At 54.0% G+C, this 69,772-nt stretch overlaps 2 protein-coding genes and 2 gene segments (V, D, J or C); 1 reads left to right on the top strand and 3 right to left on the bottom strand.

The window, feature by feature from the left end:
- Nucleotides 1–17,530: 17,530 nt before the first annotated feature.
- On the bottom strand, nucleotides 17,531–26,455 carry LOC112544448 (uncharacterized). Its single transcript, XM_075912099.1, has 6 exons — nucleotides 26,410–26,455; nucleotides 26,170–26,323; nucleotides 24,437–24,569; nucleotides 19,717–19,845; nucleotides 18,942–19,065; nucleotides 17,531–18,850 (listed from the first exon to the last, which is right to left on the bottom strand). Exons 1-6 carry the CDS (start codon nucleotides 26,453–26,455, stop codon nucleotides 18,531–18,533), a joined length of 906 nt encoding a protein of 301 aa, XP_075768214.1. The 3' UTR covers nucleotides 17,531–18,530.
- A 4,334-nt stretch (nucleotides 26,456–30,789) lies between these two features.
- Nucleotides 30,790–31,399, bottom strand: LOC142821262 (Ig heavy chain V region 3-like). The segment is given in 2 exon segments: nucleotides 30,790–31,202; nucleotides 31,293–31,399. Coding segments are annotated over 2 exon segments (459 nt in total).
- A 17,715-nt stretch (nucleotides 31,400–49,114) lies between these two features.
- Nucleotides 49,115–50,086, top strand: LOC142821068 (olfactory receptor 10A4-like). Its single transcript, XM_075911856.1, has one exon. It carries the CDS (start codon nucleotides 49,115–49,117, stop codon nucleotides 50,084–50,086), a length of 972 nt encoding a protein of 323 aa, XP_075767971.1.
- A 12,593-nt stretch (nucleotides 50,087–62,679) lies between these two features.
- Nucleotides 62,680–64,051, bottom strand: LOC142821362 (immunoglobulin heavy variable 1-3-like). The segment is given in 2 exon segments: nucleotides 62,680–63,469; nucleotides 63,858–64,051. Coding segments are annotated over 2 exon segments (402 nt in total).
- Nucleotides 64,052–69,772: the final 5,721 nt, after the last annotated feature.

Here is a 69,772-nt window from a genome sequence, read left to right on the forward strand (position 1 = left end):
AAGCTTATTAAATACTGTTATTGCCGTCGGTTATGCTATGCAATGTCTGTGCTTAACTCAAGAACACTTAGCACAAGGGGTGACTTTGGTAAATGCAGTGCAATTCAGTCAAGATCCTCACAGTGTTTTAAAGACCATGACCAAGCCAAAAGACGCCTGCTTAGAGCGTTATATTGAACGTCTGGTGCGTACAAAAAGTTACAGAACCCTGCTTGAGAAAAAGACTATTTGTAAGATGTCTAAAAGGATGAAGTTAGAGAATGGTGAGGGGACACACATGAGATATAAAACTTGGTAGCTGTAAAAATCTATTGAAAAGGGGCTTTTGTGACAATCTTCTCTCAGAAGGTTTGTGTGATCCTTACACGAGTAAAAGTTTTGGTGGAACACATGGTCTGTATGTCTTTTAAATAAAATCATTTAAAAAAATAAAGTTTGTGAGAATCCATTTTGTATAAAGGGGCCCATTTACTGAAAAACCCCTGAAAGATGTATGGTAGAAACTCGAGGGAAGGAAAAACCCCTCAAATATTTTGTTTTTTAAATAAAAGGAAAAAATTACCACCACCACCCCAGTTAGGATTTATTAGACATGAACTCAATGGTTTAACCGCACCTCGCTGAATAGCCAGGGGCTCCAGTCAATGATTAGGTTTAGGTGTGACCACTTACCCTTGTTGAGGGTAATGTTTAGTAATTAAATTTGATGGGTTGGATGGGTGGGCTCTGATGAATATCTAATTAAATAACACCTCAGGAGTTTGCAGATGGTATTGGACAGTTTAAATATAACCCCTGGGGCTGGTAGAGCACTATTGGACAGTTTAAAGGACACAGGCGTTGGTAGAAACGCTATTGGACAGTTTAAATATGACCCAGGAGTTGGTTAAATGCTATGGGCTACTTTTTCAAGCCATTAAAAGTTAAAAAAAAAATTAAGGATCTAACCCAAAACTGAAATGTTTCCAACTTTTACCCATACTTTAAAACAAGCATTTTCTCTAAAGACAATCAAACATTTAAAAGCATTTTATTTAAACCCCAAGCCTTAAGCATGAAAGAAGCATGTTTAAAAAAACCAAACCCCAAGACATGTATTGATATCTGCAAAGGGTCTCCACATGGAAATGGGTACAGCTGCATTAAGGATTGGTGCTTTTACTGTTAATACTGTAAGAAAGCCCTACAAAAATGTATTTTAACTAAAAGAAAAAAAATGTAGCCAAAAGCAACTCAGGTGTGGAGACAGCTTAATTCTTCCACCCCCAGATCAGAAAAGGCAATGCTAGGGAGGGGTGCCTATGTCTTTAAGGATCTATTATTTCAGAGCTGCAGTGATCAAATTCACCTGCTAGCTACTACATTGAAGTTATTTGAAACAATGGGCTAGGAGGGTATAAAAAACCTAGGTATTGGGGTGACTGTCCTTTTCAACAGAAACTTTCTTGAATGGCTGCTGGACTGCAACAGGAGAAGGTATGTTCCCTGTTTGTAACTTTGAAAATATATATTCTATAATGCCTCTCTTTGGGCATGCTCTCTTAGTAAAATAATGGTGGCTATCTTTATTGCAGTGTGATCTGTTTAACATGGAACCAGTAATTTTAAGCTGCAGTTCCCCACCAGGCCAAGGTAAAAACCATTTTTAACTGTAGTTGTGCTTAATACTGTGGAAAAAAAAACCTGGGTAATACTAACTAATTTTTGTGCTTATTCTTTAACCTTAAGGCCCAAGCACACATGGGGGGGAACAGAACAAGCATGTGCCTGCAACACTGTCCCATAGTGAAAGGTAACTTTTGCAATTGGCTTTTAAATGTATGTGGGGTTGGTGTGTGTGTGTGTGTGAGATGAGGTCTGTGCAAGACCTAGGTGTGTGTTTAAAATGGGGTTTGAAGCATTTGGGGGTAATCCTAACTCACATTTTTTTTGCTTGTTTTTTATTCCGTAGTCCCAAATATACATAAGGGAAAACAGAATAGCCCTGTGCCAGCATGCCTTTACCCTGTGGTAGAAAGTAACTATCCATAATCATTTTTAAAGCGTGTGGGTTATTTTTTTTCTTTTAACTAATTGTAACGTTTAAATTGTGAGTTGGTTTTTTTTCAAAACTTAATTGTGGGGGAGCTTATTGCTGTTTTTAAACTATATGTTGGCAAACTGCTGGTATAGAGTGGGCTGCTCTTTCTGTGCCAAATGTATTTTGAAAATAAATGTTCAATTCTGAGTTGGGGGAGGAAGCGGTGGAGTTAGGCTAAAAGTATCTGGGATGGTTACAAAAATGTGTGTTTTTACCTGGGGTTTTTATTTTAAAAAAAGCTGGCTGGGGTTAAGTTGTGGGTGATTCAGGGGCTTATGCTAGAGATAAGTGGTTTTTAAAAAACAGTTTGTTGCATACCCCTGCTTTTAAAAAATATAGTTGCAAATGGTTTTAAAACAGCTGTGGGGAGTTTTTGAAGGTGTGTGTGATGGAGTTTGTAACAGACACAGGTGTGTTTTTAAAATATATGTTGTCAAACTGCTGGTAAGGTGTGTTTGGTGGGTTGCTTTTTCTGTGCAAAATGTGCTGTGTTAAATGCATGTGGGTTTTGAAAAGTCTATGGCTGCAAACTTGGTTTGGTGTGTTTTTTAAAGCTGCTGTTTAGTGTATGTGTGTGGAGGGAGGGGAGAGGGGCTGTGCAAGGCATAGGTAAAGGGTTTTTTTAAGTACTTGGTTTGTTTAAACTAACAAGGGGTTTTAAAAGCAGTCTTGGCTTTTATTCTGCAAAATGAGATGTATTTAAAAAATTGTGTGGTTTTTTGTTGCTTGTTTTTTTAAGTGGTAGAAACAAACTCAAAACTCATGTTGGTTGTACAGCCTGAAATGGATTATTTTGTTTTTAAAGCTATAACTTTTTAAATTTTACAAGAGGGTTTCATGTGTTTTATAATAATGTTGTTTGCTCCACAGTAGAGTAAAAACATGAGAGGTCCTTAGACTAGAGGGAAAACAAGCTCAAAAGAAAAAGGAAAGAGACAGCTGAAAAAGAAAATTCACCAGCATCAGTGACTGATGGATCGATGAAGCCCAGTAAATATATTTTGCTTATTGGTTTGGTTGCTCTATGAGGTTTTAAGTAAATACACAGGTGTGGGTGAGAGAGATGGTAAAGTATACGTGTGGTTTTTTTTGTAAAATGTTTTTCCCCCACCTCACAGGCATGGACAACTTTTCTGACAATGCTGTAGACAGAGCTACAAGGACACCTCCTCCAGAACGGCCAAAGAACCAGGAATCTGCTTTGAGACCCTTAACAACGCAAAACAGCACGAGTGCAGATGAAGCGTCCGGGCGGTCGGAACCTCACATACGTCGAACCCAAGGACAAAACAAAAGACTCTGGTAAGAAACAACCATGCAACCACAACTCCAGTTCCTCAGCGGCCACTGCCACACCATGCCCTGAGAACTGTGAGCAAAAACGCCCACATTCACAAACCCGGAGCAGGCGCTCTAGGGGTTCTGAACGTGCGCAAAACCACACACATTCACAAACCCGGAGCACGCGCTCTAGGGGTTGTGAATAAAACACCAAGGACTGAAAACTCCTGCAATGCCGAGGTGCTGCAGCCACACAAACACAACTCCAGTTCCTCAGCGGCCACAGCCACACCAAGCCCTGAGAACTGTGAGCAAAAACGCCCACATTCACAAACCCGGAGCAGGCGCTCTAGGGGTTCTGAACGTGCGCAAAACCCCACACATTCACAAACCCGGAGCACGCGCTCTAGGGGTTGTGAATAAAAAACCAAGGACTGAAAACTCCTGCAATGCCGAGCTGTTGCAGCCACACAAACACCACTCCAGTTCCTCAGCGGCCACTGCCACACCAAGCCCTGAGAACTGTGAGCAAAAACACCCACATTCACAAACCCGGAGCAGGCGCTCTAGGGGTTCTGAACGTGCTCAAAACCACACACATTCACAAACCCGGAGCACGCGCTCTAGGGGTTGTGAATAAAAAACCAAGGACTGAAAACTCCTGCAATGCCGAGCTGTTGCAGCCACACAAACACCACTCCAGTTCCTCAGCGGCCACTGCCACACCAAGCCCTGAGAACTGTGAGCAAAAACGCCCACATTCACAAACCCGGAGCAGGTGCTCTAGGGGTTCTGAACGTGCGCAAAACCACACACATTCACAAACCCGGAGCATGCGCTCTAGGGGTTGTGAATAAAAAACCAAGGACTGACAAACTCTCACACAAACACAACTCCAGTTCCTCAGCGGCCACAGCCACACCAAGCCCTGAACTGTGAGTGAAAACGCCCACATTCACAAACCCGGAGCAGGCGCTCTAGGGGTTCTGAACGTGCGCAAAACCACACACATTCACAAACCCGGAGCACGCGCTCTAGGGGTTGTGAATAAAAAACCAAGGACTGACAAACCATTCTCCCAAAACCATAAGCTCATCACAGCTCCCCCATATTCTAGTATGGGGGAAGAGTTTGATGCTTCATTCAGAAAACTGGTGCACTCTGTATCCTCGGGGCCTGAAAGAAGGGGGCCTGGGCAAAGGGGTCATCCTCAGGGGTTCCCATCAGATAAGGGGGGACAGCATTTGGCGGATAAACGGGTGGCTACCAAAAAGTTCCAGGCCAAGATCACTGCAAAATTTTGAAAAAAGGCTAAAGGGGTGATGAGGAAAAAATACCAAAAAAGGATGCCCCCTACTGGAGGCTCACAAAATGGCTTATCTGACCTGCGGGGTGGTGATGAGCAGTGGCTTTAAAAAGCCAGAGCAGTGCAACCAGGGGAGCGAAGCGGACAGGGGACTGCAGACAGGGGAGTTGAAGAGGGAGAGCAAAGCGACCCCACCGCTGAAGAGGCTACCCGGTGAGTACAAGCTGTGGTGTGTGTGTGTGTGTGTGTGTGTGTGTGACTGTTTGAATTTTACAGTTTGAAGTGTGAATTGAGTCTGATTCCATGTGAGTGCTAGCAGTTTCAGTTTCAGCTTCTGTGGCACTTGGGACTGAGAGAGGTGCATCCTGGAGGTGAATGCCTGGCTGCGAAGATGGTGTTGCCAGGAGGGATTCGGCTTCCTTGACCACGGGGTGCTCTTCCAGGAAGGACTGCTTGGCGGAGATGGAGTTCACCTTTCCAGGAGTGGGAAGGCCTTGTTTGGACACAGACTGGCTAACCTTGTGAGGAGGGCTTTAAAGTAGGTTAGACGGGGACAGGTGAGCAAAGCCCACAGGTAAGTGCTGAATGTGTGAGACTGGGAGATGGGTTGGAAATGGGGGGGGATGGGACTACAGCCTATAAGGGCAAGGAGAAAGGAGGGTCAGGGCACAACAGGGAGGCAAGATCAAATCAGTATCTTAGATGCCTATATACAAATGCAAGAAGTATGGGTAATAAGCTTTCTCGGCAAAAAAATATACAAATGAGATCGCGACTTTTTTGCTGAGCTCTCATGTTGCTGAGAACTCTTCGTAGTGTAGGACGGTGAATCGACTGATCCCCTTAAGAACCGCGTTCTCCGAGTGGCTCGGAGCCATGTCCCGCTGGGTTCACTCCCCACAGGGGGGGCCAGACCTACACAAGTCTGCGCTCCCATATCTCCACCTGACCGAGGGCCGGAGCGTAGCCATGTCCCAACACGGAGCAGCTCCTCTTGTCACCGTCAGGTCAGATTTACCCAGCAGCCCAGCCCCGACAAACCAGTTCTGTGTGACTCTCTGCCAAATCTGACTCGTATTAAGAGTTTTCCTAGTTCCAGCCCAAATGCGGCAAAGGGCACCTGACATGGACAGTCTAGATAACGCGGATCCCTTCCCGGCGTGCGTGGAGATGGCCTGGATGGCCTCACTAAACCCCTGTCCCGTGAGCTTATGTCCTGAGGAACAGGGAGTTTAATGCCGGGTGTTCCCGTCCCAGTATCTCCTGCGCGCCGGTGGGTGGGGGTGCTCGTGCCGCTCTCTATAGCAGGGACCCAGCTCTGTCAATGTCCGTGTGGGGAGGGGAAGGGCTCTGAGCTCAGCTCTCCCCGCTGCTCTGGCTTCACTACCCTGCTCAGAATCCGCTTCCCCTTTTTGTGCCGGTCCCTGCTTCGCTCCGTGTCACTGTGTCTCTGGCACAGAAATACGTGGCGGTGTCTGCAGCTGTCAGCGCGCTGAGCCGCAGATAATACTTGGTGCTGGAGGAATCCACGGTGATGGTGATGCGACCTTGCAGCTCGTGCTCCCGCTCCAGTATCCCATCCACTCCAGTCCCTGGCCCGGAGCCTGCCGTATCCAGTTCCACACGTAGCTGCTGGTGACGGTGCCCCCGGTGACAGAGCAGGTGAGTGTGAGGGTCTCTCCGGGCTTCACCGCGCCCGGGCCGGACTCCTGGAGCCGGAGCTGGGACCGGGCACCTGGGAAAAGCAGAAATCAGTCAGACTCCAACCTACCTTTACCCCTCCTCCTCCCCGCCCCCTCGCCCATTCAGCACAGCCTGCTTCAGAGACTCACCCGGGGCCAGGGCCAGGAGGAGCAGCGGGAGGAACGGGGAGTTCATGGTGCGCGAGGAGGGGACAGCGAAGGGCTCGCAAGAGGCAGATCAGGTCCTGGGGAAACAGCGGCTGTAGGCGCCCCGGAGGCCGCTACTTTAGCCCAGAGCCCGGAGAGGTGATTTGCATAAGGAGGCAGCGCCCAAGGGAGGAGCTAGAAGGAACCGATCAAAAGGCCCCTCTGCCTCCCTGTCACCTTCCTGGACAGACATGGTGTGTCACACACACACACACACACACACACACACACACACACACACACACACACTTACTTTGCTCGTTGCTGCAGAGGAGAAAAACTCAAAAGCCCAAGTGAATTAACCTGTCCCACCCCGCTGCTGTCTGTCTCCGTGGTGTCTGGTGTCTGTTAATTCATGTGAAAAATTCCGAACAAATGGAATTCTGGGCCCTGGGACTCCAGTTATTCCGAACCCTTCCCTGTTCCAACCCCCAAACACTTATGCCTGATGCGTCCCGAACTCAACCGTTATTGATTACTGACGTCTGCTTATTGATTATGGATTGGGGGCAGAGGTAGGTAGCTAGGTAGGCGGTTAGGTGTCCCTGTTGCCTTATTAAGGGGGAGTCTTGGCGCCCAGATCCCCTAGAGATCTTAGCAAATCTCAGCCTGATATTCCCAAGGACAAGGCGCTCCGTTTCTGGAGGGGTTTTGTCGCTGCTCTTTCTCCCTCCCCCCCCCCCCCCCCCCCCCATAACCACACGCTGGCAGAATGGTTTGTGACACTGTAAATGGGCTCCGAGTGCTTTGATTGCATTCGCTGGAGGGAGGTGGGTCACGTTGGGTGGGCGGAGCAGGGGAGTAACCTGGAACTGGCACCAGAATCTCGGATCCGGACACCCCGTTTTGAAGGTGAATAAATGGGGATTTTAACCCCGGATTCCAGCTTCGTGCTCAAACGTGACACTTTGCTGCTGTCATGTGGCTGTCCCATTGGTGCGCGTGTGAACTATTTCGCTCTTCTGTTCTTAAATTGCATGCGACACACAAGCAGAACAGACACATGCGATTACTTTGTAGTTCTTAATTCCCGGAATCTCTCCCTGTCAGATCCCACAGGCTTGTGAAGGGGCGGAAAGGCCTTTGTTTAACCAGCGAGTGTGCCAGCGAGTGTGGCAGCCTGGGACAGGCGGGGAGAGCTGGGCATGGAGCGAAGCTGCGGCTTTCGGGCTCACTCCGAACCAGGCCGGTTACTGGAGCTGGAGCAACTGCGGAGGAGACGGACACCGGAGAAACCAGCCCTTAATGCGGGGGCTTTTCAAATAGTCTGGGGGGGGGGGAGGGGTGCGATGCGATGCTCCTCTGGCCAATAAGTCTCTCTCCAAATCATTCTTTAGTGCTGCTAACTACAAAGTGCCCCGAGAACCACGAACATAGTTCTCAAGGGAAACCCGCGCCTGGCCAGTGAGAGATGCGAGTGTTGACTATCTAGGGATCGGACCCCAAATGTCTCGGGTAAGTGTCCAAAGCCTGTGTTACCTCAAACGCTCCCCCTGCCCCGTTGACTCCCTGGAGGAACATTTCTGGGCGCAGCACGAGCAAGCGGAGGGTTTGGAATTCCTTGGGGGGGGGTGGGATACAGGGGAGAACCGGAGCTGGCAGCGCCGCGTCTGTCCGACGAACCAGGGCACAGACCGAGCGCTGCAGCTGTTTGGCTGTTCAGAAACCCGCTTCCCCTTTTTGTGCCAGGCCGGGTGTTGCTCCGTGTCACTGTGTGTGCGTGTCCGGCGCAGTAATAGGTGCCGGCGTCTGCAGCTGTCAGCGAGCGGAGCTGCAGCAACAACTGATTCTTGGCGGTGGCTGCAGAGATGGTGATTCGGCCTTGGAGAGACGGGGCGTAGGCTGTGCTCCCCGCGCCAGCTGGATACAACCGCCCCATCCACTCCAGTCCTTTCCCGGGAGGCTGCCGGATCCATTCCCAGCTGTAACCGCTAGCGATGGAATAACCCGACACAGCGCAGCTCAGAGTGAAGGTCTCTCCCGGCTTCACTACGCCTGGGCCGGACTCGACCAGCTGCACCTCAGCGAGGACACCTGGGAGCAGGGAAACAGATCCGGGAATTAATCACTGAATGAACCCAGGGGTCGTCCCTGAGTCCCCCACGTACCTCACGGACACTCACAGCTGGGGGCGGCGAGCAGGGCGAGGAAAAGCAGCAGCGGTTCCATTCTCGGTCTCAGGAACTGAGAATAACTCCCCAGCGGGCAGGGCCGTGAAGGTCTGTGTCTGGGCAGAGACGGGAGGTTCCTACAACCAGGGGCTGGTATTTCACCAGGCAGCCCCGGGCAGGGAGTTGCAGGCGGGTTTCCAGGCGGGTATAAAGGGAGCGACACCCCCAGGCAGGGAGCGGTGCATGGTGGGAAGCAGGTTCACACATCCCCTGCCTGTCCCGGCGTGTGGCTCGGTGTCAATTGAAGCTCGGAAGGCAATTGTCAGAGGGCAGCTCTGGTCTGTGGCTCCAGCCTCCCAGCCGCCCCTGCTGCCTAGCGCCCGGTCTGCCAGCAGTGAGGCGATGGCCCGAGAGGTGGCTGCAGTTTGTCCCCGTGCCAAGGAGAGAAAGAATCTTCACTACCTCGCAGAGGTTCGTGGCTTTGAGGCTAAATGAGCCCTCGAGGTGCTGCGGTGCCGGCGATGGGTTTGGGCGATTCTCCAGCTAAAAAACTGAATTGAGTATTTGACAGACCAAACCAAAAGTCCGCAGCCCCGTTGTGCTCGGCGCTGCACAGACCCAGAGTCAAAGAGATCGGCCTTTAGGAAGGGGCCGCATCCCCACGCTGAGGTGTCTGCTAGGGGCCTGCGTATATGGGTGAGCCTCGGGTGGGGAGTGTGTGTGTGTGTGGGGGGGGACACACGATTTATTACAATTTTATTGTTTATTCATTGCGACCAGAAATCTCTGCTGGGATCCTCCAGTTTGGCCTGCAGACCCGCTCGCGCCACGCCTGCACTGCTGCGTAAGGAGTCGGCTGGTCTGTGAGGACAAAGCACCAAGCGGGGCGCAGGAGTTGTGGATGCGGTTTCTGGCTTTGCCCCTGGCTCACTGAGGGAAGTCTCTTGTGTTCTCTGTACCTCAGTTTCCCCATCTGTGAAAAGGGGATAATAGCACTGACCGCTGCTTACAAAGAACTTCCGAGTCCGATGAGGAGCAGGTACCAGGGCTGCTAGTAACAGACACGAGTATGTAGGGCTGCTCCATGGGCTCACGGGGGGAGGTAAATACCCAACCTGACCTTCTGTCTCTTGTAACTTGCTGCAGACAGAGGTGGGGGAGGATGGAAAGTGAGGACTGAACAAATGTAGGAAGAAGCAGGAAAGATACGAGACCCAGCCAAGCCAGTCTGGTCCGTGCCCAGAGTCCAGCTCCCAAAGCCCCTTTGGGGAGAGCATGGATTCACTTTTTCAATTTAGAAAATAGGAGACTAAGGGGGAATAGGATAGAGACCTGTAAAATCATGACTGGTGTGGAAAGAGTGAATTAGGAAAAGCTATTCACTTATTCCCACAATATCAGAACTAGGGGTCACCAAATAAAATTAATAGGCAGCAGGTTTAAAAAAAAACAAAAGGAAGTTTATCTTCACTCAGGGCACAGTCAACCTGTAGAACTCCTTGCCACAGGAAGTGAAGTCTAGGACGTTAACAGTGTTCAAAAAAAGAGTGAGATAACCATTGATGGATCTAACCTCCATGAATCTATTAGCCAGGCTGGGTAGGAATGGTGTCCCTAACCCCTGTTTGTCTGGAAATGAATGACAGGAGAGGGATCACGTGAGGATTACCTGTTCTTTTCCCTGCCTCTGGGGCATCTGGTATTGGCCACTGTTGGCAGACAGGACACTGGGCTGGATCGACAGTTGGTCTGACCCAGTCTGGCCTTCTTAGTCTGTTCTTCTGTTCTCTCTGGCTGCACGTTGCACTCTGCTCTCAGCAGTGCAGGAATATTTGTCTCGTGTCCCTAGAACACAGAGAGTTCCCGAAATATTCACCCGCTGCTCTGGCACCGACCTGCCCTTTCACACGGATCCCTGCGCTAACAGGACAGAACAGCCTGGAACTGCGAGTCGCTGCTGCCCCCTGCCGGGCGCTGGCAGAGCGGCTCGCGCTGCAGCTCGGTTTGTGTTCGGGGCTGGGCCGCTTTCTGCTCAGTGTGTGCCCGGCGCAGTAATAGCGGGCGGTGTCCTCGGGCTTCAGGCTGGTCAGCGGCAGGTGCAGCAGGTTGCTGGGGTTCTCCCTGGAGACTGTGAAGCCGCACTTGAAGGCCTGGGCGTAATTGATGGTAGCAGAAATTGGGTGTATTTCTCCGACCCTCTCCAGCCCCTTCCACGGAGCCTGCCGGACCCAGCGCATCCAGTAATTCTTTGAGCCGGAGGCTTTGCAGGAGAGGCGCAGAGAGTCTCCGGGCTTCTTCATATTCCCTCCGGACTCCATCCGCTGCACCTGGGACCGGGCACCTGGGAGTTAAGGGGTGTTAGAAGAACCGGTATAAAATCAGCGATAATTGTCTGGGCTTTGGCTCTGCCATTTGATCCGGGACACAAAATATCCTTCGAAGCCGCTACAATAAAAACAACTGCGACCCAAAGTATCATTGTCCCTGGTGCTTGGGGAGAATATTCTCCAGGGACTGGCTGGTCACGGCCCAAGGATGGAAGAAGCAGGGGCTGAGAAATCAGGGGGAGTTTTGGGGGTTGCCCGTGACTGTCTTCTTTATACTTTGATCCTACAATCGAGCATAACACCGGTTTCTGGTCTGCGATATCAGTGCGCAATTTGCTTGTGTGACGGCGCGTTGGGGGTCCCCCGTCTCCTGCACCCCGAAATGGCACAAACAGACTCCACCAGCCAGTAGAATTGAGGGTGGTTAATTGCTCCTTCAGGATACAGCATAGCACAGATGTAATCTGCTTACAGGACCTGGGCCTAAGAGGCCTCAGTGTCCCCTTGAGATGGGGGGATCCCAGTTCCCTCCCCAGTTCCTTCTTCCCTGCTTTCCAGCCAGGAACTCACTCACTCTCCTCCAGCCCTGTCCCCCAGCCAGGGCAGCATCCACCTTCCTTTGTTCCTCTCCATGGGGGTCAGCTGGCCAAACCAGTTGGGATACCCTCTTTGCATAGTGACTCATCGCTTGTCTGCTGGGTGGTGCTACAGACAGCAGCCAGAGAGTTAGCAGGTTACCCCCCACTACGTCACAGCTTGTGTGAACGCTATCAAATCTGGATTCACAGAGATTCTCTCTGCTTCATTCTTTCTGCCCATGTCGTTCTGAGAAGGAAACGAGGAGTTAAATGCCCTCTGTAGCGGGAGAAACCAATTCCCCTTTTCGGTAGGGATTTTTCGTTGCTCTGTGTGTATATGGCGCAGTAATAGGTGATGTCCGCAGCTGTCAGCGAGCGGAGCTGCAGCGACATCTGATTCCTGGCGATGTCTTTGGCGATGCTGATCCGGCTCTGTACCGCGTTGGGTCCACCTACATACCCCAGGTTCTCTAAACCTTTCCCAGGACCCTGCCAGATCCGGGCCCCGTTGAACCCAGAAGAAATGGTGTAACCCGAGACAGCGCAGGTCAGGGTGAGGGTCTCTCCGGGCTTCACCGCGCCCGGCCCGGACTGGACCAGCTGGATTTGGGACCGGACACCTGCACAGACACGAACCGTTACAGTTAAATCCTCAGCTCGCTCCCTGGGGCTTTGATCATCCCCCGGGTTTCCCCTCCCGACTCACAGGGCTAGAGGGCGAGTAACAGCAGCAGCGACACCGCGGGGTCCATCCTTGGGAAACGGTGCAACGAAAAGCTGAAACTCGCTTCAGCCCCTGGGCAGCCCCTGGGCAGCCCCTGGCGGGAGATTTGCATAAAGTCCGACACTTTATGAGGCGAGAACGGAGATTTTATCTTTGAGCGGGAGACTGAGAGAAAGGAAATCCCGCCCAGTCCAGGCAGGCCAGTGCCTGTGAGCAGCCGGAGCCTGCCCCTTTGTGGGGAGCCAGACCCCGAGATTTGCCCAAACATCGCACCCTGCAACGCCGCGCGTGTATAGAGTGTGTCCTAAAAGCGCTGCCTGCCTATTGCTGGGCAGCCTGTCTCCCCTCAGTGTCCTCTTTGTGTCACTCTGTCTGTCCGTCTGTCTGTCCTGGGTACCATCACTAGACATTCTCAAGGGTTTTTTTTATTGTTGGTCCTTTGAGATCAAACGGCCACCCATCACTTTGCAAGAACCACGGCCTTTTCCTCCCTCCAGCACTCGGATGGACAAGCCCTTTCACCCCCCCACCCCGGCACTCAGATCAGCAAGCCCACAGGCCAGGCCCCAGGGGACTGTGGGGGTCTCCCACACACTGCTGTAGCGGTAGCTCCCTGCGCTCCTGGCTCCATCGACTTTGACTGGGGTCAGTCGAATTCCGTTCTGCTTGGGCACAGCGCCCCCTGCTGGGGACACCCAAAGCTGCTGCTGCAGCTGCCGCTTGGGAAAAGGGGCATTTAGCTCCGCATGGCTGTAGGAATGAGCAGCCAGGTAGGAGGGGAAATTCCTGCGCTTCTCCCTGAAGTCTCTAGGCTTGGCCGCCCGATTCCCTCAGCGCCGAGCTCCGATTGCTCGGCCTGTCCCCAGCCCTTGTTCCTCTCAGCGCAGCAACAGCTCCCAGCCCCGCCCTGATGCGATGCGGGGGATGAACAGAACCCACTGGTGTCAAGGCTGGGGTGGGGTCGGGCTGCCTATTGGCCGCCTTAAACACTCGCTGAGTTGGCTGCTGTCAGATGTGCGCGCCTCTGGTGCCACCTGGCAAGGAGATTTTACTGCGGTTTTACCAATAATATAAACATTAATTTAGTTTATTTTTAATATAGGAAGTTCATGCCCTCATGGTGCTGAGCGCTGCACAGACTCACAGTGAGAGAGAATTTCTGCCCCGACGGGCTATTGATCCAACTAGGGAAGAAGGGAAAAAGGAAGAGGTGAACTAAATTCCCCAGCGTCAATTCCTCATCTGCATGTCGAGTTGAGAATTGAACCCAAATCTTCCAAAACGGAGTCCAGCCGCTTTCCTGCGAAGCCCCTTCCTGTAGTGAGACAGACATTCGGGGGCGGATTTTCAGAGCTGTTGGGTACCTGTAGTTTCCATTAGGCTCAGCTGGCGCACACTTCGGGACGTCGGGAATCTGCTCCCTTTCCACCGCACTTGCTCTGGCTTCAGGTGAATTTGTCTCATTGGGATCCCAGCTCCAGAGCCATAAACGTGATTCCCAGGGGAAACCCCTGTGACGTAGTGGGAGGTACCTTGCTGGTTGCTAAGCTGGGCAGTGGGTTGTGAGTTACCTCCACTGGCTGTACCACGACCCAGCAAAACAGGATGAGTCACTATGCAAACTAATATGGCCAGACACCCCCCATGGAGAGGAACAAAGGAAGGTGGAATGCTGCCCTGGCTGGGGGGCAGGGCTGGAAGAGAGTTAGTGGCTGGCTGTCTGGGAGCATGGAGGAGACAGCCTAGGGAAAGGGGCTGGAGTTTAGGGGCCCGGTCTCCCCCATCTAAAGGGGGCCTGAGCCATCCTAGCCCAGCTCTGTGACCAGATTACATCTGTGCTGTGCTGTATCCTGGAGAGGCAATAAACTTCCTCTACTCCACCGGCTGGTGCAGTCTGTTTGTGCCATTTTGGAGTGCAGGAGACGGGGGACCCCCAACGCGCCATCACACTGGTATCATGGAGGAAGCAGCCTATGCAACAGGCTGGGATTTAGGGGACCAAGCTCCCTCATCTCAAGGGGGGCTGAGGTATCCTAGGCCTGCCCTGTAACCAGATTCCATCTGTGCTGTGCTGTATCCTGGAGAAGCAATAAACCCCCTCTATTCTACTGGCTGGTGGAGTCTGTTCCTGCCACTACGGGGGTACAAGAGACAGGAAAACCCCAACGTGCCCTCCCCTGTTACCCATTCCCATCCCCTGACAAGCAGAGGCAGGGACACCATTCCTGCCCATTCTCCCTTAAGGCTACGCCCTGAAATGCCGCAGGCAGCAGGTGCTCAGGGGCTGGAGCTGCCCCTTTGCACAAGGGCAGGGTTTGATCCAGACAATTGTCAATCGGCTGGGGGCGGGGGCGGCCTCAGGGCTCAGCCCGCCTGCTACCTGCCTCAGAACCTGCCTGTGACCCGGCCTCAGGGCTCAGCCCGCCCTGTGGTTGCTCTAAGGGCCCCGCTTCTCCCGCTGCCTTCCCTGGGAGGAGGCGGGAGCCTCACACTGGGCAGGGTCTGAGCAGCGAGTCCCTGGGGCAGCCACAGCGCGAGGCCGGATGCAGCTGTTCGTTCTCCCTGCGCCGGGAAACACCCGCTGGGCATCAGTTCCCTGCGCTCCCCGGGGACCTGGGCTCAGCAGCGCCTGTCTCCCCTCCCAGCTGGGCGCGGGGACCGTGGGGCTGTGGGAGGGGGAACACTGCTCTTGTTATTATGCGCAGCTTGAGCGGCACCCCCAGGAAATCCCTCCCCGGTCCCTGCAGGGGGAGGTTTTTGAGCGAGCTCAGATTCGCTTCCCCTCCCTGTGCCCCTGGCGCAGTAATACCCGGCGCTGTCCTCCGCGCTCAGGCTGGTCATTTGCAGGTAGAAGTTGGCGCTGTCCTTGGAGGCCGTGAACCGGCCCTGCACGGAGGCGGCGTAGTGCTTGTTTGAGGAGTCATAGTAGCGGACCAGCCACTCCAGCCCCTTCCCCGGCTCCTGCCTGACCCAGCTCATCCAGGTGCTGCTGAGAGCAAACCCGCTGGTGGCTCATTGCAGCTTATGGGCCTCTCCGGGCTTCTTCAGCGCCGGGCCCGACTGGGTCAGAACCACCTGCGAGCGGGCCCTTGGGGAGAAGGGAAACAGGGAAATTGGAAATTAAAACATTAGCAACGGATTGGAGCCGTGAATTAAAATCAACAGGAGTAAAAGGAGCCACATTGTCCAATAAAGGGGATGAGACCCCAGCGTTAAGCGCTGTTACAAATCCCATCGCTGGCAGCATCCCCCTCAGAACAATCCCTTGTCCCTGCCGTGGGGGTATCGGGGGAAAATACATTCCCAAGCCTCAATGAGCAGAACTAGAAGCAGCCAAAGTCTCATTGTCCCCGGTGCTGGCGGGGGAAGTTCTCAGGGAACTGGCTGGTCACTGCATAGAGCAGGGGGCTGCGGATTGTCCCTGCGGGTGCAGCCTGAGCAGAGAGAGGGGCAGATTTAAACAGGACACTCAGTCCCTATTTGCATATCCCCACCGTGCGACACATAAAACCTCCTCACAGAAGGAGCCCAGGTCACTGGTCCAGGGATTCAGAGAATGGAAGAAGAGAGGGATGGTCACTCCGAGTCAGGGCGCTCATCTGGGACTCTGCGTGGCCAGGTTCGGTTCCCTGCTCTGTCCCAGACTCCCCGTGTCACCCGGGACAAGGCGCCTGGCGCCGGATTGTTCCGGGTATCGAGGTGTCAGGAGAGATTTTCTATAGTGCCCAGCTCCCATGCATGCGCTGGTGTCAGAACACCCAGGTAAAGGTCCTGGTGTAACCGCACCCGCTGAAGAAAAGTCAAGACGCATGGACAGCCCGACCCCTCGTACCGCTCAGGGCAGAGTGGAGGTGGGTGGGGGTTGGGATGCTTGGATCGAACCACCCTGCACAAGGCAGAGGGCGGGAACTAGCCCCCTTCGCGGGCTGACACGTTATTGCTTGTGTCACAAGAGGGGCGCAGAGGCGGAGCCTTGGCTGGCTGGGAGGGGACCGGGAGCGTTCACGGGTCTCTGAGCCGGGCCATTCTCATGGGCATGTCAGGCCGGCTGGGCCCAGAGCCAGGCAGATACACGGGAGCTTTGTGAGTAACAACCCTGGGCACAGGCACCGGAGAGTCACAGCCAGGGCCCCGCCCCCCAGTGTGACCATTAGCCCAGTCCCCAGGGTCTCCGCATTTTTGAAAACCCGGTTCCCCAATTTTAGAGCAGGCCCGGCTCTGCCCTGTGTCACTGTGTGCCCGGCGCAGCACTAGGGGGCGCTGTCTGCAGCTGTCAGCGACCGGAGCTGCAGCGAGACCTGGTTCCAGACCCGGTCTGCAGAGATGGTGACTCGGCCCTGGAGGGAGGGGGCGGAGTTTCTGTCCCAGTCCTCGTTACCGCTTTCATAGCACATCTGCCCCGTCTACTCCAGCCCCATCCCTGCAGGCTGCCTGATACAGTTCCAGGCAGCGTCACTATACCCAGTATCCCCAAAGACGGCGCAGCTCAGGGTGAGGGTCTCTCCGGGCTTCACCGCCCACGGGCCGGATTTGATCAGTTACACCTGAGCGAGGACACCTGTGAAAGGAGAAAACAAGCCAAGACAATATTAACCCGCGAACCAATCCAGGGCTCTGTTCCTAGTTCCCCTCTGCCCCACGGACACTCACAGCCGGGGGCGGCGAGTAGGGCGAGGAGAAGCAGCAGAGGTTCCATTCTCGGTCTCAGGCACTGAGGGAAAGTCAGCGGGCAGGGCCGGGCAGGTCTGTCCCTGGGCAGGGAATGAGGCGCCTAGAACCAGGGGCTGGTATTTAACCAGGAGCCCGGGCAGGGTTTTGCATGCCAGTTCTCTTTGGGTATAACAGATGTGAGGCTCTCGGCGCTCATGCGGGTTCCCGAGGCGGATTTAGGAGCTGGCAGAGGGAGACCTCAGTACTGGAGGTGTCACTGACAGTGTCCATTCGACACTGGGAATATCCAGTCCCTGTGCCGCAGTCCATGCACAATGCCCTCCCCAGCTGTGCCTTGGGAGCCAGTGCCCAGTGTGGACCCTGCAGAGGGAGTAAGAAGACACAGCACAGGTCTGTGAGAAGGGCTTACACCCCCCCCCCCCCCACCTCCCTAGCCCAGACTGGACCAGCTGAACTTTGAAAAACACAGCTGAGGGCGGTGATTTTTTTCAAAGATATTGATCCAGATGTGAATTACATCCGACAGCAGCTGTTCGACTGATTCTATTGCTCCATTACCGTAATCTCTGTAGTGTGCTTGCCTCACAGCGGCCTTGTGAGGGAGGAAGGGGCTCTCAGCCCCACTTCACACCAGGTTCCCCACGGGACAGATTTACACAGGTGCCTCAGTACACAGAGCGGTACCTAACTGGCTGTGCCAAAGAGCCTGAGCTATGGAGGCCGCTAACTCCCACTGCCAGACAATGGAAATGAAGCATCTGCTCCTTCCATGTGCGAAATCCGCCAGGGCCAGGCTGTCAGCGGTTTGCAGGCCCCTGGAGACACAGACAGATGCCGAGGGAGGGTCACCAAAGGGACGTGTAGCTCCCAGGTTAGTCACTGGGCGTTAGACGCCTGGACGCTTCTGGAAATCCCGCAGGCCCCTCTCTGCGTCGGCGAACACCCCTAAAGATCTGGCTCTGCGGGACTCGTCAGCCGTTACAGGGGGAGGCCGCGACGGATCAGGGAAGCGAATCCAAGTGTGTGAGCCCCAGGCTGGAGCCCTTAGCTCCGGTCCCCCAAATACGCACTGGCCGGAGGCAAAGGTGGGCGGAGGGAGAGGGGAGGGATTCCTCATTGGCACCGAGACCCGGAACAGGAGTGAATAGCTCAGCGCCTACTGGGTCTGTTCGCTGGGTCCCCGCGAGCTGCTACTTAAACAGGGCGGCCGAGTGACACATGGCACCGCCCAGTCTGTCTGTCTCCAGCCCAGTGTGTCCGAAACCTGCCCATCCCCCTCCGTCCCCAGACACATCCAACATCTCCGCCACCTCCTCTGTGTCTTCTCTCGTCTCCTTTCCTGCTCGGTGGTGTCCGCTCCACCGGCTCAGAGGGATTTGGCTGCAAGCAGGGGACGTGGCTGGGCAGTGAAAGGGTTAAAACCCCGCGGCAGGTCTGTGTTTTATTGGTCTGGAGGCGCCTTCTCCGTTCTGTGCCCAGCGCCTTGTTGTTTGTGTCTCGGCTGCCCCCGCGTGGCGGCCGCGGGTTCTGCAGTCTGGGTTTTTGAATGAGCTTCAGCAGGTTTTATGTCGCTGTGTCTCTCGCACAGTAATAGCGGGCGGTGTCCTCGGGCTTCAGGCCGGTCATTTGCAGGTGCAGCAGGTTGTTGGGATTGTCCCTGGAGATAGTGAATCGGCCTTTCACGGAGTCTGAGTAAAATGTTTGGCTCCCATCAGTGTAAATGAGCGAGACCCACTCCAGCCCCTTCCCGGGAGCCTGCCGGACCCAGCTCATCCAGTAGCTGCTGAAGGTGAAGCCGGAGGCTTTGCAGGAGAGGCGCAGAGAGTCTCCGGGCTTCTTCACATCCCCTCCGGACTCCACCAAGTTGATCTGGGACCGGCCACCTGGGAACAAAGACGCGACACAAAAGTTAATATCAAAACGTCAAATAAGAAATCTCCGTCCGTTTCTACAGTGTTTTTAGCTAGAAACTACCTGGCAAAGCTGCCCCCACGAAAACTAAATAGACCCAAAATTTCATTTCCCCTGTCGCTGGGTGGGAGAGCTGGCTGGTAACTGAACAGACACCGGGGCTGCGGGGTGTCTCTCTGGGTGCAGCCTAGGGGGAGAGAGACACCGATTTAAGCAGGCAGCGGTCACCTCCATTTGCATATTCCCCTCCTTATCAGAGACACAACCGCCTTCCCTTAACGAGCCATGGAGTCTCTGGCAGAAGTCTACGTCCCCCTCCCTAGGTTGTTTGTGCAGCGCCTGGCACAGCGCCTGGAGCGGATGCCGATGGGCTCTCACAGCGCTGGGAGTTAAGGAGAAATGACGCTCGGAGTTTCAGGGCCTCCTCCTAGTTTGTGCCCCCAGAGGCTTCTTGGCAGCTTCTTGCGCAAGAACATCTTGAGCACGTACACTTCCACACTGCCATGTGGGAGATGTGTGGCAGTGTGGACGCTTTCTTGCAAGAAAGATCCCATAGTCATTTTAGACATAGGGCTTTCTTGCTCAAGAAACCCCTGCCACGACCACACTGCCCTCTTGCTCAAGAGCTCTTGCGCAAGAGATCTTACACCTGTTCTGGAGTGTGACCCATTAGCCACTGTTCCCGGGGCTGCGATTGCAGGGGCAGAGCCACTAGGGGGAAATGGACCCGGTTCCTCTCTCTATGCCGCGCTCTCTCTCTCTCTGGAAGTCAGAGCTGTATCATTTGCAGCAGGGGGCCGGGGTGCATATAGGGGATTTCTTGGCGAAATAACCTCACATTGGCCCCGCAATTTCTGCTCCCTCCTTTGCACTGAGGCGTCCGTTTGGAATCTCCTCTGAGCGGGAGGGTCACATCCGGGAGCAGCTCAAACATGCAAAGGGTCTGGCCAGTGGTAGGACATGTGCCCTGCAAGGCAAAGGTGGAGCGACAGTGACATCACAACGGCCTTTTACAGCTCTTCAGCTGATTGGCTAAAGCCATTTCACAGGGAGACCATGACAAAGCCAGGTGGGACAGGAGCGATCTCAGAGACCTTTGTGGCTTTGCCACAGAAAAGAGAATTGATGGTCCCAGATGTGGGCTCAAACGAGGAGGTGCTTCTATGGAGATTTCTCCCCCTCCCCCCAGGCCGCCGCCGCCTCAGCCGCAAATAGCACCTGGGACCGGACACTGAGAATAAGGACACCTTACGAACCAGGAGATTCTGCCCCAGGAGAATCCTGGGGGTCCTCGCTGCAGAAGGGCAAATCAGCTCTCAACGCTGCGCGAGCGGTGCCTGCTCCACCGGCTCAGAGGGACTTTGGCTGCAAAGAGGGGACGTGGCTGGGCAGTGAAAGGGTTAAAGCCCCGCGGCAGGTTTTATGGTTTATTCGCCTGGAGGCGCCTTCTCAGTTCTGTGCCCCGCGCCGGGTTGTTCGTGTCTCTGCTGCCCCCGCGGGGCGGCCGCGGGTTCTGCAGCCTGGGTTTTTTCAAGCGCATCAATAGTTTCGCTTCGCTGTGTCTGTCTGATACAGTAATAGCGGGCGGTGTCCTCGGGCTTCAGGCCGGTGATTTGCAGGGACAGCAGGTTGTTGGGGTTGACCCTAGAGATTTTGAATCGGCCTTTTACTGAGTTTGCGTAAAATTGTTGACTCCCATCAGTGTAAATTTGTGCGATCCACTCCAGCCCCTTCCCGGGAGCCTGCTGGATCCAGCTCATATGTAGCTGCTGAACTTGAAGGCGGAGGTTTTGCAGGAGAGGCTCAGAGAGGCTCCGGGCTTCTTCTTATCCCCTCCGGACTCTACCAAACTGATCTGGGACCGGGCACCTGGGAACAAAGACGGGATACGAGCATTAGTATCGAACTGCCAAACACAAGCTATTTCTCCGCCTCTGCAGCGTGTTTGGCTAGAAAATACCTGGCAAAGCTGCCACCACGAGAACTAAATAGACCCAAAATTTCATTTTCCCAGTTGCAAGGGGCAGAGCTGGCTGGTAACTGCACAGACACCGGGGGCTGCGGGGTGTCTCTCCGGGTACAGCATAGGGAGGGAGAGAGACCGATTTAAGCAGGCAGCGGTCACCGCCATTTGCATATTCCCCTCCTTATCAGAGACATAACCGCCTTCCCTTAACGAGCCTAGTCACTGCCATGGAGTCTCCGGCAGAAGGAGTCTCCTTCCTCCTCCCGGTGTGTTTGTGCAGCGCCTGGCACAGCGCGGGGGGCGGGTCCCAACGGGGCTCACATAGAGCTGGGGAGATAAGAAGAAATGACGTCACTTAGCTCATCATTCATTTCTAGGGGTTGTCTGGGAATCGGCTGTGGGGAAGGGAAATAGTTTAACTGGCGTTAGTGGCTTTGGCTCACTTGGTGCGAGGGGGAATCGGTGTTTGTTGTAAGCCCGGAGGTGCGCACATTTCTCTTCGCTGCTCAGATTCGGTGGGAATTGTCACTCTGGGGGTTTAACGCAATTAGGTGTCTGGATCCCACAGACGCTCAATGCGATTTTTGCTCTTTTACACCCCTTGGGACTGGCGAGCCCCAGTTCGCACTGTGTCTGTAACTTCCCCCCTAGCTCTTTCATGCTGCGCTCAGTGCCCCTCAATTCCGACATCCAGCCCTCTGTTCCCTCAACCCCGATACTGCCCCACACTCCTGAGCCTCAGGAGGCAAGGCCATTTCAGGGAGAATTTCTAATGTAAAACTGGGAGCCCACTTTTGATCTCTTTTGACTGGATGCGGACACACTGGAGCGGGGCTCTTGGCTCTAGCGGCCTCCCAGCCTGGCTGCTCTATTGTTAATTCCCTGCCCTAAGGAAGCGACCAAGACACCCACCTGAGCTCAATCTTAGAACCATAGAACTAGAAGAAACCTCAGAAGGTCATCAGGTCCAGCCCCCTGCTCTAGGCAGGACCAATTCCAACTAAATCAACCGGGCTTTGTCAAGCCGAGACTTAAACATCTCTAGGGATGGAGACTCCACTATTTCCCTAGGTAACGCATTCCCATACTACTTCCCTAGGTAACTAAGAGCCTCACACCCTGAATGATCCGTGTTTGCTGTGCTTCTCCCTCCCCTGAACCTGTCAAACCCCAGACAAGGCCAAATATCTCCTGGAAAACGAGCCAGAACGTACCTGTCCAGATGCCCTGAAGGGGTAGATTCCTAAGCTTGTGTTCTTGCAGTGACAGGGAGACATGGAAATGAGGATACTTCTCCACACAGGAATCAAAGGTGGTTCCCAGAGTGGGCTTTGAACCGACGGCTTGGTTCGGAGCCCAGAACACCCAATGAGGGAACAGACAGGCACTGACGTGGGCCGCTTTGTTAGACCACTCAGCCACCCTGACATGGCTAAGGGGCAATTTCTTTCGACCATCGTTTTCTTAAATGTTTGCGTTCCTTGGGAGAGTCCAACATGCAAGCTGAGCCCAGACGTGAATGGGGGTGGAGAGATTGCAGGTTGGATCAGAACTTCCCAGAGAACAGAAGAGACACATAGTTTTGGTCAGACCATTCTCCTGCCGGACAAGGGAGAAGCAAAGAGACAGAAATGAGAAAAGATCCCAACCCAGCTGGGAAATAAACTGATGGGTGATTGACAGAACCTCAAGCATAACTCTGGAAGCAAAGCGGACACAAGCCCAAGCAGCAAACTGTGACCGACTGGGCCGGTCTGGGCACAGCTGAGGGCATCTGCTCAGGGCAAATTGCTCAACTTCGGGGCTCCTTACAGCCCCCAGACTGGTGACCTTTCCACAGGCCACAAACCAGTCCCACAGGGCGCTTCAGCAGCCTGCCTGAAGCCTCACAGCAAAACCCCTTGACACCCCAGCAATATCCGTGCCCCAAAGGGCCCCGGGCCTCATACACAGATTGGGGGGTCTTAGAACCCAATCCCACCTACCCTGAACAAGTTCTGTCTGGTTCCAAGAAACCAGCCACAGATCTCTGGTCAATTTACCCCCTGGATCTTACCCACAAATCACGCTGAGCCACTCCTTTAGCATCTAACATCTAAAGGTTTATTACTACTGTGACGTAGTGGGGGTACTTGCTGGGCTGTGATGACCTCTGCTGTCTGGAGGAAGACCCAGCAGGGAAAACCTCACTATGCAAAGGTAATGCCAAACTTGTTGAACCAGACACCCCCCATGGAGAGGAACAAAGGAAGGTGGAATGCTGCCCTGGCTGGGGGGCAGGGCTGGAAGAGGGTTAGTGTGTTGCTGTCTGTGAGCATGGAGGAGACAGCCTAGGGAGAGGAGCTGGAGTTTAGGGGCCCAGTCTCCCCCCATCTCAAGGGGGCCTGAGGCATCCTAGCCCAGCTCTGTGACCAGATTACATCTGTGCTGTGCTGTATCCTGGAGAGGCAATAAACTTCCTCTACTCCACCGGCTGGTGCAGTCTGTTTGTGCCATTTCGGGGTGCAGGAGACGGGGGACCCCCAACGCGCCGTCACACCCTGGGGACTGGGCTAATGGTCACACTGGGGGGCGGGGTTCTGGCTGTGACTCTCCGGTGCCTGTGGGAGTTTCTGTATAAACAAGACCCCAGGTGGCTGATTTGCATGAAGTATCCGCTCTTCAGGGGCAGGAACGAAAACAGCCCGGTCGCTATTGTGTCGCTACATCCCCGCCCTTCTGCGCTTTTGGACAAAGGCTTTCAAAGCGCTGGGTTGTGCAATGCCAGGCCTTGCGTAGCGCTGCTGCAGGGTGACAAGGAGACTAAGGGGGTTGCTTCCTGTCTGTCCTGGCACCACGGTCCGCACCGCAGCCCAGAAGTGGCCAGCAGCAGGGACACTTGTGCTGCGCAATGATCACTGGGGAAAACGACCGCGTTACACTGCAGAGTGACCACAGGCGGTTGGCTGCAACAGGAAGAGAGTGTCCATCTGGTGCCAGCACCCTCCACACGGCTGGCCACCCGCCATGGGTAATGAGTGGGCCCTCTGCTCAAAACTCTCCCTACTGGTCTCTGGCTGTAACATTAGAAGGGCCAGGCTGGGTCAGACCAAGGGTCCATCTTGCCCAGTGTCCTGTCTGATGACAGTGGCCAATGCCAGGTGCCCCAGAGGGAGTGAAGGCAACAAGTAACCACCACGTGATCCCTCTCCTGTCATCCATTTCCAGACAAACAGAGGCTAGGGACACCAGTCCTACTCATCCTGGCAAACAGCCGTTGATGGACCTAACCTGCATGAATTTATCTAGGTCTTTTTGAAACCTTTTAAAGTCCTGGACTGTGTGTCTTGGGCAGTGATACAGGCCCATGTCTTCCGCCTTCAGGCCGGTCATTTGCAGGCTCAGCAGGCTGTTGGGATTGTCTCTGGAGATGGTGTGAATCGCCCTTAGGCTGCTTGGGAATAACGTATAGTTGATGCACTGGGCCAGTAATGTAAGCGACCCACTCCAGCCCCTTCCCGGGAGCGTGTCAGACCCAGTGTAAGCCGTAGTCTGGGAAGGTGAAGCCGGAGGCTTTGAAGGAGAGGTGCAGAGAGTCTCCGGGCTTCCTCACATCCCCTCTGGACTCCACCAGCTGCGCCTGGGACCCGGCACTTGGGAACACAGACCTGTTATACATATTGGTGTCAGCACAAGGAGAATTGAATATGCTTCCACATCTGTCGTTATTCAGAGGACGAAAATACCTTGCAAAGTCGCAACAGACAAAATTTCTGGGAGCAAAAACGTCATTGTCACTGGTGCTGGAAGGGAAAGTTCTCAGGGGACTGGCTGATCGCTGCCCAGACCCAGGGGGCTGCAAATTGTCCTTGCGGGTGCTGCCTGGGCAGAGACAGGGACAGATTTAAAGAGGACACTGACTCCCACATTTGCATACCCTGGCTTATAAGAGACACGCGCTGCTCCTGTCAATGATCTGACTGATTCGCCCTAGAGCTCCCGGTGCAGGGGTCAGAGTGCCCCAGCCTGGGTGTCTGTGCAGCACCAGGTACGGGGTCCTGGGATCCTCCTGACAGTGTGACGATGCGTTGGGGTCCCCCGTCTCCTGCACCCCGAAATGGCACAAACATACTGCACCAGCCAGTAGAATGGAGGTGGTTTATTGCTTCTCCACGATACAGCACAGCACAGATGTAATCTAGTTACAGGAACTGGGGGCTAAGAGGCCTCAGTGCCCCCCTTGAGATAGGGGAGTCCCAGCCCCCTCCCCAGTTCCTTCTCCCCTGCTTTCCAGCCAGGAACTAACTAACTCTCCTCCAGCCCTGCCCCCCAGCCAGGGCAGCATTCCACCTTCCTTTGTTCCTCTCCATGGGGGTCAGCTGGCCAAACAAGTTGGGATACCCTCTTTGCATAGTGACTCATCGCTTGTCTGCTCCGTGGAACTACAGACAGCAGCCAGAGAGTTAGCAGGTTACCCCCCACTACGTCACACTCCCACATTTGCATACCCTGGCTTATAAGAGACACGCGCTACTCCTGTCAATGATCGGACTGATTCGCCCTAGAGCTCCTGGTGCAGGGGTCAGAGTGCCCCGGCCTGGGTGTCTGTGCAGCGCCGGTACGGGGTCCTGGGATCCTCCTGACACTTTTGGACCTCTAGAGGGAATGAAGCCGGCAGTGACTGTGTTTCCTCACACAGGGATTAAGAGACTGGCTGTTGTCAGGTGTTACGGGAGCCAACGGCCTGGCTCCCAAAGCCCTTTTGGAAGAGCATCAATCTATGTACCAGCAGGGGGCTCTTCTCTGCGTTACAGCGCCACCTGCTGATAAACAAACACGCGGCACTTTCCCTGCAAGAGATCTTGCTAGATTCGATTAAGTCATTTTTCTTTCTTTCTTTTTATCTTTCCACCAGTGCGATCCCATATGAACTGAGTGAGGAGTCCGGGAATTTTCCCTCCTCCCCTGTCTTCCTCCTTTTGGCCAGAGTCTAACCCCGCTTTGACGAGAGGTGTGAAAGGCTCGAGTGAAAACAGAGGTGCCCCTTTACCGCCATCTAGCGGAAAAGGTTAGGGGTGATCTGCTGCTTATCCAGACAGATACTTGATAGCGTTAGAGGCTTGAAAGTCTGTGCTGCCTTCGCTTCCCCTTTTTGTACGGTCCCCGCGTTGCTCTGTGTCACTGTGTCTGGCGCAGTAATAGGTGACGGTGTCTGCAGCTGTCAGCGAGCGGAGCTGCAGCGAGAACTGGTTCTTGGAAGAGTCAAGGGAGATGGTGACCCGGCTCTGGAAGGATGGGCTGTAGTCTGTGTTCCACTTGGAACTGCTGTAATATCCCCGCCCCAACCATTCCAGCCCTTTCCCTGGGGGCTGCCGGATCCAGTCCCAGCTGCCACCGCTGGTGATGGTGTAACCCGAGACAGCGCAGGTCAGGGTGAGGGTCTCTCCGGGCTTCACCGCGCCCGGCCCGGACTGGACCAGCTGGATTTGGGACCGGACACCTGCAAACACACGAACCGTTACAGTTAAATCCTCAGCTCGCTCCCTGGGGCTTTGATCATTCCCGGGATTTCCCCTTCTGACTCACAGGGCGAGAGGGCGAGTAACAGCAGCAGCGACACCGCGGGGTCCATCCTGGGAAACGGTGCGACGAGAAGGACGAAAAACTGAAACTCGCTGTAGCCCCTGGGCAGGCGGGTCCCGGGGAACCCAGGGGCTGCGATTTAACCCGGGCCCAGGCGGGGAGATTTGCATAAAGTCCGACACCCCGTTACCGCCCTAGAAAAGGGGCGGGGAGCGCAGGAGTCTTAGCGCTTCTGCTCCGCTGCGGTCTCGTGGCTGGGTCACAGAGCAGGGAGCTGGACAAGAGACCAGCCACGGCTGCGTGCTCAGGTCCTTTTCTTTTTCTTTCTTTCTTACTTTCAAGTTTGGGTTCCTCCCTTTTTCTTCTGGCAAGAACCCACAAGTCAGCAAAGACAGACGTGAAATCCTCATTTCTTTAATTTTTTTATAACCTGCCCATCTTCTCTATTATTTATCTGTATGGCCTCTGGCTGGCTCTTTCATTGTTTCTGCCTCCTGCATAACGGATTTGCTGGCTGTAGGACAATTAAGGCGGTGGGATATTATTGGTTAGATAACTATATTATAATATGTGAGGACTGGTCAGTTCATTTCAGGACCATGATTGGTTAAGTTATAGCTGAGGATATTACAGTTTGCATTGGGGGTAAGCAGGAAGTAATTTGGGAAAACAGGAAACAGGAACATGGAGTCATGGTTGCTGGAAGCCAACCCGGTGAACATCGAATTCTCTGCACCTTATGGCTTCTGCTGTGGCGGGTCTCTGTTTGCATGAGAAGAACCAGAGTGTGGGAGGCACCAGCCCTCTAACCACACACTTGCAATTGTAGTGTAGACATAGCGAGTGAGTGCGAAGTAACCCCCGGCTGAGTAGAATTAGAGTGAGCCAGCCCTGGTGATTAACTGAAGGGCTGAGCCTCTTCAGAACCCAAGTTCAGAACTGTCCCACCTGGCTCCCAATCTGCCCGCGGCTCTAGGGGCCAGTATCTAGTAAGGTGCAATCAGAACCGAGACAGTGTCAGTAAAGGCCAATCTCTAAAACGCTCCTCCCGATGTTCCGCCCTCCCATCCTGCCCACCGAGCACTAAGGACTCGCACAAACACACTGAACAGGGACAGTCCCCAGGGCCCCCAGGCTATTAAAATGGCCCCTGGGCCCGGCAACTGCGGAGTAACTGCAGTCGGAAGCCATTGGACGCCTTGAAATTGCCCAGGCGAGCCGCAGGCATGAGCGTGTGGGCGGTGGGTGGAGCCCCCTTGGAAGAGACCAGCCCTCTCATCGCACCCTCTTCCCGTGGCCAGCACTGCCCCCTTCAATCAAAGCTACAAGCATCCCCCCTCCCGAGCAGAGGCCCCCAGCATACCCCTCCACCACCAGAGGTGCCCCGGGCCAGCGGCACCTGCGCCTCCGCTCCCCTCCCCATACCCAGCCTGCTCTGGTGATAAGAGTCTTCACCTTCAGCAGCTATGACATGGGCTAGGTCCCACCGGCTCCAGTGACCCCCAATACTGAGCAGTGGTACCATGTGCTGCTCCGTACGTGTCACAGCGAGAATAGAACCAACGACTCCCCCCGCCCGGGTGAAACGGGCCCGATCGTTGTGGCTGCCAAACCCTCCGAGGGGCCCTGGGCGCTGCCCTTGTGCTGACGGGGAAGGCGGCGGAGCGGTCGGATCCTCCCTGGGACAATCCAGCCCTGGGCGCTGGGGCGGGAATTCCCGGAACCTGTGCCCAGGGTCAGTCTGCGGGAAGAAACGCTTCGTGCTCCCACGTGACACTTTGCTGCCCCCTTGTGGCTCTGCCCCTTTGGTGCGCGTGGGAACCATTTCACTCCCTTTCCCTTTAAGGTTCATGTGACTATTTATTTCCCCCCAGACCCTACATCTGAGCCTGTCATACACTGGAACCCCCTGCCCTGAGCCCCTCACATACCACAAACCAAATTTCTGAACCCTCACATCCTAAAGCCCAGTGTGTGTAGCTTTGTATAGCGTGTGACACAGTCGTTTATTAGCTCAGACATTTAGTCTCATTGGCCCTTATGGGGGAGGGGTTCTGCCCCTCTCTTACATGACCTGTGCAAAGCTCAGAGAAAACAGCAGCACTTGGGTGCCTGGTGAAGCTGGGTGGGGGGCGGGAAGGCAGGACATGACTCTGCTCTGTAGCTGGGGATTCAAAGGGGCTGAGACTTTTTGGCTTTGTCTAGACTGGCAAGCTTTTCTGCAAAATCATCTGATTTTGCAGAAAACTTGCCAGCTGTCTACACTGGCTGCTTGAATTTCCGGAAAAGCACTGACGATCTCCTGTAAAATCATCAGTGCTTTTCCAGAAATACTATGCTGCTCCCGTTTGGGCAAAAGTCTGTTTCCGAAATACTTTTGCACAAAAGGGCCAGTGTAGACAGCATAGTACTGTTTTCTGCAAAAAATCCCCCATTGTGAAAATGGCGATTGGAGCTTTTTTGCAGAAAAGCACGTCTAGATTGGCCACAGACGCTTTTCCACAAAAAGTGCTTTTGCGGAAAAGTATCCTGCCAATCTAGACACGATTTTTCCAAAAATGCTTTTAACAGAAATTTTTTTGGTTAAAAGCATTTTTGGAAAATCATGCCAGTGTAGACGTAGCCTTTGTGTGCGCAGTGTTTTGGGGCTTTTTCCCCTCAACAAAAAATCCTGGCTGCCAGGGCCCCATCAAAACTGTTCAAATTGGGCCCCTGCACTTCCTAAAGCTGATTCTGTCCCAGGTTTCCCCCTCCCCCTCCCACCCTCTCTGCTTTCCTGCCCCCTTCCCCCAGTCTCACCAGAGTTCACCTCCCCCCCAGTTTTGTTAAATAAAGAGAGTTTGTGTTCATGAAAAGATGTGTACTTTATTTGACATCAGGAAGGGGGACGTGAGGGAGGAATGAGGCACAAGCACTCAGTGGAGGAGACCGGGGGCTCTCAGTGCTCCTCAGGGTGGAAGCTCTCCTGCAGGGCTTTCTGGATACTGACAGACTCCCAATGGACCTCCCAAATGGCAGCCTGCAGAAAGTGCAGCCAGGCTCACAGCAGCAAGTCCATGAGTGGCATCAGAGTGCCCAGGGGCAGTTCTGGCTCCATGTTGCAGACTGTGGTGTCCTGAGTGAGGGCAATCAGAGCACGCAGGGACAAAATGCTTTGCTGTCCCTCATTGAGGTAGGGAAGCAAGCAGGGAAGCCTGAGAATCGCCTGTCCATGGGGGGTCCCTTTAAGCACAGGCCTCAGATAGCCTCAGGCAGCAGCCACACAAAGTAAGTCCTGACCTGATGCCCTGCTGGACCTGGCTCTGGCTGGCCTTAAATGCAATTCAGTGTCCACTCAGTGTGGACGTGCTATTTCGAAATGCATTTTGTGTGTAGACGTGTTAATTTGAAATAACTTATTTCAAATTAACTATTTTGAAATAAGATATTTCGAAATAACACTGTAGTGTCGACATACCCTGAGACAGTGTTTCTCAAACTGTGAGTCACGTCCCGAGCAACTTACAGGGGGGGTCACAGCTGGATCCATTTTTTTCTTGCATTTGTGTCTCCCTGGCATCTCCAGACAGTTCGGTGTTTGCAGGCTCCGTCGGGTCAATTTTTCCCTGCCATGTCTGGCGGGGGCAGGGGATTGAGGAGCGCCGCAGAGTCTAGTGAAGGGGGGGCAGGAGGGGGCCGTTGCCGGGCTCCATGCTCGGGGGGGGGGGGGGTGCTGGGCTGGGTGGGAGCGGAGCACGTGCTGCTCTGGCCCACCTGACCAGCAGAGACTGACAGCTGGCCACCTGATGCCTCCCCTACAAGCTGCGAGATGAGGCAGTTGGGCTGGGCGGTAGGAGCAGCCTCTTTTAAAAGTAAGATTCTTCCTCCCTGCCTGGCGCAGCCAATGGACACACAGTCACCTGCCGTACAGCAGTGAGGTGGTCTGTGATGAGCTGCAAGGCAATGGGCGGGGGGCGGGGCCAACAGAACGGGGATATCCAGGCCGGGTGTGACGCAGCATCGCGCTGTTCTGTCTCCTGGCGGGGGAGTTCGAGGCCGGCTGGACACGGAATGTCCCGCTGCTGTTTGCTCCGCCCGCCGGCCAATGGGCAGCTGGGAAATCGCTGAAGGGCGGGGTCTGTCTGTGTCTGTCACACACCGTATGACATAAGGACACGAGAACAGGCACGCAGCGTGGAACTTTCCCTACCGGGTCCGACCGCCAGGGCCGGATTAAGAAGGGTCAAAAGACCCGGAGCGACCGATCCCCCTTTAGAACCGCGTACCCCGAACGGCTCGGAGTCAGGTCCCGCAGGCTGCACTCCCCACCGTGGGGCCAGACCTACACAAGCTCAGCCATGTCCCAGCGCACAGCAGCTCCCCTTGTCACGCCCACTGCCTGCTTCACCCAGCAGCCGAGCCCCGACAGGCTACAGTCAATTCCCTGCGAGGCGGCCGCGGGTTCTGCAGCCTGGGTTTTTGTAGGAGCGCCAATAGGTTTCGTGTCGCTGTGTATCTAGCACAGTAATAGCGGGCGGTGTCCTCGGGCTTCAGGCCGGTCATTTGCAGGTGCAGCAGGTTGTTGGGATTGTCCCTGGAGATGGTGAATCGGCCTTTCACGGCATCAAGGTAGTTTATAGTACCCCCGCTGCCACTGATATCAGCGAGCCACTCCGGCCCCTTCCCCGGAGCCTGCCGGATCCAGCTCATCCAGGTGCTGCTGAAGGTGAAGCCGGAGGCTTTGCAGGAGAGGCGCAGAGAGTCTCCGGGCTTCTTCACATCCCCTCCGGACTCCACCAGTTCCTGAGACAGGACACCTGGGAACAAAGGCGCGGCAGAAGCATTAATATCAAACATGCAAAAAAAAATCTCCGTCCCTCTCTCCAGTGTATTTAGCTAGAAAATACCTGGCAAAGCTGCCACCACGAACACTAAATAAACCCAAAATTTCATGTTCCCAGTTGCTGGGGGGCAGAGCTGGCAGGTAACTGCACAGACACCGGGGGCTGCGGGGTGTCTCTCCGGGTGCAGCCTAGGCAGAGAGAGACCATTTTAAGCAGGCGTCTGTCACCGCTATTTGCATATTCCCCGCCTTATCAGAGACACAAATGCCTTCCCTGAACTAGCCGAGTCACTGCCATGGAGTCTCCGGCAGGAGTCTCCGTCCCTCTCCCGGTGTGTTTGTGCAGCGCCTGGCACAGCGCGGGGGTCCCGATGGGCTCTTACAGCTCTGGGGAGACACCGAGAAATGACGTCACTTAGCTCGTCATGAATGTCTAGGGGTTCCTGGGGATCGGCTGTGGTGAAGGGAAATATTTTCCCAGGCGTTAGTGGGTTTCGGCTCACTGGGGGGGGGGGGGGGGGGATCCGTGTTTGTTGGGAGCCCGGAGGCGCGAACATTTCCCCTCTCGGGTCAGGTTCGGCGGGATTTGCAGCTCCAGGCCAGGGGGCTCAGGGCGGTTTAGTGCGATTCTTCCTCCTTTACGCCGCTTGGGACACGCGAGCCCCAGTTCGCACCGTGTCTGTAACTCCCCCCCCCCCCCGATCGCTTCCCGCTGCGCTCGGTGAGTTCGATGCGGTGAGTGGCCCAAGCCGCTGGCCCATTTCTGGCCGCTCACCGGGATTGGGATGCGCAGCCGGAGCGAGGCACCTGCGTTGTCCCCGTCACACTCCCCCTCACTGGGGAACCCACATTTCTACCCCGGCCCCTTTCTCTGCGACGCTCCCAACGCCTGCCCCGTGCGGACCGCGACTCACCAGCGCCCCCTGCCAGAGAATTTCTCCCCCGCAGCCTCAGGCGGGTTTTGTCCGGGCGCAGGTAGGAATCAGCGATCAGTCTTCAGGAGTGAGGGGTCAGCGAGTCTGGGACTGTCCCTGCTCCCCCCCCCCCCTTCGACCCCCAGTCAGTGTCTGCTCAGCCAGGCCCTGGGAGCAATGGCCCCGGCTCACACGCCGGGCGGTATCAGCCCGGGGAAGGGCGGTGTCTGACGGCGCTTTGCTGCCAGAAGCGTTTTCCAACCCACGTGGCATTTCTGCTCCTCAGATCACTAGTTCCTCCTCCCTTGGGACGGAAATCTCCGCGGGGGACGTGGTGGGACGGGGCAGCGGGGCAGCGGGGCAGCGCCTGGCTCCCTCGGGCACCTTTGAGATTCCAGGCCTAATTCACTCGGGGAAATCCAACGTTCTCCACCTCCCTGAGCCCCCTAGATACCAAGGGGCGGAATCAATTCCGGAGCCAGGCCCGATATGGGACGGAGCCTCCCCCGTTCCCTGCCCGGCTCGGCTCCCCCGGAATTCTGCAGGCGCCCGAGCGCACCTGGAACCGACATTTGGCAGGAAACGTTCCCCGGGCACCGACCCGGACACAGAGACGTGCCCCTGCCCGTCGATTGCAAAGTATCTGGCAAGCGGGGCGGGCCACTTGCTAATTCCCTGTTGGGTTCATTCCTCCTGACGCACCTGCCATTGGCCGCTGCCGGCAAACAGGACTGTGGGCTAGAAGGACCTCGGGTCTGACCCAACGTGGCCACTCCTATGGTTGCAGCTCTGGGCAAGGGATGGCGTTCCACTCACTTGTCGGAGAAATGATAAAGGAACTCTTAGATACATCAACAGCTCAGGGGCCAGTGTATCGGCCTTATAGGCCGAGAGTTGTGAGTTTAAAGCCTCGGGGACAGCGTCTACTTTTAAGTGCACCTAGATCCGTAGTGTGCAACACGCTCATCACTAATCTCTCTTTGGCTGCTTGAATGTGGCTAGGTCGCAAGACAGCCCAAAGCCTAACTTGCCAGCGCTGTGGGCAAAAAGGCCACAAGAGGGCTCAGTGCACCAGGTCCCAGGACCGGGGACTTTCCAGGGTTAACTGGCTGGGGCGGGAGGAAGGGCAGGCTGCCCCAGAGGCAGGGGCTGGCAGGCAAACCTCAGCTCAGAGAGAGGGGAAGGATGCTCAGTGCACCTCCCCTGGGAGGTCTCATTCTCAGGAGGCAGATTTCTCTGTGTACCGGGTAGGGGCAGGACGGCCCCTGCGGAGCGAGTGCCTCATACCCCTGGAGGTGGATGGTAGGAAGGTGACGGGCTTCTGGGACACGGGGGCGGAGGTGACTCTGGCCCGATCCGACATAGTGACCCCAGACCGGATACTACCCCACACCCAGCTGACCCTGAAGGGCATAGATGGGTCCCCGTTTAAGGTGCCTGTAGCCCGGGTGCATCTGAAATGGGGGGCGAAGGAAGGCCTCAAGGAAGTGGGGGTGCACCCGCACTTGCCCACCGAGGTGCTGATGGGGAATGAGCTAGAGGAGTGGCCCCATGAATCCCAGCGGGCTCTAGTCACTACCCGGAGCCAGAGCCAGCGGGGGGCTGACAACGTGGGTCCAGGGAAGGACTCCTGGCAGCATCCTAAGGGTCCCATCCCAGTGGACACGGGGTCCAGCCAGGCTGGGACTCCGGACCTAGGCAAAGGTGGGGAACAGGTCCCGATCCCTGCCTCAGCAGCTGAATTCCAGGCTGAGGTGCAGGCAGACCCCTCCTTGTAGAGGCTGAGGGACCAGGCTGGCCTCCGTGCAGCTCAGCCCCGGGGGAGAGGTGGCCAGGAGAGATTCCTGCGGGAACGTGGCCTCCTGTTCCGTGAATGGCTTCCCCCCAGGAAGGTGAGGGCATGGGGGGTCCAGCGGCAGCTGGTCATCCCCCAAAAGTATCGCCTCAAGCTGCTGTATTTGGCCCACGACGTCCCCGTTGGGGGCCACCGGGGGATCCGGAGCACCCGGCTGAGGCTGCTCCAGCACTTCTATTGGCCGGGAATCTTTACAGCCGTGCAGCGGTACTGCCGGTCCTGTGACTCCTGCCAGAGGGGCGGGAAGGCCCAAGACAGTAGGAAAGCGGCTTGGGGGTCTCTACCCCAGATAAAGGACCCTCTGGGCTTGCTGAGAGAGTTATGGGAGGGGAAGACCTCCCTGGATGGAGCATCGGGGGTGGAAGCTGCCCTGGCTGTCCAGAGAAGGCTCGCTGGGCTCATGGCTCCGGCCTGAGAGACCCTGGCCAGAGATCAAGGCCAGCGGAAGGGTGGGTGTGACCCCCGAGGACAGGCCTGTGCCAGTCGCCCTGGAGCGGGGCGGCGAGTGGACAGAGGGAAGCCAGCTCATGTGGGGCCTTGCCACGGCCGGCCTGAGTCAAGGGGAGCACCCATGTCCCCGGGGCGGGTTCCCACGCAGAGGACCCGAACTTCCCTAGGTCACGAGCGGAGTGACCCTGCTCAGTTCGCTCTCGGAGGGGGGAGAACTGTGACGTAGTGGGGGTACTTGCTGGGCTGTGGTGACCCCTGCTGTCTGGAGCAAGACCCAGCAGGGAAAACCTCACTATGCAAAGGTAATGCCAAACTTGTTGAACCAGTGGCCAGACACCCCCCATGGAGAGGAACAAAGGAAGGTGGAATGCTACCCTGACTGGGGGGCAGGGCTGGAAGGGAATTTAGTTAGTTACTGTCTGGGAGCATGGAGGAGAGCCTAGGGGAAGGGGCTGGAGTTTAGGGGCCCAGTCTCCCCCATCTCAAGGGGGGCTGAGGCATCCTAGCCCAGCTCTGTGACCAGATTCCATCTGTGCTGTGCTGTATCCTGGAGAGGCAATAAACTTCCTCTATTCCACCGGCTGGTGCAGTCTGTTTGTGCCATTTCGGGGTGCAGGAGACGGGGGACCCCCAACGCACCGTCACACCCAGTTGGGGGTCCCCCGTCTCCTGCACCCCGAAATGGCACAAACAGACTGCACCAGCCGGTGGAATAGAGGAAGTTTATTGCCTCTCCAGGATACAGCACAGCACAGATGTAAGCTGGTCACAGAGCTGGGCTAGGCTGCCTCAGGCCCCCTTGAGATGGGGGAGACTGGGCCCCTAAACTTCAGCCCCTTCCCCTAGGCTCTCCTCCATGCTCCCAGACAGTAACTAACTAAATTCCCTTCCAGCCCTGCCCCCCAGTCAGGGCAGCATTCCACCTTCCTTTGTTCCTCTCCATGGGGGGTGTCTGGCAACTGGTTCAACAAGTTTGGCATTACCTTTGCATAGTGAGGTTTTCCCTGCTGGGTCTTGCTCCAGACAGCAGGGGTCACCACAGCCCAGCAAGTACCCCCACTACGTCACAGCCTTATAGGCCGAGAGTTGTGAGTTTAAAGCCTCGGGGACAGCGTCTACTTTTAAGTGTACCTAGATCCGTAGTGTGCAACACGCTCATCACTAATCTCTCTTTGGCTGCTTGAGTGTGGCTAGGTCGCAAGTTCAGAATTCGCTGGACACCGCGGATCTAGACGGTGCTTGGTCCTGCCGTGAGGGCAGAGGACTGGGCTTGAGGATCTTTGCAGGGCCCTTCCAGTTCCAGTGTTCGAGTCTATGGGTCCCGCTCCAACCTGGCGAGGCGAACACCTCCTGCGGCAGAGGGACGCTGGACTGGCGGCTGCTCCTCCGTGGGGCTGGTAACGCCAGACCGGTTCTCCACGCGGTTAGTTTCAGTCCAGCCTTTCCTAGGCTCCCTCTCGCTGTGTGTATCCGGCGCAGCGATACAGGGCGGTGTCTGCGGGCTGCAAACCGCTCAGCTGCAAGGACACTGCCGCACGGTCACTGCTGCCCCCAGGCGGCGCAAGGCGGAGGTGCAGGCTGGGTTCTTGTAGAATCTCTACTAGGTTCTGTGTCGCTGTGTGTGCGGAACAGTAATAGCGGGCGGTGTCCTCGGGTTTCCCTAACCCAGCCCGTGCTGCAGCTATTCCATTTCACCTACGCAACCCGATGGGCCAGAATCTTAGAACCCTTAACTGAGTACTGGGCACAGATGTAGTTGCCTCATCTCAAAAATGATCTCTCGGCATTAGGAAAGGTAAAGAAAAGGGCAACACAACTGAGGAGGGGCTTGGAATGGGTCCCATATGAGGAGAGATTAAAAAGACTAGGACTTTTCATCTTAGAAAAGAGGAGACTAAGGGGAGATATGCTAGAGGTCTATAAAATCATGACTGCTGTGGAAAAAGCAAATAAAGAAAAGTTATTTACTTATTCCCTAAATATAAGAACTAGGGGTCACCAAATGAAATCAATAGGCAGCAGATTAAAACAAAGAAAAGTTTTTCTTCCTTCAGCACACAGTCAAGCTCTGGAACTCCTTGCTAGAGGATGTGGTGAAGTCTAGGACTTGAATAGGGTTCAAAAAAGAGCTAGCGAGATTCATGGAGGTTAGGTCTATGAATGTCTATTAGCCAGAATGGGTAGGAATGGTGTCCCTAGTCGCTGTTTGTCTGGAAATGGGTGAGAGGGGAGGGATCAGTGAGGATTACCTCTTGTGTACCCTCCCTCTGGGGCACCTGCTACTGGCTACTGTTGGCAGACAGGATACTGGGCTAGATGGACATTTGGTCTGATCCAAAGTGGGTGTTCTTACGTTCTTAATTCTCTGCAAGCTTTGCACAGGGCCTCTTGGACCTCTCTGTTTCTCAGGGCATAGATGAGTGGATTGACCAGGGGCGTCAGGACAGTGTAGGAGACAGAGAGAACTTTCTTGAAGTCGCTCAGGACGTCGGTGGTTGGGAACATGTAGACAATCATGAGAGCTCCATAGTAAATGCTCACCACGATGAGGTGGGAGGAGCAGGTGGAAAAGGCCTTTTGCCTCCCAATCGTAGCGCGGATTCTGAGGATGGTTCTGAGGATGCAGATGTAGGACCCCAAGGTGAGTACGAAGGGGACTAGTAAGAAAATCAAGGCTACTGTGAATACCAACGTGTCCATCAGCAGAGGGTCATTGCAGGAGAGTTTTACAAGGGGAATAAGGTCACAAAAGAAATGGTCGATACCGTTGGGGCCACAGAAGGTTAACTGGGACATTGGCACTGTGGTTATACAACAAGCAAGCAAGCCGCCTATCCAAGATCCCACAGCAAGCTGGAGGCAAGACCTGCCACTCATCCGAGCTGCGTAGTGCAGCGGGTTGCATATGGCTAGATACCGGTCGTAGGACATCACTGTTAGGAGGACGCATTCTGAGCCTCCCAGAGCACCAAAGAAGTAAAATTGTGTGAGACACCCAGTGAAGGAAATTGTCCAGTCCCCAGTCAGGAGCCCAGCCAGCAGCTGGAGCAGGAGGGCGGAGCTGTAGCAGATCTCCAAGCAGGACAAGTTGCCCAGGAAGAAGTACATGGGGGTGTGGAGGTGTCGATCAGTCACAACTAACACTATGACAACGACGTTTCCAACCATGGTCACCAGGTAGATCACGAGAAAGAACAGGAAGAGAGGAACCTGCAGGCCAGGAAGATCCCCGAATCCCAGGAGGATAAATTCTGTGACAGATGTTTGGTTTCCTTGTTCCTGGCTTGCCATGGGGTGTGTCTGTGGGACAGAAACAGGGTCACTGTGAGCAATAACTAACATTCATTGCAATATGGCAGCCTGTGGCACTGGACTTGGACAGGGGGTACAGACTCCCTGACAGATGTGACAGACGCTGGTTCAGACAGTCACTCCCATCACTGCCTGGTGGCTAAAAGCTGAAGGAGGGAGGGGGAGCTGGGCCAGGAGGGAATATTTGACAGGGAGCTCCAGCAGAGAAACCAACCAAGCAAACAGGCCTGGGACTTGTAAGAGCCGGGTGAGGAGCTTCCCTTTGGCCTGGCCCCCGGTTCTCCTCCTCATCCGATCCTTGGATCTCTCACAAAGCAAAGCCTAGGTGTGACTCAGCTCTGGGGGACTCATGGTCACATGCAAATAAGGCCAAAGAGGGTGGGGGAGAGTCAGGAGTGCTGCCCAATCTTGCATAACTTGTACAGGACAGCGAGACCAGGGCAATTGGACCTGAAACAACCTGGTCCTAGTGCATCCCATTTTTATAAGAAAAATTCCAGAGACATCCGGAAAACTATTAATTAAGCACTTTTGCAATATTTTGGCCCAGCAAAATGTATCCTAAATATTGACATAATAGGTATCGTACACGATATGCAGTTGATTGGTAGTTATCACTAGAATCACTAAGTCTCGCTTTGCTATAAATTGGGTTTAGTAAGGAGAATGATGGGAGGGAATAAGCAGGAATGACCCACAGGTTTTGCTTTTGATGTAACTAGAAATACTGGAGCCCTTCCCCATACCCAGCATTCAAAGGAACCCCGACCTCCTGCCTGGTACTGTAGGTAGCATACGGATATATAATCAAACAACGCTTAATTATTGTATGTTCATCTCCACCTTGAATGTGCAAGCGGGTGTGGTTGTCCTATCCCAAAAAATCTACACTAAGTATGGAAAAGGTGCCGAGACAGCAATAAAACACGAGGGGCTAGGAAACAGTTTCAAAAGCGGGGAGAAGAAAAACATCGAAATTGTGCAGTTCTGGATGGTCTGTGAACTCATGAATGATCATCTCCTGCAGAGGTGGGCGCTAAAACTGGGCCATTTCACCAGGGTCAGCCCCTGCTGGGTTGCCGCCGCCATATTTACCTGCACCGCCCCTGGTCCTGGAGATCGCAGCTCCCAATGGCCAGAAATGGTGATCCGAGGCCAAGGGATGCTGTCCTCCTGTGATGGCGCGATGCGGTTCCCCCGTCTCCTGCACCCCGAAATGGCACAAACAGACTGCACCAGCCGGTGGAATAGAGGAAGTTTATTGCCTCTCCAGGATACAGCACAGATGTAATCTGGTCACAGAGCTGGGCTAGGATGCCTCAGGCCCCCTTGAGATGGGGGAGACTGGGCCCCTAAACTCCAGCCCCTTCCTTAGGCTGTCTCCTCCATGCTCTCAGACAGCAACTAACTAACTCTCTTCCAGCCCTGCCCCCCAGCCAGGGCAGCCTCCACCTTCCTTTGTTCCTCTCCATGGGGGGTGTCTGGCCACTGGTTTGCATAGTGACTCATCCTGTTTTGCTGGGTCGTGGTATCCACGGCAGCCAGTGGGGGTTACCCCAGAGCCAGCAGCATAGAAACCAGCCAGGTACCCCCACTACATCACAGCTCCCCATACCTGAGGCGGTGCAGGTAGATATGGTGGGGCCGGGGCCTACAGGGGTTAACCCCCAGAGACCGAACCCAGCCACAGGCCAGTATTTGCCCACCTCTGCCCCAGGAACACATCCAGCCTTGATTTAAATCTCAGCAGAGAAGGAGAATCCCCCACAGGACTGGGCGGGTTATTCGGATGGCTCACTCCCCTCAGTATCCAAACTGGGAACCTTTGCTGCAGTCTCTGTTGTTCTAGCTTCCACTTCCAGCCATTTCATCGCGTGACATTTCGGTTTGCTGGACCCAGCTCTGTCTTCCCCGGGTAGGTACCTACAGGCCAGGATCAAATTACCCAGCCGGCTTCTCCTTGCTGAGAGGAGCGTATGGAGACTGTTACTGCAAGGAAACTGCCCAGAGCTTCAGCCACTCTTGTGGTTAGTTTCTGAACACGCCTTAATTTCTCAGTAGCTTTTTTCAGATGGGCACCGCAAAACGGGACGTGGGATTTCTGCATGTGCCAAATACAGGGGAGAAAGGACACCTCTTCTCCTAGTAACTATTCCCCTGATTTAACAGCCAAGAAAGTACTCTGCCTGTTAGGTCACAGCGTGACCCCCGCACCTGTTGGGTGTGGTTCATTGTCCCAGCTAGTGGCACCGACACCACCTACTGTGAGTGAGCGAGAATGAGCTCGCTCTACAGCCTCAGCGGGGACCCAGCTGTTGTTTTGCTCAAGCAGTAGCGGTTATGAACCTTTTTCGGTCCACACACCCCTTGGTCTTAGCTAAACACATCACCTATCCCGCTGGGTGATAATATTTTTTATAACTAAATTCAATACATTACCTATACTTGAACATACGTGAACATCATGTACCCCCTGACTGGGCTTCATGCGCCCCTTGGGGGTCCATGGACCCCAGGTTCAAAACCCCCACAGTAGAGCCTCATGCCCAGGTTCAGTTCTGCCTATTGGAGGCTCATGTTCTGCTGGTTTTTCAAAAGGACCCTGGAGATTTTTTTTTCAAACTCACTTTTCCTTAAGACTCATCCTAGAACATCTCACACAAAACACTTTCAAATGCCCCATTGCCGCTCATGCGCTTTACACGGAACAATATTTTTCAGCATTTCAAGGCTGGCAAAACTTTCCATGAAAATATATTCAGAATCCCACCATGGTAGATGTAAAGAATAAAATATTTTATCAGTGACAACAAGAAACCTGTTTAATACAACCACTATGTGTGACCTCAGAAACTCTGAAGCTTTTAATGAGCCCAAATTTATTCTAAAAGATGTACTTTCATTGTATTAGGAAAATACAATGTGTAAAAATATCAGTGCCCTACAGCTACCCCTCTCGGATTGCCTTTCATTTTTTCTGCCCCCAAATTAGTTGCCAAATAAAGATCAAATCTGCTCTCAGCATCACGTAAACCATACCATTCTATGGTAATTTCACAACTCAACCCACAACTTGGATTTTAAATTGAGGATATCGTCAGGAAAGACATCCAGACTCAATGTAAAGAGTTCATGTGACGGCATATTTACCACCTCTCTCATCCCAACCCTAACCCAATTGGTAACAACTCTCACTCTTTAAAACATGCACCTTACCTCTTGTTTCAGTGTGTCTAACTTGAGTTTCCACGAAGTCTTACATAGTTCTGTTTGGATTGAACTTCACTGCTACATTTTTTCCTCCACCTTTCTGTATTCCTTGCTAAATTCTTTTTCTATATCTCTTTCATTGAGCAACAACATCAACACAGCAGCCAAAGTGCCACTTACTGTGCCTTCTAGTGACAGACTCAATGAGCTCAATCCATTCCGTGTCCCACAGAGACATTTCAGAAATGTCTTGGTTGCTCGGACGTAGCACCTACATGAGGAGTAAATTGGCTCTTCTAACAGAGACATTCAGAAACGCCCTGCTGAATGGTGGCTGAGACAAGACAAATTCACACTAGACATAAGATGCACGTTTTAACATTGAAGATAATTAACACTTTACCGAGGATTGTGATAGATTCCTCGTAATGGACTGCTTTTAAATTAAAAGTGGATTTTTTTCTAAAAGTTCTGCTGTAGGAGTTTTTTTGCATGAAGTGTTACACAGGATTTCAGCCTAGGAGACCAAAACGGTCCCTTCTTGTCCATGAAATTGTGAGCCATGGAACATCAAAGCGTAGGAATAGGTCTGCATAGTTATACAGATCTCACCTTTTCAGACTGGCTGTGGTTCAGATGCTGTAATCACAAATGAAATAAACGCCCCTCTCTTTCATTTTCCAAATTACTCTCTGTCATTCTCCAGTGCTCTACCTCGCATGTTGTCTCTGCCCATCTGGGAAATAAACTTTGCCTGCATCCGTTCTATAAATACGTTTTTTAAAGTGGGATGGTTTCATCTGGGCTCTGCCAATACCAGTGGGAAATTACAAATGGAAAAAGTTTCCTAGGACTTGTTGAGCTATGTAAACAAATTGAACCGAAAAATGGTCATCTTCTTTAAGGATCACATTTTCAAAAAAAATTAAAGAAATTATGTACAAACCTCCCATGGAATTCAGATGCTCAAATCCCATAGGAATCTTTGGAAATCCCACTCTGTAATTTTAAAACAGATGTCGGTGATTAATTCATTTTTTTAATTTCTCACTTTTTGATTTTTTTTTCATTATTTCTCCCCCCCCCCCATTCAAAGTTTGGAAGGATGTCCTGAAAATATTTCCCTTCAACAGTCACCAGTCATCAATTCTTTATCCATTTTGCAAGCACTTCTATGGATTGCATTCTTAAACACACAAACTGTAGGAGTTGTAGCAAATGAGTGTGTGTCAGGGTACCTGTGTGAATGAAGGTGTTCAGTCACCTTGCAAGTGAAAAACATATTTGAGGTTGAAAAAAAATTAATTTACCTTTGTGAAAGCAAAGTAAAAAAAAACCGTCCAAAACTCTTCTTAGATCAAATTCACCCCTGAAATGCATTGCTTCAAGTTCTACTGTTTTAAGAAAGAACAATCAGTTTCAGACATACTGAATAGGAAATGACCCACAAGTAATAGACCACAAGCCAAATATGAGCCAGCAGTGTTACATGGCAAACATGATTCTGGGATGCATGAACATGAGTGTTGTGAGCAAGACACAAGAAGTCATTCTTCCGCTCTACATTGCACTGAGACAAATTGTTCTCCTTGGCCTCTGATGATAGGACAAGAAGCAATAAGCTTAAACTGCAGCAAGGAAGGTTTAGGTTGGACATTAGTAAAAATGTCTTAATTGTCAGGTTGGTTAAACACTGGAATAAGTTGCCTAGGGAGGCTGTGGAATCCCCATCTCTGGAGATATTTAAGAGCAAGTTAGAAAGACATCTGTCAGGGACTGTCTAGAATGTACTGGGTCCTGCTGTGAGGGCCGGGGACTGGACTCGATGACCTCTCGAGGTCCCTTCCAGTGCTAGAGTTCTATGAAGGGGTTGATGCGAGGACAGTGGAGCAGCCTGGGAAAAAGACTCTCCCAACATGCAAACTAGTGTTTAATTAGGAACTGAACTATTTTCCGTATGGGGGGAAGGGAAAGAGACAATTAGCCAAGGCACATGGAAGGCAAGTGCCTCTATGCAAGTCCCACTGGGCATTATTAGCTCCAAAGCTCTGGAGACAAAACCAGTCAGCGGGGGAAAGGCTGGCGCTGGGCAGTCATGAAAAGTGCGAAGACATCAGAGGATACAGACTTCAGGACACGCTGAGTGGGGTCCCAGTGGGCCAGGCTGGGATTGCTCTGCTGGGGCAAATGGCAATGAAGGGGGCAGACAGTCCTCCAAACTGTCAGTCTGATATTTAGATTGTCCAAACCGCAGAGCGAAAAGCTTCTGCAGGACTTTGCTGGTACCCAGAAGCCAGAAACACAGTTCCCTTAAATCAGTGCTGACCAACCAGTCCATGGGGATCTGCCAGTAGATCTTGGAGCCTCTGGCAGGGGATCCCGACTGGTTTGGCCAGGAAGCTGTCAAGTGCTGGCACTAACATTGCTCTTCCACCCACTGTCGTGCTGCTCCTGCCCTCTGCCTTGGAGCGCTCCCTTGGGAGCCTCCTGCTTGCTGGGCAGGTGTGGGAGGGGGAAGAGGAAAGGAGCTGATGTCAGGGTGTCCCTCCTCCCCCCTCTCTGTGTGGGTTCAGGAGAAGGGGATGGAGGGAGCTTGGCAATGCAAATCTCTGCCAGGCTCACAGTATGTGTCTCTGTCATTTCTCTCTCACACACACACAGACACAGACACTGCCCTTCCCTCTCCTCTCTGGTCCCATCATGTATGGGGGGGGGGAGGGGAGAGGGGAGGTTACCACTTTCACTGCTTGCAAAGTGGGTTAGTTTGGGGTTTGACTGGGCTGTGCAGACATCACTTTCATTTCTCTGGGTTGTTTAAATGTGATTCTTGGAGCAGTGAGCTCTAAAATGCCGAACCTGCCACGTCTGGAGTCATTATCCCCGTGGTAACTGCTGCTCCTGGGTGTGGCTGGCATGTCCCTGCAGCCCCTGCGAGGCAGAGCAGGGGGTGTCCACATGCCGTCCTTGCCTGCAGACACCACACCTGCACCTCCCATTGACCAATACCAGGGAACTGTCTGTAGATGAGGGGCAGCACATCAAACCGTGAGGCCACTGCAGTACGTAGCAGCTGCTCTCAGGAGCACTGTGGGGGCAGGGTGGGTGAAGATCAAGTGCCAGGCCCTGTGCTCTCTGTGTGAATGCTCCAGCCCTTGCACAGCCCACGCCCCTCCATAACGTCAGAGGGTCCCTTATCCTGCCTCCTAGAGCAGGGGCCAGCTGGTGAGGGCTCCCCAGCCGCTCCCAGGCTGTGTCTACACTTGCTCCAAACACACCCTCACTGCCATGTGCTTTTGTGCTCTGCTGCTCCATCCCCGGCCAGCTGTTCCCAGCCGTTCCCAGGCTATGTCTACACTGGTGGGTTCTTGCACAAGAACACGTCCACACTGCCATGTGCTTTTGAGGAAGAACATCCATGGCAGTGTGGATGCTCACTTGTGCAAGAAAACTCTCGTGGCCATTTTAGCCATAGGGATTTCTCACGCAAGAAACCACTGCCACGCGTCCACACAGCTCTCTTGCACAAGAGCTCTTACACTTGTTAGAACAGAATGTAGCTCTTGCGCAAGAAGCCCTCTCTTCCCACACTTTAAGCTATGTCTAAACTGGTGGGTTCTTGCAAAAGAAGAGCCGTTCTTCTGCAGAGTGTCCACACTGCCCACCCACTGTTGTGCAAGAAGATTTACACTATGGCTTAGGAAAAGACAACCTCTTGCACAAGAGCTATGCTCTTTTCTTACAAGTGTAAGTTTTCTTGTGCAAGAAGGCAGTGTGGTTGCACAGCAGGGGTTTTCTTGCACAAGAAAGCCCTATGGCTATAATGGCCTTTCAGAGCTTTCTTCTGCAAGGGTATGTCTACACTAGCCTCCTAGTTTGAACTAGGAAGGCTAATGTAGGCATTCGAAGTTGCAAATGAAGCCCGGGATTTAAATATCCCAGGCTTGATTTGCATCTTCCCGTCTGATCATCATTTTTCAATCCCCCTAGTCCAAATTAACTACCCACGATTACACACGGCAGTGAAACATTAACTTGAACTAAGTCCTTAGTTCAAGTTAACTGTTACACTTCGTGGAATGAGGTCATCCATGTCCAGCCCCTGACAATAGAGGCTAGAGACACCATCCCTGCCCATTCTGTATAATAGCCAATGATGGACCAATCCTCCATGAATTTATGTAGCTCTTTTTTTCAACCCTGTTAAAGTCCTGAGCTTCACACCATCCTCTGGCAAGGAGTTCCACAAGTTGGCTGTGCCTTGCATGCAGAAAAACTTCTCTTTGCTTGTTTTAAACCTGCTGCCTATTAATGTCATTTGACGGCCCCTAGTTCAAGTGCAAAAAATTATTTGGGAGTTTGTTCCCGGCGTACAGCCCAGTGGCCAATACCAGGGTGACGGAACAGGAGCTGCAGACTCGGTCTGGCAGATCCAACTTCCTCGCAAGAAACTTCGACAGAGCTGGGTGAACAGGGCCAGGGCCACAGGTTTCTTTTCTCACTTCTCAGGCAGGCTCCTGAGCTCAGGCCCCGCTCGGGCGCTGTGCTGAGGTGTGGCAGGAAAAACTCCCCTTTCCTACAGATCATGGGCAGCTAGTTGCATTCCTCAGCTGGGGACAATTAACCATTCAGCTGCAGAGTTGCCACTTGACTTCAGAGTGACTCATGGACACTGACACTGTCACAGCCAAGTCCTGCCCGGTCACAGCCCCTTGGGGTCTTGGAACCAAGAGCATAGAGCAGGGACAGAAACCACCTGGAGACATCACTGACCTCCAGTGAGGTGCAGGGACCCCAGAGCAGCACAGTCACTAGCGAGCAACCAGCCGGCCAGTCAAAGCGCTGCTGTGTCGAACGTGGCTCCATTCGCCACCTCTGGTGACGGGCTCTAATGACCATTCATACCCTGGTCTCATCTGCCTTTAGTGGCTGAATGTGGGTGATGTAGCCTAGAAGTTTCCTGTCCCTTCCCGGCTCAGTATCAGCGTCTGTGGGGACATTTTCACACACACTTCAGTGAATCTCAAAAGGAGTCGGTTTAATTTCAGCCAGGCAGAGACTGCTCAGCCCTAGCGATGAAGCCCCTTTGAAAATGGGATCCAGGCTCCCCAGTCACTTAGATGTTCACTATAATGACACCTGAACTGAGCTGTTACAGACGCTGACAGGACAGGGACCTGGGTGTTCCTTTCCAAGGGCAGCGGGAGGTTTGTTTCCAGACGGGGCAAGCTCAGCGAACCATGCTGAGATTGTCAAACCTGCTTAAGGGAATTGGATGAGAATTTTGTGCCTAAACCACTTAGGCAGCTCTGACAAACTCAGCCACACAGCGTGTTCCTGGGATCCGTGTGTTATTTCTTGAGAGCCAGCGCAGCCTTCGCCCGCCACAGAGGGATTTGCTTTAGGGCTCAAAGTTTCTCCCCTCTCCGGGACTTCACCTTTGAGACTAGAAGTTTGCACCTGCCGGTATCATCCAGAAACAGACCAAACACCAACCTCCCTCGCCGGTGACGTTCCCCGTGGGACTGGCACCTGGGGAGGCGGCCCCTGCCCGCAGCAGGCTATACAGCTCAGCGGGGACGATTTTCCACAATTGGCGCAGGGCTAAGGCTCGGGGCGCTTCACCCAGAGAGGGCGAAGGAGCCTCGATCGCTGCTCTGGGCTCTGACGTTCCATTGACCGGGCCGGGGCGCAGGGGAACGCGCCGGGCAGAGCAGATGGGCGGAGGAACCTGCCTCTGGCCCTGAGACGCTGCATGAAGAGCTGGGAGCCGGGATCCCGTTGCTGCCCGACCTGCCTTGGAGGTAAATCAGCCGTTTCCTCCCGGCTCCCTGCCGCTCCAGGGTTGTGAAGCAACGTGGGTTTGGTAGGACACTAGCGGAGGCGGGGTGGATGGGGCTATGGGCGCTGGTCTCTAACAGTTCCCCGCCCCCAAAGGCGAGGATTTCAGATCACCAAAGAGCTTTCGGCTCACAATTTCCCTCGCTCCCATCACCCTGGTATCTGGGCTCCGCACTCTCTGGAACGTGTCTCTCCTGCCCCATCCCCCTGAGGTGCTACGAGACCAGTGTGGCAGATGGGCACACGGCGTGTAGAGGGATCGATCTCTGGAGGAGTTTGGGCAGCTACTGGTGTGAAATCAATGGGTGCATGGTATCTCCCCCACTCTGGCATTGAGCCCCATTCTGAGACAGTGATGGAGCCTTGCTAATGGGCCCAGTGAATCCTAGAGAGAGCTGGGAGCAAAGCTGGGACGGGATTCATAGAATCACAGGAGACTATAAATGAAAGGGACCTAGAGAGGTCATCGAATCCAGTCCCCTGCCCTCATGGCAGGACCCAGTACCGTCTAGACCACCCCTGAGAGACATTTATCTAACCTGCTCTTAAAGAACCCCAAAGATGGAGATTCCACAACCTTCCTAGGCAAGATACTGCAGTGTTTAAGCACCTTGATAGTTAGGGAGTTTTTCCTAATGTCAACCCTAAACCTCCCTTGTCCAGTTTAAGCCTGTTCTTCTTGTCCTATCCTCACAGACCAAGGAGAATTTTTTTTCTCCCTCCTCCCTGTGAAATCCTTTTACATAGCTGAAAACTGCTCTCATGACCCCTCTCGGTCTTCACCTTTCCAAGCTAAAGAAGCCCAATTCTTTCAGTCTTCCCTCATAGCTCCTGTTCTCTAGACCTTTCATCATTCTTGTTGCTCTTCTCTTGACCCTCTCCAATTTCTTCACATCTTTCTTGAAATGTGGTGCCCAGAACTGGACACAATTCTCCAACTGAGGTCTCACCAGCGCTGAGTAGAGCAGAAGAATGATCTCTCGTGTCTTGCTTGCAACACTCCTGTTAATGACTCCCAGAATCATGTTTGCTTTTTCTGCAACAGCATCACACTGTTGACTCATATTTAGCTTGTGGTCCACTATGACCCCTAGATGGCTTTTTGCAGGCCTCCTTCCTAGACTGTCGTTTCCCATTCTGAATCTGTGAAATGGATTATTTCATCCCAAGTGGAATACATTTCATTTGTCCTTATTAAACTTCATCCTATTTAACTCAGACCATTTCTCCAGTTCATCCAAATCATTTTCAATTATGACCCTATCCTCCAAAGCAGTTGCAGCCCCTCCCAGTTTCATAGCATCCGGCGGGGAGGTAAAACACTGACAAGAGAAATGCCAGCCCTTGACCCACGCAGCCTCCCTCCTTGCCCCTCCCAAGGGGGACCAAAGGGGTGGGACACAGACCCTGACTCACCCCCCCCCCCCAATGGAACATGATTTCTAGGAGGTGCCATCGGGGTGTGCACGGTGGGTGTCTCTGTGTCTGTGGAGGAGAAGGGTGGAGTGGGAAGGGGGTTGGTAATGGGGGAATGGGGCACTGGAAATAGGAGAATGAGGAACAGAGACCCAGGCAGGGCTCTGCATGATTGGAGCCTGGGTACAGAGCAGAGGGACAGGGGAGCCCATTGGTGTGTGTGGCTGGGGGTTACAAGAAGGGGTCTGTTGGGTGAATAGCTGTAGTTGGGGAGAGGGAAACTGTTGGCCCACAGAGATACACCCGACAGGTGGGCATGGCGTGGGAATCCACCTGGTTGGACACTGGCCCCAAAACAAGTCTCACTATCTGCACTTCAGACTGTGCCCTGCTGCTTTCTGCATAAACGGGCAGAACCAGGGTGAAGGGAAGCCCCTCACACCAGCCCTTATGGGTCCCAGGACCGCTTGCTTGGTTTATTTCTCTGCTGGAGCGTCCTGTGAAATATCCCCTCCTGGCTGATCTCCCCAGTGGAACGGCCCCTCCCTCATTCAGCTTTTAGCCACCAGGCAGTGATGGGAGTGACTGTCTGATCTGGTGTCTGGCACATCTGTCAGGGTGTCTGTATTCCCTGTCTGAGCCCAAGGCCACAGGATTTGAGTGCCTGGTGCCAGCTTTCAAGACGCTCCACAGGGTGCAGAGACACGGTCTGTTTCACCTGGGCTCTGCTCAGAAATCGAGAGACGGCGATTCCCTTCCCCACCCTCCATTCCCCACTTGGCTGCTGTGCCAGGGCTGGCAGTGGGAGGCAATGAAGACAAGGCTGCCATATTACAATGAATGTTAGTTACTGCTCACAGTGTCCCTCTTTGTGCCCCACAGACACACCCCATGGCAAGCCAGGGACAAGGGAACCAAACATCCATCACAGAATTTATCCTCCTGGGATTCGGGGAGCTTCCTGGCCTGCAGGTTTCTCTCTTCCTGCTCTTTCTCATGATCTACCTGATGACCATGGCTGGGAACATCCTCATCCTGGCACTGGTTGTGGCCGATCGGCACCTTCACACCCCCATGTACTTCTTCCTGGGCAACTTGTCGTGCTTGGAGATCGGCTACAGCTCCACCCTCCTGCCTCAGCTTCTAGCCGGGCTCCTGACTGGGGACTGGACAATTTCCTTCACTGGGTGCCTCACACAATATTACTTCTTCGGTGGTCTGGCAGCCTCAGAATGCATCCTCCTATCGGTGATGTCCTACGACCGGTATCTAGCCATATGCAACCCACTGCACTACACAGCCCGGATGAGTGGCAGGTCTTGTCTCCAGCTTGCCGGGGGATCATGGACAGGTGGATTCCTTGCTTGTAGTATAAGCACAGTGTCAATAACCCAGTTAACCTTCTGTGGCCCCAACAGTATCGACCATTTCTTTTGTGATTTTATTCCCCTTGTAAAACTCTCCTGCAATGACCCTCTGCTGATGGACACGTTGGCGTTCACAAGCTGCTTGATTTTAATACTGGTCCCCTTCCTGCTCACCTCGGTGTCCTACATCTGCATCATCAGCACCATCCTCAGAATCCCCTCCACCACTGGGAGGCAAAAGGCCTTTTCCACCTGCTCCTCCCACCTCATCGTGGTGAGTGTTTACTATGGAGCGCTCCTGATTGCCTACATGTTCCCGACCACCGACCTCCCGAGCAATTTCAAGAAAGTTCTTTCAGTCTCCTACACCGTCCTGACGCCCCTGGTCAACCCACTCATCTACGCCCTGAGAAACAGGGAGGTCCAGGAGGCCCTGTGCAAAACTTGCAGGAAATTAAGGTTTCCAAGATACTGGCCCATTGGGTTGCTTAGGTGACAATGGAATAGCTGCAGCATGGGCGGGGTTAGGGCCAGTATCAAAGCCAACCAAATAGAAGGTTTTATTTCCACTCCCATCTGTGAGCTTCTTGCCCTGCCCTTGTAGAGTCACAGTCTAGTGAGCAACGGGGGTGCAGGGACCTTTTCCAAACCCTTGCTCCATTATAGTTAGGACCAATGGCCAATGCTACTGGGGAAGTACCAGCAGGCTGCAAGGGACATGAACTGGTGGCTCTGTGAAATGAAAAGAGCTGGAGAGATTGAGCCCAGAGAGAGGTGCAGGTGTCGGTCGCATGCTCTGTGCCTTGGGCCAGCTCTGCACCGAGAGCCAGCAGGGAGCATGTGACCGGTCCAATAAGACACTGACCAGGGGTAGCCAACCCGTTTGAGACGAAGAGCCACAATAGCAGTGGAGACAGTGTGAAGAGCGGGGACAAAGTTGTTGAGAAAAAAACAAACCACCACCACGCGGCAGGGGGAGGGGGGTGTCACGTTGCTGAATTGGAGGGAAGCAGCCAGATCGCTGCTGCACCCCTAGGTGGGGATGTTGGCCCCAGAAATTGGTGTGGGGGGAGCCATGTGGGGTGTTGAATGGGAGATTGTTGTTTGTTGATCTTATGTACGCTATTTATGTGAGTGTTTAATGTCTGTGTGTGTAGGTAGGAATCTGTAATCTGTGTGGAAGCTGAATATTTCTCTGAATGTGGTAAAGCATTGCTATGGACAGGCTGAGTAGCAAAGCCCTGTGGAACAATGGCTCTCAATAGGCTATGGACACACCCAAAGAATGGGATGTGTCACCTGAGGGCAGCCAGCAGGAAACAGAGATTGGCCTCTGACCAGGTGACTTGCTGCATACAAGAAGAGGCCAGGAAGGAGTATAAAGAGGCCATGTGGTCGAGGCCATTTTGTTCTCAGCTCAGCACTTCATCCCAGAGGCAGCACTGCAGGGATTGAAGAGCCCGGAAGACCTGGGAACCCATCATGATCGTAGGATGTGCAATAAGGACTTTTAACCAGCAGCTGCAACATCTCTGCTAGAGCCTGCATCGAGAACTGGGAGATTCGGTGCATGTAACGTACTGTACTTTAATAACCTTACTCTCAAGCTTTTCTTTCTTGTAATAATAAACCTTTAGATATAGATTCTAAAGGATTGGCCCAGCGTGATTTGTGGTAAGGTCCAGAGGGTAAATTGACCAGGGATCTGTGGCTGGTTTCTTGGAACCGGACAGGACTTGTTCGGGGTAGGTGGGATTGGGTGCTAGGACCCCCCACCTGTGTATAGGCCCGGGGCCATCTGGGGCACGGATATTGCTGGGGTGTCGGAGGGGTTTTGCTCGGGAGGCTTCAGGCAGGCAGCTGAAGCGCTCTGTGGGACTGGTTTGTGGCCTGTTTGGAGAGGTCGCCAGTCGGGGGCTGTAAGGAACCCCGGATTTGAGCAATTCGCCCTGAGAGGACGCCCTCAGCTGTGCCCAGACATGGCCCGGTCCGTCACAGGGGGAATAGATGTTGGTACTTCCATCCCAGGGCACGGCTTCTCTCTCTTTTTTTTTGGTTAACAACTTTTCCCCGGGGCCTTTTTTGGGGGGGAGCGGGGGGGGGGAAGGGAGCTCAACGACTTTGTGCTGGTCTTTCATGCTGTCGCCACTGCTATTGTACCTCACAAAAAATGCACTGGGAAGGGGTGAGAGGTGCCAGCTCTGGGAGGGAATCTGGATGCAGGAGGAAGTAGAGAAGAGGATGCTGGCTCAAGGGGTCCCAGGCTGCACAGTTTTGGTGTCAGGGGGAGGGTTGGGGTTGTGTGTGTAGGGTAAACTGAGGCAGCCCTAAATGTGCTAGTAGGCCTCTAAACAGCATAACTCCATTTTAGGATTAAGGCCTGGGAACACCACAGTCAGGATAAGAGCTGCAGACAGTAAAAGACCCTGGGCACCATAGCAACCACGTTCTAAAACACTTGGACAGGTCTCAGTTGGTAACGTGACACATTTTGCTTAAGATAACATTCATAAAATTTGCTTAAACTGTCTTGCTTCACTCCTAGATAATAAGCCTGAGAACCAAGCGCTGCACCAACTCAAGGCCATACCCGCCTGCTATAGCAACATCATCATCTATGCAGACTAAAATGTTATTACTGTTTTGCTGACATGTTTTGGCATTTAAACAATAACCACCTGTATATTAATTAATGAGTTGTTACTTTGCAATGGGCGGAGATATTATGTAATCTTTAGTAGTTCTATTGGCTTATGTTCTCATTTCGTCTTGCTGCTAGACCTAGCAAATCATTTCTCCTCCATCCACCTGCTAACTATATAACCTATTGTGACGTAGTGGGGGTACCTGGCTGGTTTCTATGCTGCTGGCTCTGGGGTAACCCCCACTGGCTGCCGTGGGTACCACGACCCAGCAAAACAGGATGAGTCACTATGCAAACCAGTATGGCCAGACACCCCCCATGGAGAGGAACAAAGGAAGGTGGAATGCTGCCCTGGCTGGGGGGCAGGGCTGGAAGAGGGTTAGTTAGTTGCTGGCTGGAAGCATGGAGGAGACAGCCTAGGGAAAGGGGCTGGAGTTTAGGGGCCCAGTCTCCCCCATCTCAAGGGGGCCTGAGGCATCCAAGCCCAGCTCTGTGACCAGATTACATCTGTGCTGTGCTGTATCCTGGAGAGGCAATAAACTTCCTCTATTCCACCAGCTGGTGCAGTCTGTTTGTGCCATTTCGGGGTGCAGGAGACGGGGTCCCCCCAACGCGCCGTCACACCTATTGTATTGTGTTAATTAACCAGTGTTCACCAGGGTAACCCCTGCATGTCACTCCATCAGCTGGTGTATAATAAATCCTCCGCTTGTTTTCACCTGCATCCAGAGTGTCCTGGATTATTTCCAACAGTGTGCAAGCTGCAGGCTTGTAGCAGTGAAGGTGCAGGAGTTTGGGCTGGGGTACATGAGGGGCTCAGGGCAGGGAGGCTGGGCAGGGACGGATGAGGGTTTTGTGGGGCCTCCCCTTTGGAGAAAAAACAGAAAAAAGTCATCAAATGTGCAAATTGAAGGTTATTTGCATATTAAATATGAATTGGGTAAATTTGATAGAAACTTAAATTTACTTGGATAATTTTTGTTTTAATGATATTGTAATTCATTCGTAAACACAATTCTGCATTAATAATTAAACATTTTCATTTGTATTTAAATCTATTCTAGCTGTCTAGCTCTTTTGGCAGCACATTCTTCAATTATGTCAGTAAAGTCCATTTCTTTACACAGGTCTTTTTCAATCAATATAATCGAAAGATCTACAATACGCTCCTGGCTCGCAGTAGATTCTCTTTGGCTGCCCATGGCTGGTATTTGCCAGGCAGTGTTGGGTGTTCGGCAGCCAGGCAGCATTGGGACTTACGGGGGCCAGATGGAGGGTGGGTGTTGAGACTTGGGGGGTCAGGGGGCGTATGGGTGTTGGAGCTTGGGGGGCAGGCAGCATTGGATGTTGGGGGGGAGGCAGTATGTGGCTGTTGGGACTTGAGGGGCCAGGCAGCATTATGTGTTGGGATTTGGGGAGGATAGGCAGCGTGTGGCTGTTGGGACTTGGGGGGCCAGGCAGCATTAGGTGTTGGGATTTGGGGAGGATAGGCAGCGTGTGGCTGTTGGGACTTGGGGGGCCAGGCAGTATTAGGTGTTGGGATTTGGGGGGGATAGGCAGCGTGTGGGTGTTGGGACTTGGGGGGGGCAGGCCGCGTGTGGGCACTCGGGTTGGGGGGCAGGCAGGGTGTCGCTACATGGAGGATGGCGCACAGATGGACCATAGGGAGGACCAGTGGGCAGGGGTGTCTGATGCATCAGACAGGCCAAAATGACCATTTCAGCCTATTGAACAGCTCCTGGCTGGGTGGGGGCAGCTGGCAACTTCCCCTGCTCCCAGGGACAGGGGGGGAGGAGGTGGCGCTGTCTGTGGAGCTGGGTTGCGCTGCACCCATGAGTGGGGGGAGGTGGGGACTGGTGACAGGAGACGGGGATATTTCCTTTGTTTAAAAAATGAATTTTAGATGCAAAATGTGTTTGGATACATGTTTGTTGTGTGTCCTTCACATTTAAGGTAGCTTTATTTCTTACAAAATTAAATGCTGGTTTTGTTTATTTTAAATAGAATTTCCCTCCAGACAGAAGTAGATGCAAATCATATGTTTTAAAAAAAGTAGGCACCACTTAGCAAATAATAAATGAGGTAAAACAGGAAATATTAGGAAAATATTTTAAAAGTATAATGCCCCCTCCCCCCCCCCAGTCTCAACACCCACACTCCATCTGGCCCCAGTAAGTCCCAATGCTGCCTGGCTGCCGAACACCCATCACTGCCTGGCAAATACCATTACTCATTTAAACCTAGGTTTTCTGCTTGCCAGTTTAAATCATGATTAAAATTAGAGATTAAAATCAAAGCTATTTAAATCAATCCACCCTGCTTCAGAGGCTGTTTTGTCCCTTCCCGAAGGAAAAAGCACCGGGCTGCTCTCATGGAATAGGTCCTAGGCTAGTGGGGTTTTGTTGTGTGGTGCCTGTCTTGTTCTGGACAGTTGAGCTGGGGAGTTGAAACAAAAGTTCCCTTAATCCCTTTGAACTGTTTCATTGTATAGTGAGTCTGATTCTTGTCCATGGACACCAAGAGTCAGACAGCTCATGTGGGGAGTCCCTGGTGCTCTCCTAGGAGATGAAAATGCCCCGGGGTTTGGACTCCCCCTCTGAAGCGTGTGTCCCACCCTCTAGGAAGCTGCACAAGCTGCATTTGTGTGTGCACCCTCCCCGGACAAAAAAGGGGGGGGGGCAAAAAATTTTTTGCTTGGGGTGGCAGAAAACCTAGAGGTGGCCCTGATGCTAAGCAGGGTGCTTTCTGATTCAGGTCTTTATCCCATGCCTCGCCTTGCCCACCAGCCCCTCCCAGAACGATTCCAATGCCCCCCCTTCCCTAGAACCCCCAGCCTGAGGACCGCCCCATTGGCCTGCGGGCGGCGCTGGGCTAAGTGACGTCATAAAGGACTCGGGCGGGGCTTTTTCTCTCCTGGGAAAGTCTGTGGAATTGTGGGAAGGGACAATTCTTTTCTGAAACCTGCAGAGACGGCTCATGGGGCTAGGAGAGGCCGGGCGGAGAGTCCAGCCTGCCGGGTGAACTCCGGCAAGTCATTTCTCCGAGCCTCAGTTTCCCCTTCTGTAGGACGGGGCGGGGCATGTCGGGAAAGTGCTGTGACACCCACTGACGCAAAGATACATTTATGAATAAACAACAGCAACGCTGGCAACTCCCGGGGTCGTTCTCTCAGTCACCTGTAGGGAAGATGCACCAGGGATGAGTCTCCAGTGCGGTTGTTTTGGACACATTTGCGGGGGGAGGGAGAATTAATTTAGTCTTTACAGATGGAAGTAATGACGAGCCAGCTGCGAGCAGACGAAAAATTCAGAAATGCGCGTTTCGAAACCCGGGTTCCCAAACCCTGCAGAAGGGTCACGGAGCGATTCGCTATCAGCTTCACAGAGCCCCGCTGCCAACGGCTGGGTCCTGAGCGGTGTGACAGCGCTGTTCTCTCCCGCAGCGTTTCTCAACCTTTATTTATAGCGCGCCCCCTTTTCAAAAGAACAGTCGAAGTTCCCCCAGAACCTACAGTTTTCAGACACATTTTTGTATCATTGTAACACATTTGTTTAAACAGCTTAATGCCATGTTTGGGTAGAAACAGTACAAACAGAATAAAGTGTTTTAGAAATGAATTAAAAACAATCAGTTTTCTCCAAATTTCAGTTGTGTAGAAGTACCCCCAGACTGCTCTCAAGTACCCCTAATGGTACTCGTACCACTGGTTGAGAAACGCTGCTCTAGTGACTGACTAGAAAGCCCGAGCGACAGGGGCTCTATTCCAGCTGGGGAAGGGCTGCTTCTGTCTGGCACAGCTGTTCGCGTCCGCCCAGGAGAGGGAGGCGGATACGCCCGGGTGGAAAATATTCTTTCTTTTCATTGAGAGGGAGGTTGGTTCGGGAAATCTCTTTGCTCTGAGCTCATTTGGCCTCACTGAGCTACTCAGAATCCGCTTCCCCTTTTTGTGCGAGTCCCTGCTGGGCTCTGTGTCACTGTGTATCCTGGCGCAGTAATAGGTGCCGCTGTCTCCGGCTTCCAGGCTTCTCATTTCCAAATACACCTCGCCCTTGGACGTGTCCCTGGAGATGCTCAAGCGGCTTTTCAGCGAGTCCTGGTAGTACTTGTCCTCATCCCACCACACATGGCACAACCACTCCAGGCCTTTCCCCGGGGGCTGTCGGATCCAGCCCACTCCAATGCTGCTAGTGGTGAGAGAGAATCCGGACACGGAGCAGGTGAGGCTCAGGGTCTGCGAAGGCTTCACCTGGGCGGCTCCGGGCTGCCGCAGTGTCACCTGGGAGCGGCCACCTGCAAAGAGCCAGGAGAAACCTCAGCCAGAGCGCGGGGCGCAGCGGGCTCCGCGGGGCAGAGACAGCTCGCGACGAAGCACTTACCTGCCGCCAGGGCACAGAGCAGGAGAGACGGGAGCAGGAATTTCATCTCCCCGCTGGGCAGCCGGACAGACACAGGCACCGAGACCCGGAGGGAGCGACACGGGCTGGGCGTTGGGAGGAGCCGCGGGACAAGAAATAGTCTGTGCTGGAGGGGAAACAAACCCCTCATTTGCATAGCGCGCGCGGCATGCAAAGCAGGGGCCGGTTTGTTCGCTCTTTAGTGCCCAGAGATGCGGCCCCGGCCTCGTAGTTCCCAGCGAGCGGCTCGTGCGGTTCACACGCTCACCAGCGAGGTGTCGCCTAGAAGCCGAACCCAAGTCCGCAGCCCCGTTGTGCTCGGCGCTGCACAGACCCGCAGTCACAGCGAGCCCGGCCTTGGGAAGGGTCCATATCCCTCACCCTGAGGTGTCTGTGAGGGGCCTGCGCACGTGGATGAGCCTGCAGGAGGGACACGATTTATTGTTATTTTATTGTTTAGTTATTGTTACCACAAATCTCTGCTGGGATCCCCTAGTCTGAGCTGCTGCTCCGCACGGGTCACATGGGCATTGCTGAGTACAGAGCATGCTGGCTTGTGTGGACAAAGCACCGGGCTCGGACTCAGGAGACTTACATGCGGATCCTGACTGTGTCCCTCCCGCTGGGTGACGGCGGGCAAATCCCTTCAGCTCCGGGTACCTCAGTTTCCCAATCTGTGAAGCACGACATAACAGAACTGACCTCTCCTTAGAAAGAGCTTCCCAGTGCGATGAGAAGCAGGTACCAGGGCTGATAGGAACATACACGTGTCGGGGGTTCGTTCGGGGCACACGGGTAAGGTAAACATGCCATGTGACTTCCGGTTGCTTGCAACTTGCTTCAGACCAGCGGAGCGCTAATACTGGCCCGCGGGCCTGATTCGGTCTGCCAGGGTCAGCCCCTAGCGGGCACCCACTTCACCGTATTCACCTCAGCCTCCTTGGGTACGGTGATCACAGAGCTACGGGGCCTTCCAAAGCCACCACACGGGGGAGGGTTGCCTCATGCAGCTTCTAGCTCGAGCAAATGCCGAGAAGGGGGTTAGGTACCGAGCTCCAGCTGGGATTCACAGCCTTGGAGGTAAGTGCCTCAGCTGATAATAGCGCCCCCAAATCCCTTGACCACAGAAGGAGTTGATGGTGCTTCCTATTGCCTAGTGGTTAGATCACTTGCCTAGCAAATGATACAGCCAAGATCATCCTTCCTAAGCCTGATGTGGGAGCAGGGATTTGACACCCCACCCTCCACTGTGAAAGGGAGGGTGACATGGGGGGTGCAGACACCCCCTTATTTTTTCAGACTTAATGGGTATTAGCTTCAACAGGAGATATTGAAAGATTCTTCCCCCACGCCTCCCATTGTCTTGCATTCACGACATTTGCTCAGGGATATTTTGTTGCTGTCACAAGTGACACAGGGGCCTAATTCATACTTTGAAAAGTGACTTAGCGCTTCAGCCAGAAAACTTTCATTACCATGGGACTTAAGTGAGTCACGGGGCTATGAAGTTTGGGGCGAAATTATCCCGGACTGTTGACTGGTGCAAACGCTCTCTGGAGGGACTAAAGCTGCAGCCAGGCCGTGCTTCCAGAATTGTCCCTGGTGATGGTGAGTCGCCCTTGGAAAGCCGGGTCATAGCCAGTCCCAGACCGGGTGAGCTGGACTTGCGAATAAAAAGCGATACAAATTCAGTAAACTCTACTCGTCTTCTTTCTGGGCACTCTCCAATGGAGAAAATCTGCCTGTGAGTGGTGATAGGCGAACTTCCAAGGGGCGCTGGGTACCGAACTCGTACTGACTTTGAAGCGAGCAGGCTGGGCAGAGCCTCGCGCTGCGGTTCCATCCCAGCCTGCGGAGCCGAGGCCAAACGTTCAGTCTCCGAAGCGAACGTGACGCTTTGCTGCCCCCGTGCGGATCTCTTCCGTCAGTAACCACAGAACCGATTCCCCCAGTCGCCCTTTCAGCCTCAGAAAAGGGGAGGAGACGTGAGTGTGTCCGAGTGTCTCTGTGTCTGAGTGACTGTGTTTGATTTGTTTGTGTGTCTGCGCTGTGTGTTACTGTGTGTGCGGTTCGTGTGTGTGTGTCCTGTCCCAGCTGCGGACAGTCACTCCTGTTCTGTAACAGGCACAGGGGCGCACCTGGACTCAAGTCCCCTCTGCTGTCCGAAATAGACCCAGTGTCCAGCCGCTCTTGCTCCCTAAGGCCTCTGATAACTGACTGTGGCCTGTTTGCGTGTTTCCTTCCGTCACCCTCCGCCCCCCGGGCGCTGGCACAGAGCCGAGGGGCAGAAGGAACCGCTGTCACCTCTCTGCGTGACTTGCTGCAGAGCCCAGGCCGCGGGGGACCTTCTCTCCCGGGACGGGTGGCTCCGAGGAAGCTGGACCCGGGTCTCTGTGGGGGAAGGGGAGCGCAGGAGCCACGTTGGAACGAGTCCAACGAATCCCGGTTTACATCAGTGCAAGTGCCCGATCAGAAAGCCGAGCCGGGCCGTGGGAACAGGGCTCCCGCCTCCACGGGACTGGCTGAGGCAGCCGGCGATGTCTGCCCCGCAGGCCCAGGGGAACACCGTGAAGCAAGCGGGGGGAAGAGGGGGCGTTTCTAGGCAACGAAAGGGTTAAAATCTCCCCGCGGGTTTGTATTTCAACCACCGAAGTTTGTTCTCGGTTCTGTGCCCAGCGCCCGGTTGTTCGTGTCTCTGCTGCCCCCGCGTGGCGGCCGCGGGTTCTGGTCATGTGGAGCATCCACATCTGATGAGAAGCAGGGACTGCCAGGAACAGACACGTTTCCGGTGTTTGTCCATGAACACACGGGTAAGGTAAATACACCTTGTAGCTTCCTGTCTCTTGTAACTTGATGGAGCCAAGAGGTGGGCAAATACTGGCCCGGGGGGCGGATTCCGATAGCCAGAGTTAGCTCCTGATCGGCCCCCACATGCCGTATTTACCTGCGCCTCCACAGGTACGGGGATCACAGCTCCTGTTGGCTATGTGGAGAATTAGGAGCCTGGGTCCCCTCGCGGGGTTTTTGAACGGCGGTAGCTGCGGTTTGTGTCACTGTGTGCCGAGCGCAGTAATACGTGGCAGTGTCATCGGCTCGCAGGCTGCCCACCTGCAGCCAGGTCGTACTTATGGAGTTCTCCCTGGTGATGGTGAATCGCCCCTGGAAATTTTGGGCATAGCCTGTTTCACTATCTCTGGGATCAATGTATCCTATCCACTCCAGGCCTTTCCCGGGAGCCTGCCGGACCCAGCTAAGGTAATAGCTGGTAAATGTGTATCCAGAGGTTTTACATGTCAGCTTCACGGACTCTCCAGGCTTTTTGATTTCTACCCCAGACTGAGTCAACTGGATCTGGGAGCTGGCACCTGTCAATAAAAAAAAAATACCGTTAATTCCATTGTATTCCTCCTCTTCCCGGCCTTATCCAAGTACCCTTCCCTGCCTTATCACACGGTCTGATCTGCCTTTTAATAATAACGAATTTGTCCATGGCATATTCCTGTTGAGAAGAAGTACAGTTATCCTTCTTGCAGAGGGGAAACTGAGGTATAACTGGGCTGGAGGTTTTTCAGAGCTGCGTACGGCATTCCTACTACAGAGTAATGAAAATTGGGCATCACAATACCCTATTTGGGTTTAAAATTCCAGCGTGTGCGATTTCCTCAGAGCTGCGATTTAGAATCCAGAGTTCCTGATCCACCTCCTACGTCTTCACCTTCAAACCATCTTTGCTCCCCCAGCCCAGCTGTGCCCGGCAGACACCGGCGTCCATCCCCTTACCTGAGACAGCCGCCAGAAGGAAACAGAACCCCAGACCGATCATTGCCATTCTCCTCTCCCACCCTGTGTGCTGCAAAGCAGGAAACCAGCCGCCTGTTGGCGCGCCCCCCTGGCTGTTCTTTATCAGGCACATTTCCTCCCACATTTGCATGTGGGCGTGGCTACATGGTATGACAAAACCTCGGCTTTGCCCGCCTTTACTCATAAATGGCCTCCGAATCTGGAGAGACGCAGCCACGGAGGCGGCAAGAGCAGATCTATGGAATTTGGGCCCCGATCTAGGACAAAACGAAAGCTACTGTGATGTCGGCGGGCCGCCCGTGTGAGTAAAGGACAATTGGTGAATGTCAAGGTGCCCAGTGTCGGGCTATGACAATGTTACAGCAAATGGGTGTCAAACTGACATAACACAGAATCCAGGGATGTGTGAACACGAGCGCGCTCCTGTGGGGAAATCTCCCTGGGAGCGGTGACCTTCCAAGGGGCGCTGGGCACCGAACTCGTGCTGATTGGGAAGGGATTAGGCTGGGCAGAGCCTCGCGCTGAAGATCCAGCCCAGCCTGCAGAGCTGAAGCCAATAATTCCCGGTGCTTATTCTTCTATTCGGTTTCTGAAGCGAACGTGACACTTTGCTGCCCCCGTGCGGTTCTGTCCCTTCAGTAACCACAGAAACGATTCCCCCTCTTTGTCCTTTTAGCTTCGTGTCGCTTGGTCACTTGTGTCCGCAGGGGCTGGAGAAGGGGGAGGGGGGCTGTTACACTCTTGCCCTTCACAGTGTCCTGTGACAGAGGGTGACACAGGCTGACTGGGTGCTGGGTGATGATGCTTCGTTGTGTTTGTTTGGAGCTCGCTGGCTGGTCACCCCATGTGCTGAGCAAAGCTCCGAAGCAATGAAGGTAACTTCATAGAAGGTGCTCAGGGAGGCGCCTCCCTCTGGCAGTGACTCCTAGGCGGGTGGTGCAGGGGGTCTCAGAGTACCGCTGCCTGCAGGCTCTGCCCCTGAAGCTAGTTCCCAGCCAATGAGAGTGCGGAGTTGGTGCTGGGAGGGGGCAGCCCGCAGAGACATCCCACCCCCAGATGCCGCAGGGACGGTCCCGGCTGCTTCCATGTGTGGAGGGTGCTGTCAGCAGGAGCGGCTGGGGGGCCCTGGGCCCTTTAAAATTGTCAAGGCCCTTAGGAAATTGCCCCGTCCTCCCGCCCCATAGGCAGGCCGGTCTGAAGATCATGCAGGGGCACATGGAGCCCTCCTAAAGATCAGGGCAGGGTGGGGGGTCGGCTGATAGATTGGGACGCTTCCAGGAAACCAAGGTAAAGGTTGAATCCGCATCAACTTCCTACCGCCAGCCGCTGCCTCAGATGTGTAGCAACACTGCCCCCTAGTGCCTCCGCGCGAAGCCTGATCCACACCGGCGCCATTCCAGCTGGGAATGGGCAATTCTATGTTTGGCTCAGCTGTTGGGATCTGCTCAAGAGTTGGAGACCGAGAATATGCAAATATGCAAATTAACTGTTACCGGTCTGCTAAAAGTTTGTGAATGGGTTTGCGGTCCTGGTATTAAAAAGTTTGCTCTAGTCTTACCTGCAACCCCGCACGGTCTCGTCCGCACTGCTGGATATGGAGCAGACTAGTCTGCGAGGACAAAGAACCAGGCTGGGACTCAGGAAACGTGAATGCGGTTTCTTGCTTTGCTCCTGGGTGCTGGGGGACTGCGGGCAAGTCCCTTCTGCTTCCTGTACCTCAGTTTCCCCCTCTGTGAAACGGGGCTGACCGCTCCTTAGAAAGAGCTTCCGAGACTGATGAGAAACAGGTACGAGGGCTTCTGGGAACAGACATGTACGTGGAGTTTGTCAATGGATACCCGGGCGAGATAAATATCCCACGTGCAGTCACTTGTGACTTGCTGTAAACCAGCGATGGACAAATACTGGCCCACAGGCCGAATTCCATCTGCCAGGGGTAGCCCCTGGCGGACTCCGCAGCACCGTATTTAACTGCGACTCCCCAGGTACGGAGGATCACACCTCCTGTTCGCTGTGCGGAGTGCTGGGGGCTAGTAGGAGGGCTACAAAAGGCAGCAAACTGGGTAGTAGGGCTGTCTGGTGCAGCTTCTAGTTTTAGCAAATGCGGAGGAGGGGTCCCACCTGTGAAAGGGAGTTAAGTATCTAACTGCATTTGGGATTCACAGCCCTGTCCTAAAGGTAGGTGCTTCAGATGATACTTAATAACACTCCCAAGCCCCTTGTGCCAGGGAAGGAGTCGGTGGGGTTTCCTATAGTGGTTAGAGCACTTACCTAGGAAATGAAACAGCCAGGATCATCCCTCTTGAGCCTGATGTGGGAGCAGGGATTTGAGACTCCACTGTCAAAGGGAGGTTGACATGGGGTGCAGGCACCCCTCTTCTCTTTCAGCCCAGTATTTATTTATTCACTGAGGAACACCTTCAAGCAGAGATATTGAAAACCCCTCCTTCAAATCTCCTATCGTATATCACTCAGGGCATTCGCTCCGGGCTGTTTTGCTGCTGACACAGATGACTGTCACAGAAGCCTGTTCTGAAAACTGATTTAACGCTGCAGCCAGAAATAACTAAACAACTGACCGTGACGGGCCTATGAAATTTGGGACAAATGACCCCGGCTTGTTGACCTGGGCAAATGCTCCCTGGAGGGACTAAAGGCTCCAGGGTTGGCAGGACACCTGGGTTCTCTCACTGGGGTTTTTGAAGGGCTGTTGTTTTGGTTTGTGTCACCGTGTGCCGAGCGCAGTAATACGTGGCGGTGTCATCGGCTCGCAGGCTGCCCAGCTGCAGCCAGGCCGTGGTTATGGAGTTGTCCCTGGTGATGGTGACTCGCCCCTGGAAGGCCGGGGAGTAGCTAGTGCCACCATTACCAGGATAGATGTATCCCAGCCACTCCAGGCTTTCCCCGGAAGCCTGCCGGACCCAGCTAATGTAATAGTCGGTAAAGCTGTAGCCGGAGGTTTTACATGAGACCTTCACGGACTCTCCGGGCTTCTTGATTTCTGCCCCAGACTGGATCAGCTGGATTTGGGAGCTGGCCCCTGTAGAAAAACAATACAAATACCGTTAATTCCATTCTATTCCTCCTCTTCCCGGCCTTATCCAAGCCCTTGTCTTGCCTCCTAAAGGCAGTCTCTGATCTGCCTTTTAATAAGAGAGAATTTGTCTCCGTCATATTCCTGTGCAGCAGGGAAGGACAATTATCCCCATTTGGCAAAGGGGAAACCGAGGCACAATCTGCTCTGGAGGCTTTTCAATGCTGTGTACGGGATTTTTAATACAGAGTAATGAAACGTGGGCATCAAAACCCACCATCCGGCTTTAAAACTCCACCCCATGAGATCTGCTCAGAGCTGGGATTTAGATTCCAGAGTTCCCGATCCACCTCCTACATCTGTGCCCAGCAGATACCTGCATCCATCCCCTTACCTGAGACAGCCGCCAGAAGGAAACAGAACCCCAGACCGATCATTGTCATTCTCCTCTCCCACCTTGTGCGCTGCAAAGCAGGAAACCCTCCGCCTGTTGGCGAGGCTCCCTGGCTGTCTTTATCAGGCACTTTCCCTACTTAATTTGCATATGAGCGTGGCTACATCGTGTGACGAAAGCGCGGCTTTGCCCGCACGTACAAATAAATGGCCTCAGAATCTGAGGGGACACAGCCACGGAGGAGGCCAGAGCAGAGCTATGGAATTTGGGCCCCGATCTAGGACAACATGGAAGCTACTTTGACCTCAGCGGGGCGTTCATGTGAGCTAAGGGACAATTGGTGAAGCTGAATGTTACGGTGCCCTGTGTCGGGCTGTCACAATGTCACACCCAATGGATGTGAAACCGACATAACACAGAGTCCAGTAATGTGTAAACACGGACACTCTCCAGCGGGGAAATCTGCCTGTGAGCGGTGATCTCAGACCTTCCAAGGGGCGCTGGGCACCGAACTCGTGCTGAATGGGAAGGGATTAGTCTGGGCAGAGCCTCGCGCTGAAGATCCAGCCCAGCCTGCAGAGCTGAGGCCAATAATTCCTCGTGATTATTCCCCGAGTCAGTCTCTGGGAAGAAACGTTTCCGAAGCGACCGTGACACTTTGCTGCCCCCGTGCGGATCTGTCCCTTCAGTAACCACAGAAACGATTCCCCCTCTTCGTCCTTTTAGCTTCGTGTCACTTGGTCACTTGTGTCCCTGCAGGGCCTGGAGAAGGGGGAGGGGGTTTAATTTGCAGGCTGCCTCAGTTTATCGCTGTATCCAGGGCCACTCACTAACCCGCCCAATGTCTGTCTGCTTCATAGTCTCTCTTCCAAGTGCCCCTCCCCCTCCCTCTCCCCATCTCACCCGGTTCTCTGGCAGCTCGCTGCTGCGGGGAGGGTGGGTGGGAAGTCACCAAGAGCGGTTCCGAGGAACATTCAGTGCGCATGTCTGACCCCGACCGAGGGGGAGACTAGCTGGTTGTGACGTGGGACCTGGACCTGGGCTGTAGGAATCCAGGGAACAATTCACTGAGTGTCTGGCAATGTGTGTGCGCGCCCTGTGACGTGATAGACACACAAATCAATGTCACCGCTGACTGAGCGTGTCCGCTTGTCTGTTACTTGGGCAGGCTCCGAATTTCAGAGCCAGGGAAGTGAGCTGGATCCCAAACGGAGCCTCCAGCTGCTGTAGTTGAAGGGGGAGGAGGGAAAATCTCACTCTTCATCGCGAGGAGGTGCCCGCCTTTCTCTGCTTTGCCCTCAGGGGTTTCCTGTAACTGTGAGTCTCTCGCACAGTAATAGCGGGCGGTGTCCTCGGGCTCCGGGCCAGTCATTTGCAGGTGCAGCAGGTTGTTGGGATTGTCCCTGGAGACGGTGAAGTGCCCTTTGGCCGACTCTATAAAGAACATTTTCCCCGAATCAGACTGCAGCGAGTTCCCGGGAACCTGGCGCATCCAGTAGCTGCTGGAGGTGAGCCCAGAGGCTTAGCAGAGGGTCTCAGGGACTCCCCGGGATTCTAGACTCCACCCCAGACGCCACCAGCTCCACCTCGCACCGGGCACCTACGAACACAAAACACCCCAAACACTTCGGAGCTGGCGGCGAGCGAGGGAAGGAATCTTCCTGCGCAGAACATGGCGAGGGGCGATGAGCAACAGACCCAGCAGGGGCTGCGGGGCGGGGGCAGTTTGGAAAGTGTTTTTCGGCGCCTTGGCTTTGAACAGGCAGCGTCCGCCCGGAATTTGCCTGGCTCGTTCTCGGTGTAGAAAGGGCCCCTGGGCTGGGGGCTGGGGGCTGGGTCGCACCCACAATTACCGCCCTGCACGGGGGGTTGTTTCTGTTGCGCCTTGTCAAGCCGAAGATTGAATCAGGCCCCTCGTCAGGAACGGGACGGAGGGTGCCCGCGCTGCCCGGCTCCTCAGCCTGGAAGGTTCCGCATCACTGCAGGGAGCGGGGTGGAAAAGGTGTAACGTGCACTGGGGAGTCAGTGGGCCAGCCAGGCTGAGAGTCTCAGACCGGTACAGTTCTCTGGCCACTGCCATGCAGCAGCTCAGACCGGGCCCTTCATTCTCTGACCCTACGAGAGTGTCCTAAGGGGGTTAGGAACAGAAATTTCATTTCTTTCTGCTTTGCTGAAATGTGGACACCGAACTCTCGGGTTATGTACCAGCCCGGGGCCTTTATGTATCGGGGCCCATTTACTGTAACTACTGTGGCAGATAAAGAAGCAGGTTTGTGCAGGCAGAGTCCCTGCCACGATCTGTGCCTCTGTCCCCCCCTTCCCCCGCCCCTTTCCTTACACAGGGGAGGGGAGTTGCTGGGGAGGAGAGATGGCTCCGAAAGGGCCCAGCAGGGTTCAAAGCGAGACCCTCCTGTGAACAAAGACTGGGATGTTTCAAAGGCTGCTAAGGTAAGGAAAGGGGGAAATAGAGGCACAGACCGTGGCAGGGGCTCTGTCAGCAACCAGCGAGTGACAGAGCAAGGGACCAAATCGCTGCGTCTGACTCCCAGCCAGCAGCCTCACTCCCCGTGCGCATCGTGGGATCCCACGCAGCCCCGCCCCGCCCCGCCCCGCCCCGGTACAAAGCAGAGCGAGTTAGTTCTATTGGCATCGTTTGGATTTTCATGTGTAGCGGGGACCGGGCGGTTTCCCAGACCCCCTATATCCCGCGGGAAGAAAGAACCGGGACTCAGACTGTCCCTGCGCTCTGTCTTCTCCTCTGACAGACAATCGCCCCGCCCCGGTCACTGCCCGACAGGAGCGTGTGGGCCGTTCGCATCCATCCCCGCGTGTGTCCTGATCTCTGAGGGGCCCCGCTCGCCCTGCTCGTCTGGCCACGGCAGGCGGCTTGGAAACCGCTTCTCCTTTTTGTGCTGGGCCCTGCGTTGCGCTGTGTCACTGTGTCTCTGGCGCAGTAATAGGTGGCGCTGTCTGCAGCTGTCAGCGAGCGGAGCTGCAGCGAGACCTGGTTCTTGGCGGTGTCCCCAGAAATGGTGACTCAGCCTTGGAGAGACGGGGCGTAGCCTGTGCTCCCATCATATGGATACGCGTTCCCCACCCACTCCAGCCCTTTCCCGGGGGGCTGCCGGATCCAGTGCCAGTCGTAGTACTGAGTAGAGATGGAGAACCCGGAGACAGCGCAGCTCAGGGTGAGGGTCTCTCCGGGCTTCACCGCCCCCGGGCCGGACTGAACCAGCTGCACCTGAGCGAGGACACCGGGGGAAAGGAAACAAATCCAGGAAGGAATTAGCCTCTGAATGTGTGTGGGACCCTAAACCCCTCACTGCCCCAGGAACACTCACAGCGGGGGGCGGCGAGCAGGGCGAGGAAAAGCAGCAGAGGTTCCATTCTCGTTCCCAGACACTGAGGGAAACTCCCCAGCGGGCAGGGCAGAGCAGGTCTGTGTCTGGACAGAGACTGAGGTTCCGAGACGCAGGGCTGCGTATTTAACCGCTCAGGAATTTGCATTCGGGTTCCTCAGGCGGGTATAAAGTGCTATGGGGGTGAGAGCTCGGCACGTGGCGATGTCCCCGCGGGGACAGGTCTCTCCTTTACACTAGAGAGACGCTGCGCTCAGCTCCGCGCACGCAGCACTGCAGGCGGGGCTGGGGCAGGGCGGGTGTGAGAGTGCAGAGGGCCGGGCACTGGACTGGGGCTCAGCAGAGCCCGCTGGGTCAGGGATTTGCAGGCGGGTGTGAGCAAACGGAGATAAACCACCGAGGAAGGACCGACGTCCGGTGGATTGGTGCTCAGGGGACGCCTAGAGTCATCCTTCGGCTTTTCGCCGTGCTAGCTTTGCGAGGATAAATGTCCCTGGCTGGCACCTCTGGGGATGTGGGCCTAGAACTCAGGGTTTATTGACACCAACTGGGGAACTCGCTCATTCACACCCCCTGCTCCTGCTCACTGACCGACACAAAAGCCACCGTGTCCCAGGGCAGGAGTTATATGGGGTTTGATCCAAAATTACCTCTCCGTTGGTCTCTCGGGTGCCTTGAAATGCTCGTCTGCAGCAGCTCCCCATCCGGTTACTCCCAGCCAGCAGACAAGTAGGAACTGAGCATGTGTGATTGACAGCCCTGGTTTAGCACCCCCTCCCCCCCTGCAGCAGCCCGCTTGGTATCTCCCACCGTGCTCTTGTCTCCACCAGCCTTGGTTATCACTAGCCAAGGGATCTCTGTGCCCTTCCAGCCTGAGTTCCCCCAACCGGCCTGCCATGAACCGCCCAGCTTCCTCCACAGCCCCAGGTTGGTTGGTTTAGGTTGAAATAAACCAAGTTTATTAACAGTGGATTGCAGGTTAAATGATGCCAAGTGAAAGGAAACCAGGCCAGGGATGGTAACAGGGAAATCACGGTGAACACCTGCAGCTGAAAGGCTAAAACTCGATGTAGCAAGGCCCAGCTAGCGTTGTAGGTGGGTTCGCTCTCCAGCCTGTCCCCCTAGTTCTGGGTCAGAACCTTGAACCCAAGTGTGAGGTGCTGGTTTCCCGTGTCCCTTTGGGGGAAGGAATGGAAGGATTTACTGCCCCTCCTTGTCCCGCCCAGGGGCACAGGTGTCTCTGTGTGCACTGAGCCTGCTTCAAGAAGCAGAAAGGTCTCCTGGGGCTGCCATCCACCTTCCTCCCCACTGCCGCTAAGGGAGTCCTCACCGCCTTTCCTTACAGGCTTGATGGTTTTGTTTATTGCCCATCTGCATCCTAATCAGGACCTGGTGTGACGGCGCGTTGGGGGTTCCCCGTCTCCTGCACCCCGAAATGGCACAAACAGACTGTACCAGCCAGTGGAATTGAGGGTGGTTTATTGCTCCTCCAGCACAGCGCAGCACAGATGTAATCTGGTTACAGGAACTGGGCTAGGATGCCTCAGGCCCCCTTGAGATGGGGGAGACTGGGCCCCTAAAACTCCAGCTCCTCTCCCTAGGCTGTCTCATCCATCCTCCCAGACAGCCACCAACCAACTCCCTAACTTCCAGCCCTGCCCCCCAGCCAAGGCAGCATTCCACCTTCCTTTGTTCCTCTCCATGGGGGGTGTCTGGCCACTGGTTTGCATAGTGACTCATCCTGTTTTGCTGGGTCGTGGTACCCACGGCAGCCAGTGGGGGTTCCCCCAGAGCCAGCAGCATAGAACCAGCCAGGTACCCCCACTACGTCACACCTGGCCCCACCTGATTCTTCTTCCTTCAAGTACAAACTTTCAAAGGGACTCACAGAGGGCAGCTGTGTCTGCACCTTTGCAGCGCGTGCTCCACTATATTCTGGGGAAAGTGGGGCGCAAAAAATGGGGAGGAGAGATGTTGCAAATGACTCAGTCCCAACACCGCCTTTCCCATCAGGGCATTCAGGCCAGAATTTCTATTTAAGAACAGAGGCAAAAGAGGGGGAGAACCCATCCTGTGACCTGCCCAGCAGTAGCTAGAAGGCACTAAGCAGAAATGAGGAAGCTCTGGGAGATGTGACGAAGGGAGGGGGGAGTTTTTCCACCCAGCACCTTTCTTCTGCGGTCTCTGCTGAACCTGCTTTTACTATCCTGCTGCACACAGCTGGATCTGTGTCCCTGGCCCTGGGTGCTCTGTGGAAGGCCAGTGTGACTCAGTGTCGTGGGGAAATGGGAGCTCATCCTCCATGGACCAGCCAGCTCTGGCGCTCCCTCCTGGCACTGCCCATGAGGGACTGAGGTGGGATGGATGAGAGTTTTGCGGGGCCCAGGGCAGCACAATTTCGCAGGCTCCCCTTTGGAGAAAAAATAGAAAAAAGGCGTCAACTGCGCAAATTGAAGCTATTTTCATATCACATGTGAATTGGGTAAATTTGATAGAAACTTAATTTAGTTGGATAATTTTAATTTTAATTCTATTGTGATTCATTGTTAAACAAAG

The sequence above is a fragment of the Pelodiscus sinensis genome, chromosome 30, assembly GCF_049634645.1.
Source record: "Pelodiscus sinensis isolate JC-2024 chromosome 30, ASM4963464v1, whole genome shotgun sequence".
NCBI lineage: Eukaryota > Metazoa > Chordata > Testudines > Trionychidae > Pelodiscus > Pelodiscus sinensis.

Excerpts from the sequence above, each read along its gene's own strand:
- LOC112544448 (XM_075912099.1), bottom strand. The coding sequence starts at position 26,455 with ATGGACCCCGCGGTGTCGCTGCTGCTGTTACTCGCCCTCTCGCCCT. Across the intron at positions 19,846-24,436 it reads TGGTGGAGTCCAGAGGGGAT|GGCACATGTCCTACCACTGG; the intron begins GTGAGGAAGCCC and ends TTTGCCTTGCAG. Across the intron at positions 18,851-18,941 it reads CGTGGGGGCAGCTTTGCCAG|GTGGCCGGTCCCAGATCAAC; the intron begins GTAGTTTCTAGC and ends CTTTGTTCCCAG.
- LOC142821068 (XM_075911856.1), top strand. The coding sequence starts at position 49,115 with ATGGCAAGCCAGGGACAAGGGAACCAAACATCCATCACAGAATTTATC.